The 72,089-nt window shown below is 40.1% G+C and overlaps 1 long non-coding RNA gene across 1 annotated transcript; it reads left to right on the top strand.

Annotated features, from left to right (window-relative positions):
* Positions 1-39,135: 39,135 nt before the first annotated feature.
* Positions 39,136-48,258, top strand: LOC124855766. The gene is made up of 4 exons (XR_007035137.1): positions 39,136-39,190; positions 44,126-44,287; positions 45,464-46,469; positions 46,966-48,258. It is a non-coding gene; the product is annotated as an uncharacterized LOC124855766 (long non-coding RNA).
* The last annotated feature ends 23,831 nt before the right edge of the window (positions 48,259-72,089 follow it).

Raw genomic sequence — 72,089 nt, 5'->3', positions numbered from 1 at the left:
ACCAGGATCCTGACAGTTTTAATGCAGATATTGTGGTATATGGTTGGTTTGATGGGGAAGACAAGCATTTCAGCTCGAGAGAGGTTTAGTTGGAGGTGATGGGCTTAAATGCATGTTGATATGCAAGACACAGGATGAGGCTCGTGTTGAGATGGTGTGGTCACCAAGTGGGAATGACAGACAGAGCTGGTTATCGTCAGCATAATGGTAAGTGATATCTTTTTTTTTTAGAAATAAAATACATCTAAGGCTTTGCTACAAAGTCAGGCTTTTGCAACATAAAATAAATGTGTATTTGTAAATGTAGGTCTTATATTTCCATAGACAGTCCCATAAGCCTCCCTGTGTCAGCAGCTAGAATCCTTTCTAACCTTGTCTTGCTGAGTTCCTGTTATCTCCTACACAGTAATAACCACTCTTTGGCCACAAACAGCGGTCTAGAGCAAAGTTATCATTGCTGACAACAGACTCATTTTACACTCTGTGTGTGTTTTCTTGCAAACAGATAGATCTAGGTTATCTCTAAAACATTCAGGTAAGTGAACTCTTTATTTTGTGTGGTATACTGGCTCAAACATGCAATTACTCTGTCATCTATTAGTCTAGAATGCAATAAACCACTTTCATACATGTCTGTGAAATGTGGCCCCTGCTTTAAAAAGGGAACAAACCTTTCTCAGCTGACCTGTAGCGGAGAGATGTACAGGTCATTCTCAAAATATTAGCATATTGTGATGAAGTTCATTATTTTCCATAATGTCATGATAAAAATTTAACATTCATATATTTTAGATTAATTGCACACTAACTGAAATATTTCAGGTCTTTCATTGTCTTAATACGGATGATTTTGGCATACAGCTCATGAAAACCCAAAATTCCTATCTCACAAAATTAGCATATTTAATCCGACCTACAAAAGAAAAGTGTTTTTAATACAAAAAACGTCAACCTTCAAATAATCATGTACAGTTATGCACTCAATACTTGGTCGGAAATCCTTTTGCAGAAATGACTGCTTCAATGCGGCGTGGAATGGAGGCAATCAGCCTGTGGCACTGCTGAGGTCTTATGGAGGCCCAGGATGCTTCGATAGCGGCCTTTAGCTCATCCAGAGTGTTGGGTCTTGAGTCTCTCAACGTTCTCTTCACAATATCCCACAAATTCTCTATGGGGTTCAGGTCAGGAGAGTTGGCAGACCAATTGAGCACAGTGATACCATGGTCAGTAAACCATTTACCAGTGGTTTTGGCACTGTGAGCAGGTGCCAGGTCGTGCTGAAAAATGAAATCTTCATCTCCATAAAGCTTTTCAGCAGATGGAAGCATGAAGTGCTCCAAAATCTCCTGATAGCTAGCTGCATTGACCCTGCCCTTGATAAAACACAGTGGACCAACACCAGCAGCTGACACGGCACCCCAGACCATCACTGACTGTGGGTACTTGACACTGGACTTATGGCATTTTGGCATTTCCTTCTCCCCAGTCTTCCTCCAGACTCTGGCACCTTGATTTCCGAATGACATGCAGAATTTGCTTTCATCCGGAAAAAGTACCACTGAGCAACAGTCCAGTGCTGCTTCTCTGTAGCCCAGGTCAGGCGCTTCTGCTGCTGTTTCTGGTTCAAAAGTGCCTTGACCTGGGGAATGTGGCACCTGTAGCCCATTTCCTGCACACGCCTGTGCACGGTGGCTCTGGATGTTTCTACTCCAGACTCAGTCCACTGCTTCCGCAGGTCCCCCAAGGTCTGGAATCGGCCCTTCTCCACAATCTTCCTCAGGGTCCGGTCACCTCTTCTCGTTGTGCAGCGTTTTCTGCCACACCTTTTCCTTCCCACAGACTTCCCACTGAGGTGCCTTGATACAGCACTCTGGGAACAGCCTATTCGTTCAGAAATTTCTTTCTGTGTCTTACCCTCTTGCTTGAGGGCGTCAATAGTGGCCTTCTGGACAGCAGTCAGGTTGGCAGTCTTACCCATGATTGGGGTTTTGAGTGATGAACCAGGCTGGGAGTTTTAAAGGCCTCAGGAATCTTTTGCAGGTGTTTAGAGTTAACTCGTTGATTCAGATGATTAGGTTCATAGCTCGTTTAGAGACCCTTTTAATGATATGCTAATTTTGTGAGATAGGAATTTTGGGTTTTCATGAGCTGTATGCCAAAATCATCCGTATTAAGACAATAAAAGACCTGACATATTTCAGTTAGTGTGCAATGAATCTAAAATATATGAATGTTAAATTTTAATCATGACATTATGGAAAATAATGAACTTTATCACAATATGCTAATATTTTGAGAAGGACCTGTATAGCAGAATAGAGTCTTTGAGGTTGATCTGGACTTAATTGCATAATGTAGAGGAAAGACTGTCACTGTAGTTGGGCAGAGTAGAAATAACAACAGACTGGTGGATTGACATAAGATTTGAGGTTTTCAGGCCTTGTCCACATACAAATAGTTTTTTTCTAAAACTATATTTTTTTGTTCATTGAAAAGATTCATTTTATAGTGAAATGTCTTCATCCTTACACAAAATAACACTTGATATTACTGTTACTGGAGTACTTCAAAAACAAAGTAAATGGACTGAATTTATATAGTGCCTTTCCAGGCATACAGACCGCTCAAAGCGCTTTACACTAGAGCCACATTCACCCAATCGCACTCACTAATGCTCACACATTCATACACCGATATGCAGATTGGTAAGCAACTTGAGGTTAAGTGCCTTGCCCAGGAGCACATCGACATACAGCAAGACGACTACTCTTCCTACTGAGCCACAGTCGCCTCAAAGAATGTGCAGAGGATGCCCTTCAGCTTCTAACTCACAAACCGAATGTACTTTTGAGTGTATGTCAGCATCTGTGGTTGTAGTGGACCAAAATCGGGCGTGGGGTCAGGCCGTGAGTCAGGAGGCTCGTCATCAGGTCGTGAATCTGGAGACTCTGAAACACAGTCACTTGAGCCTGTAACACAGTCAGTTAGGCCAGGAGCCATGATCAGAGGCAGTCCACCCTCTGACTACCCTGGAACAGGCAGTAGAGGCTTTTTGTCTTCGAACCCCTCTGGAACAGCCAGTTGAGGCATCCGAAAACTCTGGGACAGGGATCAGAGGCGGTCCATCCTCGGACCTCTCCGGAAACTCAGGGGCTAGGATCAGAGGCCCTTAAGGCTTGGCTGCATGCTGAAGCTCTTAAGGCTTGGCTGCATGCTGAGGCTCTTGAGGCTTGGCTGCATGCTGAGGCTCTTGAGACCCGGCTGCATGCTGAGGCTCTTGAGACCCAGCTGCATGCTGAGGCTCTGTGATTGAGGTGTCAAATTGAGCTCCTAGAATCACACAAACCAAAACGTCGAGTTGAGCTCCCGACACTGTGGAAGTGGGAACGTCGAGAAGGTGTGAAGTCTGGATGTACCGGCGTTGATCGGTGTACTTCGGCTTCCTCCATTTCTTGGAGCAACAATGGGGAAGGCACTATTTCCACCTCTTCCTTAACGCCTCCTCTTCTTGGCGCATCCACTGCTTAAGCTCCAAAGCTTTGTCCGCTTAGTTCTTGTTTTGGCTCGTTTCCTTCTGTCAGCGTCTGAGGTTGTGGTGGACCAAAATGCAGACGAGAGCTGGGCAGCAGCATGCTAAAAGAAGGCTTCATCTTTCATTAAAGGTTTTTTTTCCAAGCTTTACAAGAATAGCTTCCAAATTTACATGAGTTTTTCCACTAGATACCACCAACAGAATTTTGAACAGGGTTAGTGAAACAGGGTAGAATGGAGGAACCAGCCACCAGAAATGAGCAACAATGAGCTTTTAAACTGAGGGAAGTGAATGTGGAACAAAGGCAAGGCAATCAGCAGAGAATAGAGACAGGTGTGGACCGGGTATGCGGGGAGGCTGAGGAACAGGTGAACTGATTACAAAACTAAACCATGGGAGAAGGGACTAAATAACAAACTCAGAGAAAGAGATCTAAGAAAACTATAACAACCTAGAAAATAAGAACTAACAAAGAAACCTGAAGACATAGAGGAAGACCTAACTGAAAAGAAAACAAACCCAAACAAATACTGACAGAACTAACTGGGAGGGAAGCAGAGAAAGCAATAACCTAGAATAAATGCAAACCAAAACGTAAACATTAAGTGGAACTAAGTATAACGGAAAACAATGACTAAAAGCTAACCTGTCAGAAGGAACTGAAACAATAGAGACTAACACGGGGAACTAAACTAGGGATAAGGCTGGAAGAACTAAAAATATACAGGGAAACAAACGCTGAGTAAATAATAACTGAAGGGGAACTAATGGGGAGGAACAAGGAAAAGAAACTAACTAGAAGAATGCAGCAAGAACAAATAACCTAATAGTAAACAAGCACAAAAAACACTAAGCGAGAAACGGAACTAGAAAAGCAAAAAAGCAAAGAGAACTGTTATAATAATAATTATAATAATTATAATCAGAGGAGAAAACCATTCTAAGTAATAAATAAATGAGAAAGCAACCACCAGGGGAACTATGGCCGAGGGGAGAAAGAACTACTAAAACTAGGAGGCAGGAGAGAAAACAAAACTATCAGGAAACAGAAGGAATAAACAAACATAAGTACTAAACCCAAAATAATAGAAACACCTAACTGAAAGTAACTAAACACAAAACCAAAACAAAGTCCACAATGGCAGATCCTGACAGTCTGAGAATAATAACTAAGTACATGTCAGAAAACCATAGGGTTTTGCTAATTTCTTTAGCAATGATTGCTGAAAATAATATCCACAAATAGAAGCTGTGCAAACTGTAGTTGTTCTGGTTTAGTTCAGGAGCCATTCATAATAATAATAATCATCTTTATTGGTCATTGCACATGTACATTACAACGAAATTTGTCCTGTGCATTTAACCGGCATATTCCCAGCTGGGAAATCTAGTATAAAAAGAAAAAGATGTCATTACATCCGACATGCTTGGTTTTGTGACATCATTGCCTTTAAGTAATTCGATCTGAAAAGACTCAGAGGTATGGCAATTAAAAAAGTTTTAATTATGAGAAATTACATAATTATATCTTTGGGGCTCGGACCTGGGAGGAAGACATGAATGCTGAGAATGCCATGAGCTAAGATGAACATTTGTAAGGCTTAGTTTTATAGATGTCTTCCCTCTGATCCGACACTGGTGGTGGATTGGCGGCCAGGGAGCGAGGAAGCCATGTGGAGGAAGATGGTGGAGGTGGGGTGGAAGAGTGATGAGCTTAGCTGACAAGCGAGGAGGAACACAGCCGAAGGTCCTTTAAAACAAGGTGTTGGAAGGTGATTGGATGATGAATCAGGCAGACAGGATGCTGATTGGAGGGCCGGGAGACGCACAGAGGAGTCATTGGACGGCGGAGACGGTGAGGGTGAGTCTTTCATTCTGAATTTTCGTTTGAACTCCATTTGAGGATTGGTATCTAAAAATCCGACAAATTGAAACACTTTACAGTTATTCAGGCTGAAAAGATTTTATACAAGTTCCCAAAAGCATCTGTTTATTAAAAAAAATAACAATAACAATAATTTGGAACTCTCAAAGCTTTAGGGTAAAGCCCTGTTAAGCCTTTTCTAAAGTCGGGTTTTCTAAAGTCAGAACTTTTAATTTTTAAACACTTTTAAAACATATCAGTGTCACTCACTGGTTCAACAATAGTAAAAGTCACTTGTGTTGAGATTAAATGTTACCAAAAACCACAAGTTAATAATTGTGTTTGCCTACTGTTACAAAAGTTTTATTTTAATAAAATGTTGAGCCATATTTTTTTTTAGCATAACCTTAAATTTATTGTACACTCACCTGTGATGAAGTTATTATGAAAAACATAAAAAAAAAAGTCATTTTAAAAAAAAGTAAAAATTGGGTTAAATTTGGAAAACAAATGTCAAAAATCATACAAAAACTACAAAATGTGCTTAAGCTTTTGGGAAACCTAATACTAAAATATATCCCTTTAGAGTTAATTAAAGCTGCTGAGGAAACTTTTCAAGGGAAGGTCTTCCATTCTTCTAATCCACTTAGGTTAAAGCTCCATGCACTCTTACAAACAACTCTCCAGACAGTTGCTTCCCTCAGAGAGAAATGCTTGGCATGTCTAATCAGCCATTCATGGTGACCGTGTTCCCTGATCGGGATTATTGTTCTGATATCACCTTCTTAGTAACTTCCCAAATAATCTCTTTGGTACAACCTTGAACTGCATTCAAGAGTTAACTCGTTCTCAGAAAGGAAGTGGCTTACGTTGCATAAGAGGTTTGGGAATTGTTGGGTATGTTGTTAGTTTTCTCCTGCAGAGAAGCTCACACAGTCACCTTTAAAGTCTCCAAGTCTGTAGGGGGTAAAGTCTCTCATCCAGAAAGTAAACTTGAGTGGCAGTCACGTTTTAAGTGTGTGACTCCTGAGTGTGAATAAAAGAACAAAGTTCCAGAAAGATGCACTGCTAAAGATTTCTATTTACATTTTATCAGTCTTTGGTGTTCTGAATTACCTGAGTTTAGTTATCTTATGTATTAATAGAGATGCAGAGGAAAATAATTCCATAAATGTCCAATACAGTCATGGAAAAAACAAAGTACACCCTTGCAGCTTTCAAATAATTTAGCATTAAAAGTGGCAGCAGGTGCTGCTGATCAGATGCACTTAATTAACTGATCATGGTCAGTGCAAACACCTGCTTTAAAGCAAGATATTTGACACATGGGTGACAATCTTCCAAACAGTGGCTGTCCCTGCAAGGCCAGAGCATGCAACGCTCAGAAAAATAATAAAACCCAAGAGCTCCATCTCAGACTAAATGATAAAGTTCAGAAAAAGACAATTAGAAAAACAACACCAGTGTTAGTATAATAACCAAGCTTGTTCTAAAAAGTTAACAATAGAAAGCTTTTTTTCTCTATAAACAGGATAATGGCAGCATGAGTTAGATTTGGAAAGCTAAATCTGAAAGAAGTACAAGACTTCCGGAACAATAACCTTTAAACAGGTGAGACAGAAGTAGAGACATTGCCCATAATGCACAGCACCATATATGAAGACAACTAAACACAGCATATCAGTACCACAACTTCACACTAACTGTCAAGAATGGTGCTGGAGGGTCAATGATATGGCCTCATTTTGCTGCCACACAAGCTGCGCACCTTGAAGTCTGAGTGGAACAATCAGATCTCTGATGTATGATGGAGCAAGATCATCAAGGGCTTTATATGTGAGGATACCAAAATTTAGAGCCAAATATGAGTCCATCTGTCCAACAGCTGAAGTCATTGACAACACAATGATCCCAAATACAGCAGCTAATTTACAACAGAATACGCAAATAATAACATATTTCAATATATTTAGGTGAATTTTAGTTCTCTGTAGTTTGTTGTTGATGATTGGACTTCTGTCTCTATTTGTCCTGTTAGATCTCAGTGCTGCATTTGATACAGTTGATATCTCAATATTCTCTTAAAAAGGCTTGAATATGCTGTAGGGATCAGGGGAACAACGCTAGGCTGGTTTAATTCTTATCTGTCTGACAGATTCCAGTTTGTTCATGTAAATGATAAATCATCTTCAAATTTCAGGGCTAACTGTGGAGTACCACAGGGTTCAGTACTTGGACCAATTCTCTTCAATATATATATGCTTCCAATAGGTAAAATTATCAGGAAGCATAGGATAAGTTTTCACTGTTACGCTGATGATACTCAGCTTTACTTATTCATTAATCCTGATGAACCCAACCAGTTAGATAGACTACAAGCAGGTCTTGAAGACATAAAATCTTGTATGACTTTAAATTGTTTGCTTCTAAATTCAGACAAGACAGAACTTGTTGTCTTTGGACCGGAGTCTCTAAAAAAGAAACTGCTTAGTCAAAACTTAAACTGGATGGCATTAAATTGACCTCCGATAATAAAGTAAAAAACCTTGGTGTTATTTTTGACCAGGACATGTCATTTAAATCTCATATTAAACAGGTTTCTTGGATTTCCTTCTTTCACCTCCGGAACACTGCCAAAATAATAAATATCCTATCCAGGAGTGATGCTGAAAAACTAGTCCATGCATTTGTTACTTCAAGCCTGGACTATTGTAATTCTTTACTATCAGGATGTCCACAAAATGCACTTAAAAAGGCTTGAATATGCTGTAGGGATCAGGGGAACAACGCTAGGCTGGTTTAATTCTTATCTGTCTGACAGATTCCAGTTTGTTCATGTAAATGATAAATCATCTTCAAATTTCAGGGCTAACTGTGGAGTACCACAGGGTTCAGTACTTGGACCAATTCTCTTCAATATATATATGCTTCCAATAGGTAAAATTATCAGGAAGCATAGGATAAGTTTTCACTGTTACGCTGATGATACTCAGCTTTACTTATTCATTAATCCTGATGAACCCAACCAGTTAGATAGACTACAAGCAGGTCTTGAAGACATAAAATCTTGTATGACTTTAAATTGTTTGCTTCTAAATTCAGACAAGACAGAACTTGTTGTCTTTGGACCGGAGTCTCTAAAAAAGAAACTGCTTAGTCAAAACTTAAACTGGATGGCATTAAATTGACCTCCGATAATAAAGTAAAAAACCTTGGTGTTATTTTTGACCAGGACATGTCATTTAAATCTCATATTAAACAGGTTTCTTGGATTTCCTTCTTTCACCTCCGGAACACTGCCAAAATAATAAATATCCTATCCAGGAGTGATGCTGAAAAACTAGTCCATGCATTTGTTACTTCAAGCCTGGACTATTGTAATTCTTTACTATCAGGATGTCCACAAAATGCACTTAAAAGCCTTCAGTTGATTCAAAATGCTGCAGCAAGAGTTCTGATTTTAGCTTCCCTTCATTGGCTCCCTATTAAATCCAAAATAGAATTTAAAATTATCCTCCTCACATATAAAGCCCTTAATGATTTAGCGCCATCATACATCAGAGATCTGATTGTTCCATATATTCCCAACAAAGCACTTTGTTCTCAGACTGCAGGTTTACTGGTGGTTCGTAGAGTCTCTAGAAGTAGAATGGGAGGCAGATCCTTTAGTTATCAGGCTCCTCTCCTGTGGAACCAGCTCCCAGTTTTAGTCCGTGAGGCAGACACCCTGTCTACTTTTAAGGCTAGGCTTAAAACTTTCCTTTTTGATAAAGCTTATAGTTAGAGTGGCTTAGGTTATCCTGAGCTATCTGTGTAGTTATGCTGCTATAGGCTTAGGCTGTTGAAGGACATAATGACCACTTTCACCCTCTTCGCTACATTCTCATACTACTCTCCAATATTGCATTATTTGCTATTATTTCAGCTTTTAACTTTGTTCTCTCTTTTCTCTTCCTAGAAGCTACACCTGGCCTGGCTCTGTGTCTACCTGTGACACCTTTCTGGAGAGGGGCATCCTTCCAAGCTTCTGCTGGCAACAACTTAATGCTCACCTTCTACAGATGATCCACATTGCCCCGTCTTTCAGTGTTTAACCCTTTCTCTCTCCTAGACATAGATACTGACTGAGCTTCTACTGTGACTAACTCTATCTCTATGTGCTCTCTTTCAGACTCTAACCTTGAAAACTGGCTCAAAGTTTATCTGTTCTTTCTTTCTAGATGAAACGACTAAAGGAGCTACATCCATTAACATTTACTATTCCTTCTCATAGAAAGTATTCCTGGATCAGTGCTTCTGTATTCTTTGTGTGTCTCTGCTCTGTTCTCTCAAACCCCCAGTCAGTTGTGGCGGATGGCCGCTCACACTGAGCCTGGTTCTGCTGGAGGTTTCTGTCACGGTGTGACATTTTGGACTTTGGTTTTGGTGTCTTGTGAGGGTTTATTTTGTCAGATGTTTCTATTTTGGTTTTTGCATCATGTTTATTTGTTTCTTTTCCTCCCTCTAGCATCTCCTATTGTGTGTATTGTGTTCCTCTAACTCTAACTGCCTTTTGTTGTTGCTTTCTTGGTATTTTTTGTATTATTCACCCGTGGATTCTTATTTAGTATCTCTGTGTTTAGTTATGGTTAGGTATTTGTTCTTATTCCTGCTTTAGTTATTGTTTACATTTGTTTATTTTGTAATTTAGATTCTTATGGGCTCTTTGTTTATTTCTTAGGTTATTGTTTTTGTTTCTCTGTTTACTTTAGTTCATAGTTATTGTAATGGAAATTCTTTTATTAAGTGCTCCAAAGTGTATGACCTTTAGGTTACCTCACATCTGTGTTAGAGGAGGAAGCTGTAAAGCCATTATCAGAAGTTTAATGGTTAAAACCCATCATTTAGGGTGATGTCTCAGGAAGAGCACATGGGTCTGTTCCTAGATAACTTTGTCACCTCTGAACCCGAGGAGGGTCTAGGGCCATAAAACACAGACTCTTTGAAGTTGAGATAACACTGTCATGTTTGGTGTAAATACTGTGTGTAAATGTTGATCGGGGCTCTGTTTCACTGACTAACCTCAGTGTCAGGGTCTCCAAACACTTAATGCCTTTGAATAAAACTTATAAAGACAAAGTCCGGATTTTCTCTTGTTGTGAGTCAACTTCTCTCCACTTTGATAAGAAAATTCCACTACAATTTTAGCATCACGAACAGGATCTAACTTTCCAGAGGAAACCGCAGGATGGGACACGGACGCCTGGCCAGCCTGGAGACGTTGTCTTCAGTCCACCTCCATTTTACGGAGGGGAGTCCTCATGCCTGCCTGCGGCTTCTGGCTGAGTTGATCCGAACTATCCGAACTATCAGGCGACTGTGGCTCAGTAGGAAGAGTAGTCGTCTTGCAATCAGAAGGTTGTGGTTTCAATTCCAGCTTCCTCCTGCCATAGGTTGATGTGCCCCTGGGCAAGGCACTTAACCGCAAGTTGCCGATCTGCGTATTGGTGTATGAATGTGTGAGCGTTAGTGAGTGCAATTGGGTGAATGTGGCTCTAGTGTAGTGTCTGTATGGCTGGAAAAGCGCTATATAAGTTCAGTCCATTTACCATTTACAAATATATCTGGGTGAGAAGTTGCTCTGTATGATATAATGTATATTATTTTTTATTACACATTAACCATCATCTCCTAACTAATTAATTAGGTTCTGGAGTTGCGAGAGGGAGGACATCAGCTGAGGGCCCGGTCACCCTGTGAAGGAATGACAGAGAGGTTCTCATTGGTAACAATGGGATAAAGCAGAACACAGGGTTTTGCAGGTGGATTTTTGCAATTTTCTACACCTCATAAAGGAGAAAAGCCAGACGGCAGATGTGCCGCTGAACGGGTAAAAATGAAAAAAAAAAAATGGTTCCGGACCCTCAGAGGCGTCAGGGGTGCTTCCTTCTCCAGACTCTGTGATTTATAAAATAATGAAAGGAAAAAGTGGGGATGATTGTGTTAAATGTGCTTTAATTTGGAAGATAAGTTTGGGTTTTCACAGCGTGGAAGTTTGAATGTAAATAAGTTAAATAGTTAAAAACAAAATAGTTTAAATAGTTTAAAGTAAAACAGTTGATGGATGGAGATGGAAAAATAAAAAATATAAGAAAAAGATTAAAAAGCACAGAATGCATCAATTAAGGGGTTAAAGAGTTAAAACTTTCCTGAAGGAAGTTTCGTTTGTCTTAAATATTGTGATCAGTCGGAAAAGAATGTAAAAGTGAAAAGGGACATTAGAGATGGGAAAAGAAAGTTGTTTTAGAAAGGAGTATAGTTCATGTTGTGGAAGGAAGTGACAGGCAGGTGGACAACTGACTGACTGACTGATAATATTTCTTTGTGCAAAATCTGAACCTATACTAAACTTTTTCTTCTGCCTCTCTCACACACAAATACACACATATATGGGATTTGAGTGCAACATCTGCGTTTTTGAGTCTGGACTTTAGAAACCTGCCCTTCTCCATAGCTACTCCACCAGAGACGCTTCTTCATCATGGCCTGAAAGAGAGAGAGCCTGCCTGTCTGCTTGCTGCAAATCACAGTGTGAGTTTCCACCAGAACGTAACTTAGAAGAAGTCTGGCCCCAAACCCACTAAGATGGACAATGATCCATGCTGTTTGCCAGACCCAGAAGAGCGATACACTGGATTTATATTGAAAGTACATCTTATGAAGAAGAGAAACAGGCCGGAGCAAAGTTCTTTCTCCCTCCTGGAGAAGATAAAGTGGACAAGGATTGAATGTCTCACCAACAGACCTGAAAAGCTTGGGTTGTTTTTTTGGACTGATAGAGGACTGTGTGCCATGACAGTCTGACTCTGGAGCGATTTAGAAACTGATGGGGGTAACGTCCAAACACACACACATTTGCATAAATCTTTTCCTATTTTCTGCAATGAAGAACGCTTATTAATCGCTGCTCATGTGACGCTGGCCTGACGTTGACAGATATAGCGGTTTAAAATATTATTTTAGGGTTAGAAAAGTATCTTTAAAAGGGTGATAACTTAACTCCTTTGATACTTTCCAGTTAATTCTTTTAGAGAAACAAGTTCTCTTTTGTCGTGGAATATTCAGGGTCAATTATTCTAGTTATTAAAAGTTATTAAAAGCAGAGGAAGTTACAACATCTCCAAAACTCAGCAGTAACCAAGTGTTTCTATGTTATTCTCAGGACAGATCTCATGAAGGAGTATTTTTAAAACCCAGCGAATGCGTAAAAGCTGATGGGTTTCTCCTTCAGATATTATTTTCTGTTGTCAGAGTTTGTATCCCATAAATCTAATGGGTAGAGACCTCATTAAAACATGCTTAGTTTTACTGTGGATGGTCTTCATACAGTTTCTGACACAGTACTTCCAGTTTGGTGCAGTTTTTGTCCACAAGTGTTAACTGAGGCTTATGGAAAGTACAAATTCATTGTTTTTCACAGCAGCTGCTGGGAAGAGGTTATAATAGTTTTTTTCTTCCCTCTTCTGATTCATGCAGCGTGTTGATTTACACTGTACCTTATATCAGGTCCTGACAAAAACTATGAAAGGCTTGGTTCTGCAGGTCCTTTTTTCTCCCTTTGGGGAAGGAAAGGAAACCTACTCAGTTCTGTGCTGCATATAAATATTAAAACACTTGTTGTTTTCTAAGATATCACCAGCTAAAACTTAAAAAACTTTTGAGAGTAATTGGTTTTGTTAAACACATTTTTCTTGGTAAAACAAACCTTTAAAATGAGAATGGAAAAAATTGGGTTATTTTTGAAGGTAAGAAAGATTCTGATTGGACAGTGGTACCACACAAAAAAAATTTAACTAATTTCATGTTTCCTAAAAGACTCTGCATAGAAAGGCCTTCAGAACCGTGGAGTTATTTCCCACCACAGTACCAAATTGTTAAGCATGCTTTTTCTTTATTTTAAAACAGATCTGGTTTTTGTTTTGTTTTTGGTTTTTTAGTATAATGATGTCTGAAGCTTCTTATGAACTGGGTTAGAAGCAAATATGATCTGAGGTAAATTAGGAGATGTGAACTAATGATTTTTAAATCTGATTATTGTCCAAGCAGAAATAATATATTTAGCCAATCCTTCAATCTCTGCAGAAAGTTAACATCATTGTTCAATGCAGTAGTATTCAACCTGTGGTTCCTGGACTCCTGGAGCCCATGAGCCATAGATTTTTGGTCCATAAAATTATAATACTTAATTAAAGGTAGACCTATTAAAACAGATCTAAGCCAATGATGAGTTCCAGTCATTTGGTGGCTTTGAAATGCAATGATACTCAAAATGTCTACTCTGGGGAACACAGATTGGGGTTGAAGAGTTTTGTTTTGGAACCAAGGTTAGGATTTTTATAACGGAATAAAGAAAATCCTTCATTTTAGGAAAAGAAAATAAATAAAGGCTCTCTTAACAGTAAGAGGATGGTCGGCTCAAACTCCAGTCTCCTTGTTTGATTTTTTAGGGTTCATAGATTAAAAGAATACATGGAAGTACAAAGGTACACAAGGTAATTTCAGATTACTAAGAGATAAAATATTGGAACATTTATCAGCATTTGGATTATTAAAGAGGGGTTCTAGTAATAAGCTTCTCCCCAACTCTCAAAATTTAAATTAATTAAAATTAATTAAAGAAAATTATGTTTGTTCTCCTTCTGAAACACTATGTTGGAACAAAGTCCAGTTTGGCGTCAAGTTTCTTAGCTTCATTTCTGGTTAAGTTTAACACTGCATAAAAATGTTAACGCCGACTTAAAATACTTCTTTGTATTTAACCTGAGCAGAGAAATTCTTGAATGCAGCTGCGATCAAATTGAGCCGAACAAAAAGAGAATTATAACAATAACTCTCAGGATTGTAGTTATTATTATAGAGTTACAGTACAAAGAATTAGTAAAAGGTTTCAGCATCAGTTAATTTGGATTCATTTAAGAGAAAACTGTTGCTGTGCTTCTAAATAGTTTGAGATCATTTTGGACTATGTGCACTCATCTTAAAAAGGATCCTGAAGATTGTCATAACAAAATTAATCAATTATAGCATTAAAAGATATGGCTGAGAAAACATATTCTGAAAAGAGATTGTTAAACATTTTTTTTAATTCTTGAAGCTTCAAATTTGGCCATTTGTTTGTCTTTGATGTTTTGTCTTTGTTTTGTTTGAATGAATGTTTGTTTATATGTTGCATGAAACAATAATCCATGTTTAGAATAATGTTTCTAAATCCCAGATTGATTAAAACTTTGAGTTTTCAGGAGAGTTAAGAAGCAGCTTGTTTCTGAGGTAGGTGCATGTTAACAGGGTGCATGTTAACTGGGTTTGAATGAAGAAACTGTGGGTCCGCCCATAGGCTGCCCATCATAGGTTAGTTTTGCCTGACTCCGCCCACCTACCAGGTTGGTTCCTGCCTTTGCTCCCATGGTAACGCTCAGCACCTCCCTTCCTGAGTTTTAACACTGTTTAAGAGACAATAGAATCAAAATGCTTGTAGTGATTGTCGCCTTAATAACATGTTTTTTTTGGATGTAGCATGACATTTAGATTTATGTGTTTTACTATTAAAAGGTTAATGAAATAGTTTAAACTAGTTTGAAGAATTAGTTTTACATACAGAATCATTGGTAATTTATTAGATTGAAAGTTTCCCTGGTGCCATTAAGCTAACTGACAGTTCAAGGTATACCAAAAGTAAGGAATATATTTTTGATAAAGAATCTGAGTCATGACTTTATACTTGGTGGGAATTATTTATTAGATTCGAATTTGTAGGGTTTATGCATCAAAATTACATTAGATGTCCATTAATCTAATACTCATCTTCATACAAGACAAGTCAGGATGATATGTGACTAATTTCTAAGTGAGACAATGATTAACTGAATAACTAAAGTTTGTGTTTAGTTGTTAATGGAACTGAATTGCAGTTAAAAACATCTGGATTTTCTTTATGTTGCTTTCGTTAAATTCATAGTGACACATAGTTATGTCAGAATTCATTTCTTTGGTTCTAGGTAATGTGATCTTGGTTACTAGAACATTTTTGTTCAAACTTTTTGCTGGATTGTCGCATGGGTTGGACCCTGCGCCAGAAGAGGAGAATGTCAGAATAAAGTAACATGGGGTTCCAAAAGTTTAGCTCTCATGGAAAAAAGGGCAGCTCATACCTCCAGTGAGGACTTAGTGACAATGCGAGAGAGACGTTGTACTTTGTTTATATAAATGGTGCATAGCTCCCTAAGACCACATTCTGAAAACCTCTCTGAAAGTATGCTGTTGATTCTTTTGTGAAATTTTACCTCTCTACAGATTAGACCATTTTTGAAATTATTTTTGGGTATTCTGTGTTGTAATTATGAATCTGAGAATATTATTTAATATTAATATTTTAATATTTTATCAAATAATATTTCAGTCTGTTAAGGGTTGTCCTGTGAATACCAGCCCAGTAAGGCGATGGTATTAGGACAAAATAGAAAGGTGTGAGACGAGCTCTGACATTATTGAACAGCATAAACTCTGCACATATATGGAATAAATTCACACAATTTCTTAAAATACAAGAATTTATTAACAAAAATAAGTCAACTCAAAGTCAAACATATTTCAATCAACAAACTCTTTACTTTGCTAAAACAATCCAAATAAACTACCAAGCAGAATTAAAGAATAATGAAGATTAATGGACTATGTACAATATAAACAAGTTGATTAAAGATGATTGATAATCATGACCAAAAAGAGTGATGCAACATTACCATGCAATGTTTATGTTTGAGAACCAAGGATTATCTTGAAGAATCTGGAAATGAAGTTAAGTTAGTCTTGGAACTAACTTAGGAAATAATCAGCAAACGTTTAGACAACCATTCACAATCCAAGATCAGATAAAATATTATTTTAATAAAGTAATGTTTTAAATAATGATCTGCTGAATAAAACCAACCTTCTGGATGACTAATTCTCAACGATGTCTCATTAGCTGCCTTTACTTATTCAAATAATATTTGAGGAAATATTAAGGGAATATTTTGGAAAGAGCAAAATCTTTCTGGAGAAATGGGGCATAGTGGTGTTTACTTAGTTATCAAATTTAGTAAATGATGTTTAGGAACTATTATTCACTAGCTTGAAAACTAACAACCTTTCTGTTAAATACTCTTTAGTAGCAAGCACGTGTTCTTACCGGTTAGCAGTTGAGCTGACAAAGAAGCGGATAGCTTAGCACCAGATTCAACACATACCTTTAAAATACCAGGGTTAATAAAAGGGCTAAAATGCATTAGCAAGGACGGCGCGTTATGAGCAATGTTCTGTTTAAAATCATCCTTTAAATAAAGTTTATCTTAACCTTAAAACATACAAAGAACACAAACCGGCCCGTGTGCTACAGATAACCTGCTAGCACTAAGATTGCCGGGTTTCACACAAACTTCATAAAATAAAAAACGTTTAGATCATTTTATCCTAAATCTGTCTCTGCCCAAAACACCTAACCTCATGAACCGTGGTGAGGAAACGTTGTCCAAGGGGCGAAGCTTGAAGAAACGTCCATAGTCAACAAGCGGCTGTGTTCACTCTGTGAACAAAAGGGTTAGCTCCGGAGCTGCAGCTGGGCGGCTCGTTCTGTCCGCTGCGGTCTCTGCTGTCTTCCTTCCAGGCTGGGAGAACGCGTCTTTGCAGGGGTTTCTCTCGAACTTGCGTCTGCGGCGGGTCGGGGAGACACTCAAGCAATGCTTGTACCTTAATTACCCCCATTCATGAATGAAAATACCGGATACACAGACAGTATTTCATCCGTACTTATCTTTGCATATGATCGATGATCGTATGGCTTCCTTGGATCGGATGAAGAGTTTATGTCTTTTTGCTAGCAAGGTGGGAAGGTGGGGGGTTATATTCGGGCAGTGGCATCATGGGAAGTCCTCTGCTACCCCCCTTCTGAAATTGTGCTGAAAGTCTGTTAAATGCAATTTATTTTGAAAGTTCCAGAAATGTCCGTACCGGAGTTTAATGTTGAAATCCATGGCTGTGGGTCCCAATATCTGAAACTATGGAAATATTGACCTGTAATCAGACCTTCCACAAACATCATGTCACCCTTTTGATATTCAGAATATTTAGCTGATGGTCACTGCTAGTATACCAGGTAAAGTCAGAAGATCAATTCTTTTGATTTTGTTCGATGTTTTGATGAAGTTCATGTACTGAAGCACCTAGGCTTGAGAATGGGACTTTGAATTGAAAATTAGCCAAGCGTTGTGAAGGCCATGCCTATTGTTCCCACTTATATGAGATTGAGACAAAGGACACAGGCAAATCTCAGTCCTTTTGAAGTGCTGTGTGGCAGCTCTCCTAATTTGGGCATGGAGATATTGCAAAGATAATTTTCTTCCACATCTTTGTGTGAAGATAGGATGTTGTTTTACTGTCAAAACCTGTCCACTGTGTTTTCTCAAGTTTCACAGACGGTGAAGGCTGCATTACCAGGAACAGCCACTTCCACCCTCCAGTCCTTTATTCCTGGCGACTGGATTCTGGTCAGAGAATTTAGGAGAAAACACTGGAAGTCCAGGCGCTGGAAAGGCCCATATCAGATCCTACTAGACACCCAGGAAAGCTGCAGGAAAGCTCCAGCTCCTCCAGCTTCATCTGGCTTCCAGGACACAGGTCATCTTCCAACTGAATCATCCACGGCCTGAAAGGTGTGAGGACAGCAGACCACCACAAGACAAAGAACTGTAAGCTGATCACTGGCGAGTGATTGAAGAGGTGGTTGAAGAACACTGTTCTTACAAGGGCACAATAATCCCTTGGGCAGTGCAACGTTATTTCAGAATCTACTTAAGGCCATCGCATTGCCTGAAAGTTAGAAATCATAAGGCCATTTGCCTCACTGCACACACACCACAGTGAGAGACACACAGGAAACATACAGGGAAGACCTCTACACATTTGCACATAACCTTTCTCTGGATGATGGACTGGCGACGTCTGCAACAGAGAGACAGTCAAACATGCGCCATGATGCTTATTCTCCTTAATTTCTTAATATTTGGTGGCTACTAGGCACTCCTTTCCCTGGACAGCGAGGGTCAGCCAAATTCTTTTCTCCCACTTTGACAGCAAAACTGACTCTGAGGAGGAAATCTCAGATGCTTTTATCTAACTTTCATGTTTATTGCTTGATATCTATCATTATGGTATTATTACAAATTTGAAATCTGTTCATTTCCACCGTTGTTTAGTTGGACTATGGAAGCCTAACATCCAGCAGGTTAGAGTTCTTGTTTCTAAACATATTTCTAGAGGAGTTTCCTACGACCGCCCACCTGTACCAGACTGGTAACAGGGCAGCTTGAAGCGCAGAAGCCACTCAGGAGAGACAGCAGGATTTTTGAGTTTTGTTTATGATTTGTTTTCTTTGAAAAAAAAAAAACTGTTTGCTTTCAGTACCAGAAGAAAGGACATTCCACTTCAAGGTCACGATGCAGCTATATGGAAGATGGTCTGTTCTGATGCTAATGATTGGTATTGCAAGTATTTTATTACTCTTGTGTTCATTTGGGGAAAGGTACAGCAAAGATAATTTGTGGCTAATCTGAGTAATTACGCCAACAATACTCATCAGCTGATTCGAAGAGAGATTCATCACTTCTCTGACTACCATGATCATACTGATAATGTCTGGTGGCAACTGATGCATCAAACCGTGAGGAAGATAAGAAAAGACAGTTGCTATGTTTGTTGTTTGATTCCACGTGTTATTAATGATCAACCATTTTTAGTACCTGTTCCTATTGATACTACTTTATTTCCAGATAGGCAACATGACCAGCTGGTGGAGGTTATTTTTCCTTGGGTGAGGAATTATATTGTAAGGCAAAGCAGAAATGTTAGTAGATTTTCTAGTGAGACTAATTTAATATGTGCTACTACAGGAATTCTTTATAGATTTTGGGGTGATAGGAATCAATAAGATATCCAGATATAGGTACAGATATTTGTATTGCACAGGAGGAAACACACCTTATTTCCTTGGAAAGACAGAAGGTTGCAAAACTATTATATCTGTTTCATGTGCTTTAATCAACAGTCATGTCCTATCAGAACTGCTGCTTCTACCATTTCAGGATCTTTGGTCCCAGATCCTTTTGTGTTAACTCTTAATCTGACAGCCGTACCAAATGGAAGTAAGTTGTATGACCAGGCAGGTAAATTAACCAGGGTTCTTGTTACTTTTTCTAGTAGAGATGGGTACTCATGTCCTAAGAACATGGTTTGGATGTGTGGAAATAGATCATATCTGTATCTGCCTGCTAATGGGTCTGGAGTATGTTATCTAGCTCACTTACTACCTACAGTCACAACTTATACTTCAATCAGCCCATTATTAGAGAGGAAGGGTTCACTGTTCTGACCAAGGAGCAGCATGCTCTTAGAACATGAGTTTGCAAAGTAGAATGGCTTTGGATTATCTGTTAGCTGAGAGGGGTGATGGTTTTGAAGAATTTTCCTTTAGTTGTGATTATATTGTAATCAGAAGAAATAAGTTGTAATGGAAATTATTTTATTAAGTGCTCCAAAGTGTATGACCTTTAGGTTACCTCACTCCTCAGAACATCTGTGTTAGAGGAGGAAGCTGTAAAGCCATTATCAGAGGTTTAATGGTTAAAACCCATCATTTAGGGTGATGTCTCAGGAAGATCAGATGGGTCTGTTCGTAGATAACTGTGTCACCTCTGAACCCGAGGAGGGTCTAGGGCCATAAAACACAGACTCTTTGAAGTTGAGATAACACTGTCATGTTTGGTATAAATACTGTGTGTAAATGTTGATCGGGGCTCTGCTTCACTGACTAACCTCAGTGTCAGGGTCTTCAAACGCTGAATGCCTTTGAATAAAACTTATAAAGACAAAGTCCGGATTTTCTCTTGCTATGAGTCAACTTCTCTCCACTTTGATAAGAAAATTCCAATACATTTTTCTAGTTCTTTATTTCCTCCTCTGCTTTATGCTCTTGCTTAGTTTGTGTTTTCTGTTTGCTTATTCCTTTCACTCTTCCTCAGCCTTTGTATTTGTTTCACCTGTTCCTTCTGCTTCCCTGCCTTCTTGTCACACCTGTTCTCAGTTCCCTTGATTACCTGCCTTTGTCTTTCCCCAGTAAATTAGTTGGTTTGGTGTCTCTGTTCATGGCTGGTTCCTCCTGTTCTGTACCCACGTATTTGTGCTGAGTTTTTTCATGTTCCTGCAGAACCCTTCTTGTACGTTTTTGCATCTGGACTTTTGTTTGTATCTGCAGTGCCTTGATTGGTTTCTTTGGAAAATCTCTGGAAATAAAGATGAAGACCTTTTACAACATGTTGCTGCCCAGCTCTAGTCTGCACTTTGGTCCAACTCAAAACCACATCGTGACAGTTTCTTCCTGTTAAAAGGGAGTTTTTCCTCTCCACTGTTGCTACATGCATGCTCAGTATGAGGGATTGCTGCAAAGTCAATGCCAGTGACTGTCCACTGTCTCTACATGCTCATCCAGGAGGAGTGAATGCTGCAAGTCACTGACTGGATGCAATCTGCTGGGTTTCCTTAGATAGAAAAACGTTTTATCCAATTTGAATAAATAACTGAATCTGACTGCAATGTTCAATGGTTAGGATTAATTAGAATGTATGAACCTGACTTTTGTGAAGTGCCTTGAGACAACATGTGTTGACGTTATATAAATAAACTTAATTTTCACAGCAGGTTTAAAGTTTGCCTGGATTTATGCACATGTTAATTTTTATACTTGCCGAGTTGTGCGTACTACATTGCGCCAAAAGGTTTTTGTGCATAAGTACGCTTCGCACATGAGGCCCCTGGAATTTAAGATGCCTTGTTCTCAGAAAAGATCCCTTGAGTAAATAAAAATAAAGTCAATGAGTGACTGAATGAGAGTGAATAAGGAGCTATGTAAGCCATGTTTGTGTGCCTCCTACATATTTCTGAAGCAGGAATATTACCTCATGCATTAAAATGTTAATGTCTTCTTTATTCCACTAGAGACTCCTTAATGACCCGCCTCTGTGTCTCCCATCTCACTGTCTCTCTCCTCTTTATTCCCCGATCGTTTCCTCCCTCAGTGCCCACGCATTGCCTCTCATTTACTTCTGATTAAAAAAAGTGTTTACTGATCCTGCTATTCTTACCAGCTACTTCTTCCTCCTGCACAGCTCAATCTAACATCATTGCTGTGATTCCAGGTAAATACTCGGTCAAGGTTTTTGCTTTTCCTCTTAAAGCAATGTTCAGAAGTTTACATTTATTCATCAAAGGGCATGAATCTCCAAATAAATTTTGGCTTTTGGTAACTGATTTGAACTATTTTATCAGTGAAGATTTGTTAGTGCATCTCAATAAGTTAGCCATTAGAAGTTATTTTTTTTAGTAATTCAGTTCAAAAAGAAACTCATGATGTAGATTCATTACACAGAGTGATATATGTCAAGCCTTTATTTCTGTTATTTTTTAATGATATTGGCTAATAGCAAATGAAACTGTTCATTTTAGCAGGTAATTTAAATGGTAAATAAGACCAATAAAAAGGGTATTTAATGCTGAAATGGAATGTTTTGCCCTACATAATAACTGTCAACTTGATATATGTCCAGCAGAAGGTCATTAGCGGCCCTTACAAGGAGGGTAAATATGCTGGCTGTTCACTGAGTGCTGTATCAGGGCACTTTAATGGAAAGCTGAGTGAAAGGAAAAAGTGTGGTTAAAAAAAGATGTGCACGCAACAGCGATAATCAGAGCCTTGAGGGGATAGTGAATCAAAGCCAATTCAAAGGTTAGGGAGATGTTCACATGTAGGTATCTGCACCTGGAGTCAGAGATTGAAGAGCTACCACATAGATGTATCAAAGACATGGATTTTAACTGTCACCTTTGTTGTGTTGACCCACTCTTGAACAATATCAGGAGCAACTTACCTTGGCTTAGGCCGAGATTTTGTCATGAGCTCACCCAACAGAGCAGCACAACCTGGGGGCTTGTCTTAGGCACTTACCAAAAAAAAAAAAAAAGATCCCTCAGAAGGCCCAAAGTCTGGATGAATAGTGGAGAGGCACAGAATCCATTTTAATACTAATAATAATAAAATTCATTTATAATACACTTTTCATTCCGAATAATCTGAGTGCTACAATTAAAACACAAGAACAAAACAACACTAGAGTGCAATAAGTATTTACCAGTTAAAAGCTTTCCTAAACAGAAATGTCTTAAGTCCAACTTTAAAAGCATCCAGACTCTGCACTTCTCTCAGTGCTGGAGGGGGGCTGTTCCAGAGCCGGGTTGCAGCAGAGTGAAAGGCTCTGTCCCCTATGGTTCTGAGCTGGTAGACAGGACCTGGAGGAGCCGGCCGCTGCATGACCTAAGGGTGCGGTGTGACGAGGGTGGTCCATGATGATGGCATGGTCCACTGTGTCAAAAGCAGCTGACAGATCGAGGAGAATAAGGAGAGATGGTTACCCAACATTAGCTGCCATTAACAAGTCTTTTGTCACCCTAAGCAAAGCTGTTTCTCTGCTATGTCCTGAACGGAAACCTGACTGGAACCTTTCAAAGAAGTTGTTGTTCTTCAGATGGAGTTGGAGCTGGGAGGAAACAACTTTCTTGAGGTTGGAAATAGGCCTATAGTTTGCAAGGTCTTCTGGATCCAGACTAGGCTTCTTGAGTACAGGGCAGATGACCGCTGCTTTCAGCACAGTAGGAACTCTAAGATGCATGATGAAGCTTTCATTGCCTGCAGGATTTCTTCAAAGTGGTTGCGTCAGACCTCAGTGAACATTGGGAAGGATGGCAGAGTCCCAGATGAAGGTTCCAAGGCAGGGGAGACACAGAAGAGCAACCTATTAAGGAGGAACGGATCTTGCTAACTTTTACTCTGAAAAAGTTAAGACTGTTGCATTGCTCCTCAGTTATTGTATTGATACAAGGCACCTGTGGTTTCAACAGAATGTTTATTGTTGAGAAAAGCTGCTTGGGCTTTCCAACATTCTTAATATTTGGAATAGAATTTAGAGTGCACATCCTTCAGCAGTTTGGCGTAAGCCTTCTGATGATCTCAGAAAGCAAGCTTGTGCACTGTGAGTCCAGACTGTCTATAATGACGTTCCAGGACTCAGCTGGCCATTTTCATCTGGCACAGCTCCTTAGTGAACCAGGGTGCAGAGCATTCAAACTGACCTCATGTGACCAAATAGGGGCATGGAGGTCAAAAATAGCGCTCAGGGAGGAGTTATAATGCATCACTTGTTCATCTACTGTTGCAGGAATGTGACGAAGGGTACATTGGAGGTCAGTGGTCAAGGAGGTAAGGTCAATGTGTCTTCAATTGCGGAAAGATATGGAAGCTTTGTCAGTGATGACCAGGTCTAATAAGTGGCCCCTAGTGTGTGTTGGTACCTTTACAAATTGTTGGAGAGCAACACAGTCCAGCAGATTCAGAAAGTCTTGGGCAAGATGGCAATAGGGGTTGTCAACATGAATATTTGCATCACCAACAATCAAAATGTTAATTGACAAGGAGCAATTATGAAATGAGTAATTCATGTATTTCTGGGAGACTGAGCTAGCTCAAGTACTGTAATACCTGCTGGAGTCTGTAGACTGCTGGATATAGGCACCAGCTCCTCCGTGACCCACTATGGAATAAGGGGTATAGTAAAAGAATGAATGAAAGATGACATATGTTGGGACCACAGCCATGGGTTTCAACACTAAAACTCCGGTATATACTTTCCTGGAACTTTTCAAAATAAAGTGCATTAACCTTCTTCCAGCACAGCCAGGAAAGGGGGTAACTGCGGACTTCCTGTGGCGCCATTACCCAAATAAAAGCCCCACCTTTCCACAAGTCTCCCTCTACCACGCAGCCTTCCATAGGGACCGGATAGGAGAGGAAAGCGTGCTGATGTCTTTTGCTGGCAAAAAGACATCAATTCAAATGGATCCAAAGCCATACGATCATCGATCATATGCAAAGTTAAGTAGAATGAAATACTGTCTGTGTATCCGGTATTTTAATTCATGAACGGGGAAATTAAGGTGTAAGAGTTGCTTACATTTCTCTTCGAGGCCCCACAGAAGCAAAACTATATAGAGGAGAGATCCTGGTGGAGAAGCTGTTTCTACAAGCCGAGCCGCAAGGACGGACTACGGCTTGCACCACTGTGTTACGGTACCAAACAGCCGCCCAGCCCTCCGGAGCTAACGCTATTGCTCACAGAGCGAACGCAGAGGTTAGCTGAAAACCAACCGCTTGTTGACTGTGGACGTTTATTCGAACTTCATCGCCCTTGGACAACGTTTACTCACCATGGTCAGAGGTTAGGTTTGGGCAGATTAACAGATAGGTTTAGGATGAAATGATCTAAACGTTTTCATGTTATGAAGTTTGTTTTGTGGAACCTGGCTATCTTTAGCGCTAGTAGGCTAGCTACGGCACGCGCCGGTTCCGTATTCTTTGTATGTTTTAAAGCTAAGATAAACTTTATTTAAAGGGTGGTTTTAACCAGAACATTGCTCATAACACGCCGTCCGCGCTTATGCATTTTAACCCTTTTATTAACCTGGTATTTTAAAGGTATATGTTGATTCTGGTGCTAAGCTATCTTCTATCTTAGCACTTTAACTACCTTCTTTGTTACCTTAATGGCTAACCAGTAGAGAACATGTACTACTAAAGACTATTCAAAAGAAAGGTTGTTGGTTTTCAAGCTAGTGAATAATCGTCCCTGAACATCATTTGCTAGATTTGATACCTAAGTAAACACCATTAAGCCCCATTTCTCCAGAAAGATTTGGCTCTTTTCCAAAATACTCAAAAATATTTCTTCTAATATTATTTTAATAAATAAAGGAAGTTAATTAGACACCGTTGAGAATTAGTCATCCAGGAGGTTGGTTTTATTCAGCAGATCATTATTTAAAACATTATTTTATTAAAATAATATTTTACCTGATCTTGCATTGTAAATGGTTGTCTAAACGTTTGCTGATTATTTCCTAAGTTAGTTCCACGACTAACTTAACTTCATTTCCAGATTCTTCAAGATAATTATTGGTTCTCAAACTTAAACATTGCATGGTAATGTTGCATCACTCTTTTTGGTCATGATTTCCAATCATCTTTAATCAACTTGTTTATATTGTACATAGTCCATCAGTCTTCATTATTCATTAATTCTGCTTGGTAGTTTAGTTGAATTGTTTTAGCAAAGTAAAGAGTTTGTTGATTGAAATATGTTTGACTTTGAGTTGACTTATTTTTGTTAATAAATTCTTGTATTTTAAGAAATTGTGTGAAATCATTCCATATACAGGGGTTGGACAATGAAACTGAAAGACCTGTCATTTTAGTGTGGGAGGTTTCATGGCTAAATTGGACCAGCCTGGTAGCCAGTCTTCATTGATTGCACATTGCACCAGTAAGAGCAGAGTGTGAAGGTTCAATTAGCAGGGTAAGAGCACAGTGTTCCTCAAAATATTGAAATGCACACAACATTATGGGTGACATACCAAAGTTCAAAAAAGGACAAATTGTTGGTGCACGTCTTGCTGGCGCATCTGTGACCAAGACAGCAAGTCTTTGTGATGTATCAAGAGCCACGGTATCCAGGGTAATGTCAGCATACCACCAAGAAGGACGAACCACATCCAACAGGATTAACTGTGGACGCAAGAGGAAGCTGTCTGAAAGGGATGTTCGGGTGCTAACCCGGATTGTATCCAAAAAACATAAAACCACGGCTGCCCAAATCACAGCAGAATTAAATGTGCACCTCAACTCTCCTGTTTCCACCAGAACTGTCCGTCGGGAGCTCCACAGGGTCAATATACACGGCCGGGCTGCTATAGCCAAACCTTTGGTCACTCATGCCAATGCCAAAGGTCGGTTTCAATGGTGCAAGGAGTGCAAATCTTGGGCTGTGGACAATGTGAAACATGTATTGTTCTCTGATGAGTCCACCTTTACTGTTTTCCCCACATCCAGGAGAGTTACGGTGTGGAGAAGCCCCAAAGAAGCGTACCACCCAGACAGTTGCATGCCCAGAGTGAAGCATGGGGGTGGATCAGTGATGATTTGGGCTGCCATATCATGGCATTCCCTTGGCCCAATACTTGTGCTAGATGGGCGCGTCACTGCCAAGGACTACCGAACCATTCTTGAGGACCATGTGCATCCAATGGTTCAAACGTTGTATCCTGAAGGCGGTGCCGTGTATCAGGATGACAATGCACCAATACACACAGCAAGACTGGTGAAAGATTGGTTTGATGAACATGAAAGTGAAGTTGAACATCTCCCATGGCCTGCACAGTCACCAGATCTAAATATTATTGAGCCACTTTGGGGTGTTTTGGAGGAGCGAGTCAGGAAATGTTTTCCTCCACCAGTATCACGTAGTGACCTGGCCACTATCCTGCAAGAAGAATGGCTTAAAATCCCTCTGACCGCTGTGCAGGACTTGTATATGTCATTCCCAAGACGAATTGATGCTGTATTGGCCACAAAAGGAGGCCCTACACCATACTAATAAATTGTTGTGGTCTAAAACCAGGTGTTTCAGTTTCATTGTCTAACCCCTGTATGTGCAGAGTTTATGCTGTTCAATAATGTCAGAGCTCGTCTCACACCTTTCTACTCTGTCCTAATACCATCGCCTTACTGGGCTGGTATTCACAGGACAATCCTTAACAGACCGAAATATTATTTGATAAAATATTAAAATATTAATATTAAAATATTAATATTAAATAATATTCTCAGATTCATATTTACAACACATATTAATGCAAACTCAGCAGAAACACAAGAATCAAAGACAGTATTGTTTTATTTCATTTAAAAAATGTAAGGAGGAACTTCTTATGAAAAATTTAGGGTATAAAACATGATGCAAGTTAAATTGTAAGTTAAAAATCTGCTACATTGCTGTCAACTTGTCTTGATGCTCATTGGTATGAACTTTATAATGCTTGATTTTACAGCCTATTATAGGAACAAACTCCATGATGAAGGTTGAATAAATGTATTTCTTGCATTTATTAGGCCTTACATTTTCAAAATACAATTTCTGGGCTAGGGCCACTTGCTATGTAAATCCTCCAATATAACATCCACAAGCTGTTAGAAGCTCCATGTATTTCGTTTTGTGGGTAGTTGTATTAGTTTTAGTTTTCAGTTTTTCTCTGCTCATGTTTTAAGACTGTATAATCTTTTTAAATAAATATTTCTTTCAGACAGCTTACTTTTTCTTGTTGCCAGTCTGTTAAGCTGCTGACATTGTTCTTGTATTTGCTTACTGGTCATGTTATTAAAAACATTTTTTCCCCCTTTCCTTGTCTTGTTTTGTTGTTGTTTTGGATGTGTTCCAAAACAGCTTTGACCTTTGTGAAGGGATAATCCACTAAATCGCTCGGTCGTCCATAAAGAGCTTTTTATTCACCGCTCACCGTCTCTTGGCATTTTCGACCCGGGCTCTTTGTCTTCAACTCACCCATGATCCTCCCACTCACTCTGTCTCCCTGCTCAGCTGTCTACTCTCCACTCCTACCTCAGTTTCTTAATCTCTACTGCATTCCCACCTCTGTCTTTTGATTTCTCTACACAATGCTTTTATTGTCTTTTTTGCTTTAAATTGTTTGCCCATTCCCCTGCATCATCCCTAATTACTGTATATTGTTTTATGTTAATTTCCTGGCTCTCTGTCTCATATACACACAGAAATCTCCAGCCTTGTTAAAATTTGTGTGCACCGTTGTTATTCTGAGATACTTGATAATGAGGCTTCCAGATGAATGCTAGGCATATATTGAGATATGTAGTTGGTGTTGCACAACTGCTCAGACAAAGGCAGACACAACAACACACACCCACACAGTCTGAGACACCAGAGCATGATAATTTCACATCACAAGTAGTTACATGAAAATGGACAGAAAAGGGAACACAGTCTCATTCAAATACATTACAGGCGGCACAGACAAAAGATGGAGTAAAATTTATTTCAGGTGTTCATGTCATTATACACCAGTTTCCATGCCACTCTTTGTGCATTAGAACTTAGTAAAAAGTTTTACTAATAACACAGTGCCTTTAATACACAGTGGGATATCCTGACTTCCAGCCCTGTGTGTTCTGCTTGTTTTCTTATGCTTTGCTAAAACAGGTCCCCATTTAGGCTTCTAATAAATATCTGATGAATGTCTAAAGAAAAAAGGTTAATTTTTATACCAAATATCAATTTTACTCTAGACATCTGTGAACTGTTTAGATATATTTTTAACAATTAAAATGGTCGCTGCATGGTTGTCTGCCTGTGTTTGGGTGCTTTCTTCAACCAAGCTGACAGAATGATCTAACATGTAATAATATAGGTATGAAGCAAACCATTCTTGTTTCATTGCCTGGTTTAGAGTTGGCATTGAGGTTTATGAACTTTATTAGCATAAATGTTTTTGTTCAGATATTTGATTGCATCCCCTGAATCTGTAGAAGTTGTTCAATTTGCTATCATGTCCTTTTTAGGGTTTGTCTTGTTTTATTAGACAAAAGGAGCAAACAACACATTTGTGGGAAAAATGACTGCTAGTCTTCCTTGCCAGAAATAACAAAGCAACAACAACGTTAACTGGAGACACATTTGCACCAACCTGTGCACACACATGCACACACGGGTCATTTTATATTTCAAAGTAAATGCACATATGTACCAATTGTAAGCTACATAGTGGTGTAAAATGCAGCCCTAGACACATGTTTATGGTGAAAAATGGATACAATGCACTGCAATATAAATGATACCATTATAAACAATACTGTGCAAAGAATAGAGCCAATAAAATGAAAAGGCTTTCAGGCATATTTGGATGGGAAGTGTTCTTTCTTTACCAGGCATTGCAAGTTTATTTATATAGCACCATACACAAGGCAATCCAATGTGCTTTACAGCACATCAAAGGAAACACAAGCATAAAAGAAAAACATTTTTAAACTAGACACAACACAAAGTGTAGGCAGCAACATTTAAGAGACAAAGCATGTAAAGCAGAATTCTAAGCATTATATTTCACAGCTCTGTGAATGTAAACTACCATACTAAAGGAACTGTCTATGCTATGCTTATATTAAAACAGAGTCAAATGAATGCTATCAGTAATGAAGCGTTTAATCTTTAGAGTATTGTTCTGCATCTGAGTTGGATTCCTGAGGAGGAAATTGCTGACTGGATAAGAACGCTTCAGAATCATTAAATCCAAAAAATCACATTCAAACTTTCCTGTATGTAAAAATTCATGTTGTTTACTATTATTCTCATCATATGGTTTCTGTATTTATGACCCACCTCTGACATCAGCATGTGCACTTTGTGGAAATACCATATCTACATAATATTTTTTACACAGCTGTTCATTATAATTGTAGAGATGTAAATTTACTTCTAGCCATAGGAATAAGTACCAAACCAACAATTCTAAAGAAAACAAAATACCAAAACCAATCCAAAAACCTGTAAATTACAGATATTTGCTTGGAAAGTCACAAGCATTATTACTTTGCATATAATAGTTTGAGTAATTTGTGATTTGGTGGCTAACAGTATGAAAACTAGAATGTTCTTCATTAATCCTACATCTTGTATTTGCCAATTCTTTTATCATGTGATGACTTAGCCACAAATGGCTGAAAAACGTTTTGCCTGGAGACATCTGAACAGCAGTAGTCAGGCTTATCATCAGTATACATGGATGAAGTGAAAACGGTTTTAATGGCATTTTTACTGTTCTAATATGGGCCAGTTGCAATATACAAAAAAGTTGAAAAATATGTGACATATGTTTTTGTATTCTTCAGTTCATTTGAACAAAGTAAGAGCATGGTCAGGTTCTATCTGCTAATTTGCTCTCCTCTGCAAAAGACCATGTAGGCTGATAAGTTCTCTTGGCATTCTGTTGATGAGCTTCAAGAGGTAGTCACCTAAAATGGTTTTCCAACAGTCTTGAAGGAGTTCCCAGAGATGCTTAGCACTTGTTGGCCCTTTTGCCTTCACTCTGCAGTCCAGCTCACCCCAAACCATCTCAATTGGGTTCAGGTCCGGTGACTGTGGAGGTCAGGTCATCTGGCGCAGCACCCCATCACTCTCCTTCTTGGTCAAATAGACCTTACACAGCCTGGAGGTGTGTTTGGGGTCATTGTCCTGTTGAAAAATAAATGAGGGTCCAACTAAACGCAAACCGGATGGAATAGCATGCCGCTGCAAGATGCTGTGGTAGCCATGCTGGTTCAGTATGCCTTCAATTTTGAATAAATCCCCAACACTGTCACCAGCAAAGTACCCCCACACCATCACACCTCCTCCATGCTTCACGATGGGAACCAGGCATGTAGAGTCCATCCGTTCACCTCTTCTGCGCCGCACAAAGACACGGTGATTGGAACCAAAGATCTCAAACTTGGACTCATCAGACCAAAGCACAGATTTCCACTGGTCTAATGTCCATTCCTTGTGTTCTTTAGCCCAAGCAAGTCTCTTCTGCTTGTTGACTGTCCTCAGCAGTGGTTTCCTAGCAGCTATTTTACCATGAAGGCCTGATTCAAGAACCCCTCATGACTACTACAAAATCGAGACACGTGACATCACCCGGTACGGCGGAGCCGGGGTCCCACCCTGGATCCAGGCCTCGGGTTGGGACTTGTCGGAGAGCGCCTGGTGGCTGGGTTGCTCCTCGCGGGACCTGGCTGGGCCAAGCCCGAACGAGAGACGTGAGACCATCCCCCAGTGGGCCCACCACCTGCAGGGGGAACCGTGAGGGACCGGTGCAAAGAGGATTGGGCGGCGGACGAAGGTGGAGACCTCAGCGGCCCGATCCCCGGATGCTTAGGCTGGCTCTAGGGACGTGGAATGTCACCTCGCTGGGGGGGTAGGAGCCTGAGCTTGTGCGGGAAGTGGAGAGATATCGACTAGAAATAGTCAGGCTCGCATCCACGCAAAGCGTGGGCTCTGGAACCCATCTCCTCAAGAGGGGCTGGACTCTTTTCTACTCTGGAGTGGCCCACGGGGAGAGGCGGCAGGCTGGGGTGGGTTTGCTTGTTAGCCCCCAGCTCAGCCGTCTAGTATTGGGGTGTACCCCAGTGGATGAGAGGGCCACATCCCTGTGCCTTTGGGTTGGGGAGAGGTCTCTGACTATCATTTCAGCCTACGGGCCGAGTGGTAGTACGGAGTACCCAGCCTTCTTGGCGTCCCTGTTGGGGGTGCTGGTTAGTGCCCCTCCCGGGGGACTCCATTATTCTGCTGGGAGACTTCAACGCCCACATGGGAAATGGCAGTGACACCTGGAGAGGCGTGATCGGGAGGAATGGCCTCCCCGATCTGAATCCGAGTGGTATTTTGTTATTGGACTTCTGTGCTAGTCTCGGATTGTCCATAATGAACACCATGTTCAAACATAAGGATGTCCATCAGTGCACTTGGCACCAGGACACCATAGGCAGGAGGTCGATGATCGACTTTGTTGTCGTATCATCAGACCTTTGGCCGCATGTTTTGGACACTCGGGTGAAGAGAGGGGCTGAGCTGTCCACTGATCACCACCTGGTGATGAGTTGGATCCGCTGGGGGAGGAGAAAGCCGGGCAGACTTGGCAGGCCCGAGCGCACAGTGAGGGTCTGCTGGGAACGTCTGGCGGACCCCTTGTCCAGGGATGTATTCAACTGTCACCTCCGGGAGAGCTTTGACCAGATTCCGAGGGATGTTGGAGACATAGAGTCCGAGTGGACCATGTTCTCCGCATCTATTGTCGATGCTGCCGCCCGTAGCTGCGGCCATAAGGTCTGCGGTGCCTGTCGCGGCGGCAATCCCTGAACCCGGTGGTGGACACCGGCAGTAAGGGACGCTGTCAAGCTGAAGAAGGAGTCCTATCGGCTGTGGTTGGCTTGTGGGACTCCTGAGGCGGCTGACGGGTACTGTGGAGCCAAGCGTGCTGTGGCCTGGGCGGTGGCAGAGGCAAGAATTCGGACCTGGGAGGAGTTCGGTGAGGCCATGGAGAAGGACTACCGATTGGCCCTGAAGTGATTTTGGCAAACCGTCCGGCACCTCAGGAGGAGGAAGCAGTGCCTCGCCAACACTGTTTACAGTTGGGGTGGGGAGCTGCTGACCGCGACTGGGGACATTATTGGGCGGTGGAAGGAGTACTTCGAGGATCTCCTCAATCCTGCCATCATGCATTCCCTGGTGGAAACAGAGGCTGGGGACTCGGGGTTGGACTCTTTCATCACCCAGGCCGAAGTCATCGAGGTGGTTAAAAAGCTCCGCAGTGGCAGGGCTTCGGGGTTGGATGAGATCCGCCCTGAGTACCTCAAGCATTTGGATATTGTGGGGGTGTCATGGTTGACACGCCTCTTCAACATTGCGTGGCGGACCGGGACAGCGCCTCTGGATTGGCAGACTGGGGTGGTGGTCCCCCTACATAAGAAGGGTGACGGAGGGTGTGTTCCAACTACAGGGGAATCATACTTCTCAACCTCCCTGGTAAGGCCTACGCCAGGGTATTGGAGAGGAGAGTCCGGCCGATAGTCGAACCCCGGCTTCAGGAGGAGCAGTGTGATTTTCGTCCCGGCCGTGGAACACTGGACCAGCTGTATATGTGTTTTGTGGACCTGGAGAAAGCATTTGACTGTGTCCCTCGTGATGCCCTGTGGGGGGTGCTCCAGGAGTATGGAATCGGTGGCCCTTTACTAGGGGCCATTCGGGCTCTGTACAAGCGGAGCAGGAGTTTGGTTCGCACTGCCGGCACTAAGTAGGACCTGTTCCCGGTGCATGTTGGACTCCGGCAGGTCTGCCCTTTGTCACCGGTCCTGTTCATAACTTTTATGGACAGGATTTCTAGGCGTAGCTAAGGGCCCAAGGGGGTCTGGTTTGGGGACCAGTGGATTTCGTCTCTTCTTTTTGCAGATGACGTGGTCCTGCTGGCCCCCTCTACCCAAGACCTACTGCACGCACTAGGGCAGTTCGCAGTCAAGTGTGAAGCGACAGGGATGAAAATTAGCTCCTCCAAGGCCATGGTTCTCGACTGGAAAAGAGTGGCTTGTCCTCTTCAGGTTGGAGGGGAGTTCCTGCCTCAAGTGGAGGAGTTTAAGTATCTCGGGGTCTTGTTCACGAGTGAGTGAAGAATGGAACGGAAGATCGATAGACGGATCGGTGCGGCTGCCACAGTAATGGGGGCGCTGTGCCGGTCCGTTGTGGTTAAGAGAGAGCTGAGCCGAAAAGCAAAGCTCTCAATTTACCGGTCGGTCTACGTTCCTACCCTCACCTATGGCCATGAACTTTGGGTCATGACCGAAAGAACGAGATCCCAGATACAAGCGGCTGAAATTAACTTCCTCCGTAGGGTGGCCGGGCACTCCCTTAGAGATAGGGTGAGGAGCTTGGCCATCCAGGAGGGGCTCGGTGTAGAGCCGCTGCTCCTCCACATTGAGAGGAGCCAGTTGAGGTGGCTCGGGCATTTATATCGGATGCCTCCTGGACGCCTTCCTCGGGAGGTGTTCCAAGCACGTCCCACCGGGAGGAGGCCCAGGGGACGGCCCAGGACACGCCGGAGGGACTATGTTTCTCGGCTGGCCTGGGAACGCCTTGGGCTCCCCCCGGAGGAGCTGGAGGAGGTGTCTGGGGAGAGGGATGTCTGGGCGTCTCCGCTGAGTCTGCTGCCCCCGCGACCCGGTCCCGACGAGTGACGGGCCTGATTCACACAGTCTCCTCTTAACAGTTGTTCTAGAGATGTGTCTGCTGCCAGAACAAGAGCTGCTGTTAACTTGCGATTTCTGAGGCTGGTGACTCGGATGAACTTATCGTCCGCAGCAGAGGTGACTCTTGGTCTTCCTTTCCTGGGGTGGTCCTCATGTGAGCCAGTTTGTTTGTAGTGCTTGATGGTTTTTGCGACTGCACTTGGGGATACTTTCAAAGTTTTCCCAATTGTTTGGACGGACTGACCTTCATTTCTTAAAGTAATGATAGCCACTTGTTTTTCTTTACTTAGCTGCTCGTTTCTTGCCATAATACAAATTCTAACAGTCTATTCAGTATGACTATCAGCTGTGTACTGTATCCACCTCCTGCACAACACAACTGATGGTCCCAACCCCATTTATAAGGCTTGAAATCCCACTTATTAAACCTGACAGGGCACACCTGTGAAGTGAAAACCATTTCAGGTGACTACTCTTGAAGCTCATCAACAGAATACCAAGAGTGTGCGGAGTAGTAATCAAAGCAAAAGGTGGCTACTTTGAATAAACTAGAATATAACACATATTTTCAGTTGTTTCACACCTTTTTGTTCAGTATATAATTCCACATGTGTTAATTCATAGTTTTGATGCCTTCAGTGTGAAGCTGCAATATTCATAGTCATGAAAGTAAAGACAACTCTTTGAATGAGAAGGTGTATCCAAACTTTTGGTCTGTACTGTATATATATATATATATATATGTCTCTTGCTATGTGTTCTTATCCAAGTCTTTATTTAGGAGACGAGAACAGATTCCCAATTCTCTTGACAGGCCATTAGTTCTCCCACACACCCTAATTTTCTCTCTCTCTCTTTCTCGCTCTCTCACACACACACATACACAGGCTAAACCTCACGGCCAACCATAAAAGTTATTTAAAAGAGCTTTGTTCTTTGTGGACCTGGCTCACATTGTCATACACCCCTGCAGCAAAAGGCTGTGATACTAAAACATCGTTCAAATGCTTTACTCTGAGGGTTTTCCACTGCATTAAAAACTGTACAGGAGAAATGGAAATGATGATAAGAAACAAAACAAATTGATGGATATCATGATTGTGTGAGTTAAATAAAAAAGATTCTTATAGAATTGCCATATTTGTAGGTCCATTCACCTTCATATTAACTCTTACCTGTCTCCCTGTTCCTTCCTGAAAATACAACATTAAAGGTTTCTGTATAATATTTAATAGCGGGCAAGAGGAGTCACAGACCTGCCCCCAGGACTGGAGGTGGACATGAAGGAGATCGGAGTCACAGACATCCAAAGGCCCCCCAATGGAGGACCACCGCTGGGACTACCGCAACCCCCCACCAGTAAAGAGCAAAGGAGAGTCTTAGGGAAACCACTCAGCAGCTACAGTGCAGAAGCCCCAGGGAGATGCAGTGACGAACCCGCAGGTCCCTCTGGCAGCCAGCTACACCAGAGCAGATGCAGCTGTGTACCCAGAAATCTAAGAGCACATCACTCGTCAGCATAGGCGGGACAGAGACTTTGGGATTAGTTAGATCCGTTGGGTTTCTTCTACTCTGCTACAACGTAATAATAAATGATTTGCAATGATGAAGTGTATAATTTCCACAAAGCTAATAATTAATATATTGTTGTGGTGGAGTTGGTCCCAAGTGTAGAGATGATTATCCAAGTCTGATGTTGCAAATGATCATTTATTCTAAGAACGACTTACAGAAACTGAGGAACAAGCGTGGAAGTAAATTTGAGGCAATGGACTCAGGCTAGGACAATGCTAGGATTCTATACTAGGATTCTCCTAGGACTGCGGAATGCACATGGACTTTTTGGAGCTAGCAAGTCAGCAGGATATACAAAAAACAGACTTTACTTCGGATCAAATGTACAAAGTCTTTCACTTGACCAGCAACCTCAATATGTTCATGCATGTTACTGTCCGGAAAAAGCAATACCTGAGGGATTTACGCCGTGGGAAGACTCCCATGAACAATGAGACCATGTGGGTGTTGTTTCGGTACCCTGCCTCTCTGCCTGTGCCTCTCTGGCCTGGGGCTGCTTCTCCTGTGCTTCACTAATAGCCAGCCTGGCCCATTGCTTTTCTTAGGCCCTGAGTGTCTACTCCTCTCACCATTGTAACATCGTTGGACTTCCAGGTGACAAATTAGGTGACACCTACTCTACAAACAAACCTACTCTACACTAATATGCACACATACAAATAAATCAACGCTGAAGAAACCTGTGAACAATTCAATTCAATTCAGTTTTATTTATATAGCGCCAATTCACAACACATGTTGTCTCAAGGCACTTCACAACAGTCAAGTACATACATTCCAATTAATCCTAACAATTGAACAGTGCATTATTTATCCAATTTTTATTCAAATTGGATAAAAAGTTTTTCTATCTAAGGAAACCCAGCAGATTGCATCTAGTCAGTGACTTGCAGCATTCCCTCCTCCCGGATGAGCATGTAGAGACAGTGGGCAGTCATTGGCGTTGACTTTGCAGCAATCCCTCATACTGAGCATGCATGTAGCGACAGTGGAGAGGAAAAACTCCCTTTTAACAGGAAGAAACCTCCAGCAGAACCAGGTTCAGTGTGAGCGGCCATCTGCCACGACCGACTGGGGGTTTGAGAGAACAGAGCAGAGACACAAAAAGAACACAGAAGCACTGATCCAGAAGTCCTTTCTATGGGAAGAAAAAGTAAATGTTAGTGGATGTAGCTCCTTTAGTCGTTTCACCTAGAAAGAAAGAACAGATAAACTCTGAGCCAGTTTTCAAGGTTAGAGTCTGAAAGAGAGCACATAGAGTTAGTTACAGTAAAAGCTCAGTCAGTAGCCATGTCTAGGAGAGAGAAAGGGTTAAACACTAAAAGACAGGGCTATGCGGATCATCTGTAGAGGGTGAGCATTAAGTTGTTGCCAGCAGAAGCTCAGACGATTCTCCTCACCAGAAAGGTGTCACAGGTAGACACAGAGCCAGGCCAGGTGTAGCTTCTAAAAGAGAATAGAGAGAACAAGGTTAAAAGCTGAAATAACAGCAAATAATGCAAAATTGGAGAGTAGTGTGAGAATGTAGCGAAGAGGGTGAAAGTGGTCGTTATGTCCTCCAGCAGCCTAAGCCTATAGCAGCATAACTACACAGATAGTTTCAGTTCAGATTATTTAGTTAAACGGCGCTTATTTACAACAATGTCGTCTCAAGGCACCTCACAAAGGGTCCCACTGATGGTCACAGTTTCTTATTTTATTAATATGACCTTAACAATTTAATGCAAGATGTAACACTGATTTAATAAAATCACATGAAGGATACCAGCTTCCTCAACTTGAAATGTCACACAGACAAAAAGGTATTACAGTACTTGAGCTAGCTCAGTACTCTTGGCTCCAGTGAAATTATAAAAATGTCTTTGAACACATCCTCCTGCTATTCTGCCCTTGACATCACAGTAGATATAGAATAAATAAACCAGTTAACAGTGGTTCTTGAAACCTTATCAGTGCTTAAGCTTTTCTATTCAGAGGTCAGTTGAAGGAGAATTGTCAATAAGATAAATCCTGTCTCAAAATAAGGTGAGGTCTTTAGTACATTTAGTAACTGCTCACAGTTAACTCCATAAACGTTACAATAAATATCCTTATATGTAATCCATGCAATAATTACTAAAACACACAGTTGAAGCAGTGGGTAGTGAAACAAGCTTGTTCTCATATTCTGGAGCTGAGCTACTGCAGAGGCCTGTGTGGAGCCACATATTATCTGCCACATATTATCTGTCTTATCTTTTGCAAAAATATAAACAAGTATATCCAAATAAATGATGTATGATGTTTGTATATTCTTTCACATGTCAGTCAGTCATTTTCTACCGCTTATTCCATAGTGGGTCGCGGGGGAGCTGGTGCCTATCTCCAGCAGTCTATGGGCGAGAGGCGGGGTACACCCTGGACAAGTCGCCAGTCCATCGCAGGGCAACACACAAAGAAACATTAAGGTTTGACATTCTCAATCAGCTAAATATGAAAGAGATATAACTTTAATCATTTGTAAAGCATGAATAAAAAGAATGAAGTGATGGTTTTGTAACTGTGTTTTAAAGTAAATGCTGAAAGCTGAAGAATGGAATGTGTAATAGTGTGTAAAGTTTAAAACTGAGCACATTAGGGAAAGAACTGTAGGATGACTAGGAGTGACGAGAGCCAGCTGCATGCTGACAGCGACGGGAGGATGCGACTACAGACCAGCATGGCTATTATCGGCATCTCCAAGGCTGAGAAACAGAATCAGTAGGTCACAGTGACCATGACTAAAGTATTGAGCAATAATCAAGAAGCTGAGCTGAATAGGTTGTGCAATAACTGAGAAGCCTAATAAGCGCCTGACCGGTGAAGGCATCAAGCACCATAAAAGCAATGCTAAAAAAGGGAACAGCGGTTGTTTTCTCGCAGAAGACCAGCGAACAAGATCGGATGGAGAAAAGAAGCTCAGATGGAAAAGGAACAGAGACACAGCCCAACTGATCGACTGCATTAAAATAGAGGATCAACCCGTGAGCCCAGAAAGGACTGTACCTCAAAATTAAGAATCTGATTTAATCTAAAGCCTTTTTATCCAGACAACAGAAGTGAACTTGATCGGTGAACAGCTGATTGCTCTAAGTTTCAGGATTCTGGAAGTCCTGAATCAACCTCATTTATGTCTCCGGGTTTCCTTCAACTCTTCAGCCTCTGGAAACTACTGTCTTCTGAGACATATGACGACAAAGATCCTGTTTAACCATCGAAGCCTGGAGCATCAGTGCCTGCCACTTAAAGGAAGAAAACTGAAGATTAAGTCGTCTTTCCTTCAAGAAACCACTCATTGTTACCAGAAGAAACTTCTCCATCAGGTGCATGGATGAGCCTCCATCTTCAAAGCTTCTCCAAACCCACTAGTTTCAGCATCAGGGAAAGACAGGTTGAGTTGATTGATTCATTTCTATTATTGAAATTATTTTGTGTTGCTGAATTTAAGCTGTTACTGACCCCTGCAAAAGCATTACTAATTAAAGAAAGCAGATAAAATTCTAGTTAATTTGTGGACATTCAATTATTTGAGTCACCGTATTGTTGGTTTTTCATTGGTGGTAAAAAGTCTTGTTGCCTGGTTCTAAGATATTTTAGGGAGGTTTTTATAGGTTGCCTTAGTCAAGTTTGTTAAAACAGCGCCCTTGGGGCTTGTGCCGAGTCACTAAAATTAACCTAGCCCATATACCAAGAGCCAGTTGTAAAATTAGGGAATGAGCAGCTGTGAACAAAAGTGACTGTTGAAGGTGTGGATGACTGTGAGAGGCTACTTGGTCGCCCGGACCTCCAGTTGAAGAAGGGTGAGACTTTTGGATGAAGGCTGTCAGAGGCTAGGCGAGTCATTTCCCGACACCAGCTTAAACAGAACTTTCAGTAAACCTGCTTAGTAAGATCTTTCAGGTTTAGGGAAGTCCGGACCCGTTGGATGGAGAGCTGGATTGAGCAATCCCTTTAGACATGGGGAAGTAGGAGGAAGGTGTTAGATCATCGGACAACCAAACTTGTCACAATGCTCTTATGGTTGATTGTTCATAAAGCATTATCCAAACATTGATAAGTAATGAACTGGAAAAAGCAGGCTTTCTGTTATTCTGCCATCAGTTTGACATTTAAAACACTACTGCAAACAAATTTACTGGCAAAGTTCAGCCTGACCCCCCACACTGTACAGTACACACTTATTTGTTCTGAAAAACATCAAATACTTTCTTTGTGGTTTCAGCTTTTGATTCCAAATTATGCTGTCATAAAATGTAAATGCTACAGCCACTTGTGTTTTACTTGATTTATGTTTTCCTTATATTACTAATTATCAGAAACTTCAGAAATCAGAAATTATCTGTCATCTAATACCAATACTCAAGATACAATGGCTTTTTGTAACCACTGTTAACTCTTTGGCAGTTTAACACCCTTCTCACATATAAAAGCCAGGCAGCAATCACAATTTGAATGTGTTGGCAGTTAATTTAATTTGAAGGGTGAGAGTACATTGAAGCAGTTAATCTTATAAATTAGCAACTGATAAAGGTTTAATGTTTTACAATATTTAAGCAAAACTGAAAAAAAGCAGCAAGTGTGGGGAGAGAAACTACCTGAAGGACAAACTCACAGAATTAATGTCCTTTTACTTGTAGTTGAATAGCCTGCAGGCTTTAGAGCCCCCACAAATACAAATATGAAGCCTGCACATCACTCTGCACTATTCACAGCTGCAAGCCAGAGGCAGGCGGATGTCCAGATAGGGGATAACATTACAGAACAACAGCACATACAGAGCTGTGTGCAAAAGTGTATGTACAACCTAAAAGTAGCATTAAATCACTAAAACTGTGATTTCAGAGCACATTTCACCAGTTTCAACTTTGCTATTTGTTTTTTATTTTTTAATCTAATCACAGTTTTGCAATAAACCTCAAACATTTTACTTTCCATATTTCTATTTTTTTTTTAGCAAAATGAGATCATCTTTTTGGACATTGAGTCAACATGTGTGTCTTCATATGTCTAAGTGAGCCCATCTCAAGTGTTGACTGAATGTTAGATGCTTCTATTGCTGCTTTCTCATAAGAGCTCTAGAATAATCCGAGGAAAGGCTCTTCAGGTATAGTAGCATCCAGATTACCATTAATGCTTTGCTAAACAACCAAATGATGGAGAGCCGGAATAGCTTGTAGGCCAATATGGGGTTCAAATATGTATGATTTTGTGGGATCTACAATGATTGCATGCAGACATTCAGACATATTTGGACAGACTGTGGTTGCATGAGAGCTAAAGCTTTTTTATTTGTTACAATGATTAATCTTTCAACAAGTTTGCAAAAATTAGTTTTGGTACCATCATAGGAAATATCCTTATTCTAATCTAACTGAGACCTATCTGTATTTGTCTGCCTGCATGGATTCTCTTTAAGACATGCGTATCAGATCAAATAGGGAAACCATGGTAACTGAAGATGTGTGAGAGTGCATGATTATTTTGCTTGACTTGGTGGTCCTCAAGCAGACATGATACCTGTTCTCACCTTGTGATAACTATGATAGGACTGAAACAGAAGCAGCAGTCAGTCGGTAGCACAGGTACCTCAGAAATATCTCTTTGTATATCCATGCATGCCAGTCAGTCATTTTCTACCGCCTATTCCATAGTGGGTCACAGGGAAGCTGGTGGCTATCTCCAGCAGTCTATGGGCAAGAGGCAGGGCACACCCTTGACAGGTCTCCAAGTCCAACACACAAACAAACATGCACACACTCATTTGCACACCTAAGGGCAATTTAGAGTGACCAATTAACCTAACAGGCATGTCTTTGGACTGTGGGAGAAAGCTGGAATACCCGGTGAGAACCCACACATGCACAGGGAGAACATGCAAACTCCATGGAGAAAGACCCCCGGCTGGGAATTGAACCTAGGACCTTCTTGCTGCAAGGCAACAGTGCTACCAACTGCGCCACCATGCAGCACAGAAAAGCAACCAGAGAGTTCCCAGTAGAGACACTGTCTCTAACAACGTTGAGTGAAGGGGTTTTCCCCCTGCCTGAAAGAGGGCAACATAGGAGCCACCAGCATCACACGCCTTCTTGTGTGCATGTCCAGAAAGCGGAAGCAACAGCCGAACCCGCCCACCGAAGCAACTGCAACAGTCCTTTGTTCTTCCAAACGGTATATGTAAGAGGTGGTGTTTGGGCAGAGAATAGGAGGAAATAATTTAAACACCGTTTTATGATGTTTTGCATATGTTTGTGTTGAGAAAACTCAGCTCCTTGGTCTTGTTGTGTTTAGCGCAGATTATGACTGTTCAGGATGAGGTAGACAAGAGATTTGTTCTCCATATTAATTTATATCAATATACATTTACATAAAGTAAAAATCCTAAACATTTAGAAAATTACTAAATGAGATCGATATTTTCTAAAGACACAATAAAACCTTACATTCAATTTATTTAACTAAAACTGAAAAAGAAAATGGGAATTAGTAGCTTAATGATTATTTACAGAAAGACAAAAGTATTCATGCCCTTTGAACTTTTTCACATTTTGTCACATTTTAAATACAAACGAGTATTTTCAGAGTATTTAGTGATTGACCAACACAAAGTTGTGCATCGTTGTAAAGTGAAAGAATACAGATGGTTTCTATTTTTTCTACCTTTTATTGTGTTAAGAGCTGCAGGTTTTTTGAGGTTTGTACCTACCAGCTTTGCACATCTACAGATTTAAACTTTTGCCCAATCAGCTTGAGCCAATTAGCTCAAGTTTAATTTAAAACCTCACCCTCTTGGAGAGAGAGGTTCTGTGGATATCAATTTTAGGTTTTGCCATAGATTCTCTGTTGGATTTAGGTCTGGACTTTATAACACGACTTATTTTTCCAGCAGGACAATGACCTGCTGGAAGGTGCACTTTCATTCAAGCTCTCTTTTTCTTCATCATTTGTGATTTCAGCTTGTTAAAGAAACATAATCCAATAATAATGACAAGCTGATGACACATTGAACGTAGGCATGCAGACTTGGCCAAAATGAAGTGTTTAGCTATTGCAGTCTGTTGGGTTTTCTGCTCTGTAACTAAAAACTTGTGAAAACATTCTCTGAAACTTTTCAACATCTTTAGAGGTTTATTGTACATGGCTCTTGCCAGGAAAGCCTGTTAGGCACTTTGCATACAATAGACAAAAATGTACTCATCAAATATGAAAAAAGTGCAGTTATTTTACATAAATAAAGTTTAGCATCTCCACACAAACGTGAGCAGCAGTTTTTGCTTAGGGTTTGTTTAGAGTAAATAATATGTGTGAAGGCTGATTCTAGAAATCTGTAGTGGCATTTTCCCTGAAATTTGCTGTGGTGTTTGTTTAAGTTGTTCTGTGAAACACTGACTCAGTTCTTACACGGCTTTGATCCTGGTTTTTTTATCTAGCTAGTAGGATTTTGCTGCTGATTAACGCAATGCTGTGAAGAGCTCTTGCCCCTTCCAGATTTCTTCAGTTTTTGCTTTTCTGTCACACTTAAATGTTTCAAACTTTATTTTTAATATAGGACAAATGTAACCAAAATAATTACAAAATGATTTTCTCATTTACTAAGGGAAAAATATTCAAACTCAACTGGCTTAATGGGAAAAAAATGCTCCCTAAATGTAATAATTAGTTGTTTCGCTTTTGGCAACAACAGCTGCCACCAAGTGTTTGCACTGAATTAGTCTTTAACATCACTGTGGAGGGATTTTGACCCACTTTTTTCGAATAATTTTTGTAATTCAGTCACACTGGAGAGTTTTTCTACGGAAGAGTAGTAGGGCCACTAAAAAAATAAAATAAAATTCTGACTTTAATTTCAGAATTCTGACTTTAATCTCAGACTTCAGACTTTTTTCTCAGAATTCTGACTTTAATCTCAGAATTCTGACTTTAATCTCAGAATTCTGATTTTTTTCTCAGAATTATGACTTTAATCTCAGAATTATGACTTTAATCTCAGAATTCTGACTTTAATCTCAGAATTATGACTTTAATCTCAGAATTATGACTTTAATCTCAGAATTCTGACTTTTTTCTCAGAATTATGACTTTAATCTCAGAATTATGACTTTAATCTCAGAATTCTGACTTTAATCTCAGAATTATGACTTTAATCTCAGAATTATGACTTTTTTCTCAGAATTATGACTTTAATCTCAGAATTATGACTTTAATCTCAGAATTCTGACTTTAATCTCAGAATTATGACTTTAATCTCAGAATTATGACTTTAATCTCAGAATTATGACTTTAATCTCAGAATTATGACTTTAATCTCAGAATTATGACTTTAATGCAGGTGAGCACCTGGAAGCATCTGGGTGCAACCAGCTTCATCGCCTGAGATGTGAGTCGTGCAGGGGAACGTCCAGCAATCTTGGGGAACATGTCAGATTTAAGTGACTTTTTAGGTGGCCGAGGGCTTCCCGAAGATGCCATTTCATTATTGGAAGAGCAGAAGGTGAGTAAAACAACAGAGTTGGTTTAGTGTCCAAAACGGAACCAGCTGTTAGCATGTTTGTTAGCTTACATCGTTAGGAGGAATAAACGTGTTCCACAATGTTACATCACACGCATTGAATATAGGGTTATTAGCTGCTGATTGCTGGAATTATCCCAAAAGTGTTGGTTGTGTTTTATTTTATTGTTCTTTGTGTTGAATGTTTTCCAAGGAAATTAACCAGTAGTTGAATTATAGACACTAACCACCTGCCAACATGAGAAATGTATTTGATGCGTTCAATTGAGTAACTTTTCGTACAGCAGAGGAGAGAAACTTGAATGAAATTGAAGGTGAAATACATGTTTATATATATTAATCAGGAAAATGGATGGCTTGCATAAACAGCTGCCGATCCCCGATTGTTGCTCTGATTGTGGTTGACTAAAGATCCTCTCAAACCATTCGCTAGCACCAACTAATGTTGTGCAAATAACTGTATATAGGCTGTTAGTGGTACAATGTCGGAAAAATATACAAACTGTTAAAATGTCAGAATCACAAAATAATTTTCCTGCTCTGTGTTTTATGTGCCAGCTCAAGACTTAAATTACATTTTATACTCTGAGCTACCCTCATTGTTGTCAGTGCAGTTATCGCTAAGGTGCGGAAATGGTGGGCTACAGTTCACTAAATCAAACTTAATACACTCATTAATGTTTCTTATAAAACAGTAAAACTAAAATTGCTGGTTGGGGAGCACAGCCGCCTTGAACTTTGATCACAGGGTGATGTGATGTTCGCACAACCAATGGAAACGCAAAATGATGTGATTGATGGATGGATGGATGGATGGATGATCCAATTGCTGTTCCAAATAATTATATACAATGTTTCATTGTGTGTTCTATGTGTAATACCCTTTATTAGACTGTATATTAATGAATCGGTGTTATTGTACCGACATGATAATCAATCCAATCCTTTCATTTTTAAATAAAGTAGAGGATGGTCCATTTACTGAAAGGCTATGCTTTAGCTCCTTCTTTCACCATTGTATGTCTCCCTAAAACAGTATATAGCTTTTATGCTATTTAAAGTCAGTATTTTCCTATTGGCATAAGGGTGATCTTAACACTGATTTGCAGGGAAGACTTTGAAAAAAAGTAATTGTGTTTTCTGTCTGTTTTTGTGCAGATTGGGATGTCATAGCGCTGATGGATGACACAACTCTGGCAAATTACATCCCTTCCTATGGACACCGAATTGCCCTCTTCAATTTCTGCAAAAGCAAACAACCACTCTCAAAAAGAAAACAGGGTCTTCTGCCAAGAGTTCCCCTCTCAGAGTGAGAGACACAGTTCCTGAAATGTCAGATTTGGATGACCTAGTCAGACTCTACTTCAGACTTTCTTTCAGTACCAAAGAAATACTTGCAATTTTAGCACACAGTCATCAGACTATAATAAGTGTTCGAACTCTAAAGAGAATTTGTAAAAGACTTGGGCTGTTCAGAAGGAAGAATCAGTCAGACCTGGAAGAAGTGATGGTCTTTGTCTAACAAGAAATCATGACCAGTGGTCAGATGCAAGGTTATCGATGGCTACATCTTCGTGCAGTTCAATGTGGAATTGTGGTGTCACAAGATACTGTAAGACGCATAATTAAATTGGTTGACCCACAAGGTGTGGAACTGAGACGAGCTCGACGATTGAGAAGACGTCAGTACAACTGCAAAGGACCAAATGCACTTTGGCACATGGATGGCTACGATAAACTAAAACTCTATGGCATTGCTATTAGTGGCTGCATAGACGGTTTTAGCCGCTATGTTTTATGGATGGAGGCTTATGTCACAAACAACGACCCTAAATTGATTGCAAGTTATTTTCTGAAAACAGTTTCATGCATCAATGGATGTCCAGAGAGGATACGTGCTGACAGAGGCACAGAAAATAGATGTGTCGAACAAATGCAGATGTTTCTGCGGAGAAACCACACAGACAGTTTGGCAGGGGATAAAAGTTTTGTTTATGGAAGAAGTACAGCCAACCAACGTATAGAAGGGTGGTGGGCTACCCTCCGCAAACAGAGTGCACAGTTTTGGATGAGCTTATTTCAAACCTTTCAGGATGATGGTCACTTCACTGGAGACTTTTTGGACAAAAATCTTATCCAATTCTGCTTTCTTAATCTTATTCAGGTAAAAGGGTGTACACATGCTCTGTAATGTCTGTTTCAAAAGTTGAACATGTAAATGTTCTGGTAGTGTTTTTAGAAATATCAAAAGGTATTTTGTGAATAAAATGAGTTTATTTTCATTTTAATAATTTGATGGAATTTATTTTATCATTAGACATAACTACACCTTTCTCAGCACATGTGCATGGAGCAAATTTGTTTTTATTGCCAAATGTTTTAAATTAGTAGGGAGTCTGTTCCCCAGTGCTCCCTTGGGTCTGGTTTCAGAAAGCAGTTTTATCAGTAAGTTAATGCTACATATGAAATTAGGGATCATACAGTTTAAAGTCTTGCACCTCTCTGTGTGCATGTGCTGTTTGCTGAAAGTGCTATTTTGTTGTGCTTGGTTTTAGAGGTCACTTTCTTTTTGTATTAATTACTTAATAAGCCCCAACCTTGGGAAAAGTTATTGTTCCATTATCTGTTTTATACATTTACACTGTGCTGTTTTTATGCAGGATGAACTTGATGACGTTGTGCACACATGGAACTCACACAAAATCAGGCCAAGTGGTGGTGCATCATCGGGTCAACCAGTAGTGATGTACTCTTTTCCAGAGCTGCACAGGGCTGAGGATAGACTGAAACCTGTTTTCATGGATGAGATCATTGTGTGCATGGAAGAGTGTACACCAAAAGCCAATATCCCTGCAAGGAAACAGTGTTTGAACTTTGTTGTCTGCTTATGGTAGAAAATGAATGGAATGCCCCAAGAGATCCACTTGTTGCTGCTGATCTGTATATAAGGTTAAGATAAAAAATACTCCAAAGTGTTTAAGAAATTTCTGTAGTCAAAAAGAGAAAAAACAGTGTTTCTGTTTATCTTGAATATGTGAGTAGTTGTCATGTCTTACAGGTACCCTATATGCAGGTATTCTTGCTTTGTATCAAATGAAATACATTTTGGGGGCAAGCAAACATGTCATTTTTTACATCATTCTGTCAGAATATTAATGGTTATTACTGGTATAATGTAAATGCAGTGTTTTGATATGAGTTCAGCTTAGGCTTTCAGCTACCATTGTACTGATCAAAGTAAAAAAATGTTTGGTTGACATCTTGTCCCAATATATAGTTTTTTCTTACTTTTATACTCAGTCATTAGAAGTAGCAATGCTCATTTCTTACTTGTCAAATATAGATAGTGTGATGTGATCATCAGTTATGTAACAAATTATTCTAACTAGCTATGCTTTCAGCTGCATAAACAAATGTATTTTTTCTTCTAACACAATTCTGTATTGTTAAATGAAATCCAATGACAATGTATGTGTGAAATGTGAATGAAATGGCAGTACGAGTACAGCAAAAAGGATATTATAACATTTGTAAACCTGCCTTCCATTAAATATAAACATCACTGTTTTGTTGACAGGCATTTGTGAAGTATAAACTCACTAGCTATCCATTGCATTCTGTTGCCAACTTTTTTTCTTATTATTCATGACTGGCAATCCAGATCGATATTTGTAAGCCTTGTGTGTATCAAATTACCCATACAGCCCTCGAGAGCTACTGTCCTTCATCTTTTAGGTGGATCCCTTCTCCATCATACCTGAATAAAATGAATAGCTTGTTATCAAGCCTCTTCAGGGCTTCCCAGGGCATCCCTGCACCTATGTGACAAAACAGTGCCCAAAAGAAGTTCCAAGTTATTGTCCCATCAAGTCTGAAACCATTTGCAATTATCAAATGTGTATCTAACTTTTTCTAATGACATGTTAAAGACAAATAAATGGCATTCAGCTCTGTTACTGAGTTCCTTTGAATTCTGATTCCATTCTCTTCATTTTCTCACAATAAATGATTTACCTTAGGGTTATTCATTATCCTGTAAAGTTAAATATTTCTCTCAATTAAATTAGCTGATCACAGTCTTTAGTTTGGTCGATGAAAGCCAAGCCACATGTTAAATGTTTCTTTCATTTACAGCCAACACATTAAAAGCCGGAGGTAAGGGGATAGATTTGACGCCTGTTCAAATGGATAAGGAGCTAGATCAACATATTAAAAACCATGATAGAATTTTATTTTAAAGTAACATTTATTAGCAAGATTTTACAAGAAACATTTTCTTGCTAATCCCAACAACATGGCCATTAGAATGAGCCAACCTTTAAAAACAGAAACTAGATCTAATACAACCCTGTGTTATACATCAGTGACAGTGTAAAAAATTAACACTATTGCTCTTGTGGTATCAAAAATAAAAAGAGTCATCTAGGGTGTAGAGATAAAACAAGTGCTAATTGTTGAGGAAATGCAGAAACAAAAATTGGATATCTTCTGTTCACCGATCACTGCACTGCATTGTATACTTTCTATTTATAACATTAGAAACCAGTACGTTTCTTCAAAACAGACTGAATCCATTATGCAGTAGATTATTGGTGGATGAGAAACACACATGCTTAGAATCAATATGACATTTAGAAAATACTGGAAAATATATAAATATATTTTCTGTAACTTTCAATTGTATTTTAACAGCAAATACTGAAAATTGAAACCTCAGCTTAACTTAGCTAACACTTGCATAAGCTGTAAAGAGACATACTGTCAGACATGACTAATTCAAATATGTAAAATTGTACATATAACATTGACAATGTAACAATGTTTGTTTTATTCCAGACCCAATAATAAAATATCTGGATTAATTAAGTCTGACTCCTTACTTACAAGAGTATTTGATTTAGCTAAACTGCTACAAAACATGAGGCACTAAAGAAGCTTAAAAAATAAGCTTCATTACATTTTCTTTAGATCTCTTGAAATAATTTTTCTTGTTGCTGCTACAGCTTTCTTTCATGCAGCAGGAGAACTCAGATCTGGTGAAGACAGCTCTGGATATAGTAATAAACAGTGTAAAACTCATTCTTTTTTTTTACCACTTCATTGTGTCGTGTGAAACTAGGAATGATAAAAGAAACTGGAATAATTTCAGTCAAAACTGGTCTTCTGACATAAATGGACAATTACTCAGATTTTTTTTTAAACAGGCATAATTTTCATAAGTTCAAAATACATATTCTTTATGTCTCTTTGCAGCTCTGCTCTAGTCTGCATGAACCATTCAAATGTAATGGATTGCAGTAGCTGTCTAAACAATGTCCATTACCCAGACATTACTTTCAAGAACAGCATTAAATTCAGAACGGAAGTCTGGGAAATTTTCATAGCTTTCAGCTATTTGCAGAATACGTCCACATGTGTGACCCACTGGTCTTCTTGTGAATGCCGTCATATCTTGAAATTCCACAAAAATACTGTTTGTTACTATAAGATCAGATCCAGTGCAGAATCGCACAAATTTCTGAAGTTTAATGTCATCCAGCTCTCTGATGAATCTTTTGAGATGATTTCCCACATCGTTTTGCTTTGGAGACAAATCCTCAGCAAATTTCAGCAGTTGGCAGACTTTTTTTGATGTTGGTTGCAGGTCTGAGAACAACTTGATCAGTGCCTCTGGACTGAGGGAAATATGTGGATAGATGATCTCTCTCCAGCAGTCAATGACGAACATTGGTTTTTGGACAAGCTCTTTGTGTGCTATTTCATCAAGGATTGTAGGAAGAGACTCGGCAGTTATTCTTTTTCTACAGCCATAACTATCAAGAACCTCCACAAGATCATCTTGTTCAACAGCAGAAAAATTCTTGACTGCTTCCCTCAAAACCTCACATTCTTGGCTGCTGACAAACTGTAGAAAATGTGCTTTAAGATCGCTGTAAACGCTACTGAAAAGCACTTGTTCAAGAAAAGGGATTGCAAGTTTATTTGGAAAATACTGACAGTCTTGGTAACCTTTCAAAAGTATTCGTCCAACTGCCTTCCATTTTTCAGCAGGAAAATCATGGCGAATGAAGGGCACTTTAACTGTTGTACCGAGGGTGCATCGCTCATTGAATTTATTCCAGAAGCAGGTGAGAACATCTCTTAGTATCCCTGAGCCACTGCGCTTCACATTCAGTGTTTTTCTCATAATATCTGAATCAGAGAAAGCAGTAATAATGTCATGTAAAGTGTTAGTATGATGTACAGTGATTGTTATTACATCATCTGGATTAGCTGGACTGAGGGGTACAAGAAAACCCTCATAGATTAATGTGTCTTCTGTATCTTCCTCAGCATTAAGAATGGGACCAAAAGTAATTTCTGAATCATCTGAACGTTCTAAACCAGGGTGGGCATCAACAGAAGAACTCCTGACTTCCCACGTTTGCAATGGATTAATTTCACTGCTACTGCTTTCCAAGACAAATATGACTTCGGATGTCTCGCTGTCATCTTCTTCAGGAACTTTTGGCTTTGTTGCAATGTAGAAGCGTAACATTGTCAGCCTCGCTGCTTCATACATATTGCCAATTGTCAGGCAGGTGTCATCAGTAAGGTGGTTCTGTTTAAAGTCCCAAACCTCAAACTCAAAATCTGTCTCAGGACCCTTAGGAGACATGCCATCAGGAAAAAAAAGTTTCTTTCCTTCATGAAGAATATCTTTTAATTCAGCATCAGTGGCCATTTGAATTTTTCTAGTCCCACTTCCCTGTTTCAATCTCGCCTGTTTGGTTATTTTTCCATCACTATGTATCCATCCTATCTCAATATTTCGTGTTGCTTTTTGCTCCTTTGTCTGTCTTGTTCTTTCTTGCGAGGTGTTTTCCTTTGGACTTTCCTTTTTGGTTTTCATTTTCTCACGAAGCTTCTGCAGAAGACCCTGTTTTCTTTTTGAGAGTGGTTGTTTGCTTTTGCAGAAATTGAAGAGGGCAATTCGGTGTCCATAGGAAGGGATGTAATTTGCCAGAGTTGCGTCATCCATCAGCGCTATGACATCCCAATCTGCACAAAAACAGAGAGAAAACACAATTACTTTTTTTCAAAGTCTTCCCTGCAAATCAGTGTTAAGATCACCCTTATGCCAATAGGAAAATACTGACTTTAAATAGCATAAAAGCTATATACTGTTTTAGGGAGACATACAATGGTGAAAGAAGGAGCTAAAGCATAGCCTTTCAGTAAATGGACCATCCTCTACTTTATTTAAAAATTAAAGGATTGGATTGATTATCATGTCGGTACAATAACACCGATTCATTAATATACAGTCTAATAAAGGGTATTACACATAGAACACACAATGAAACATTGTATATCATTATTTGGAACAGCAATTGGATCATCCATCCATCCATCCATCCATCCATCCATCCATCCATCCATCCATCCATCCATCAATCACATCATTTTGCGTTTCCATTGGTTGTGCGAACATCACATCACCCTGTGGTCAAAGTTCAAGGCGGCTGTGCTCCCCAACCAGCAATTTTAGTTTTACTGTTTTATAAGAAACATTAATGAGTGTATTAAGTTTGATTTAGTGAACTGTAGCCCACCATTTCCGCACCTTAGCGATAACTGCACTGACAACAATGAGGGTAGCTCAGAGTATAAAATGTAATTTAAGTCTTGAGCTGGCACATAAAACACAGAGCAGGAAAATTATTTTGGGATTCTGACATTTTAACAGTTTGTATATTTTTCCGACATTGTACCACTAACAGCCTATATATAGTTATTTGCACAACATTAGTTGGTGCTAGCGAATGGTTTGAGAGGATCTTTAGTCAACCACAATCAGAACAACAATCGGGGATCGGCAGCTGTTTATGCAAGCCATCCATTTTCCTGATTAATATATATAAACATGTATTTCACCTTCAATTTCATTCAAGTTTCTCTCCTCTGCTGTACGAAAAGTTACTCAATTGAACGCATCAAATACATTTCTCATGTTGGCAGGTGGTTAGTGTCTATAATTCAACTACTGGTTAATTTCCTTGGAAAACATTCAACACAAAGAACAATAAAATAAAACACAACCAACACTTTTGGGATAATTCCAGCAATCAGCAGCTAATAACCCTATATTCAATGCGTGTGATGTAACATTGTGGAACACGTTTATTCCTCCTAACGATGTAAGCTAACAAACATGCTAACAGCTGGTTCCGTTTTGGACACTAAACAAATTCTGTTGTTTTACTCACCTTCTGCTCTTCCAATAATGAAATGGCATCTTCGGGAAGCCCTTGGCCACGTAAAAAGTTACATAAATCTGACATGTTCCCCAAGATTGCTGGACGTTCCCCTGCACGACTCACATCTCAGGCGATGAAGCAGGTTGCACCCAGATGCTTCCAGGTGCTCACCTGCATTAAAGTCAGAATTCTGAGATTAAAGTCAGAATTCTGAGATTAAAGTCATAATTCTGAGATTAAAGTCAGAATTCTGAAATTAAAGTCAGAATTCTGAGATTAAAGTCAGAATTTTATTTTATTTTTTTAGTGGCCCTAATACTCTTCTGTAGTTTTCCATCATAAACAGCCTGACTAGGTCATTTCCCAACCTTCATTTTGATATTTTCAGCCATACAGATGTAGGTTTGCTGGTGTGCTTTGGACCATTGTCCTGTTGCATAACCCTGAGCTTGAAGTCATAAACATGCAGCCAGACATTGTTCTCTTCTAGAGAGGTGAAATCATAGTTCCACCTAATACAGCAAGTCGTCCACATCTTGAAGCAGCAAAGCAACCCCAAACAATTATATTACCACCGCCATTTTTGACTGTAGACATGATGTTCTTTTTCTGAAATTCTGTGTTAGTGTTACATCAGATGTAACACGACAAACACCTTCCACCTTTGTCTTGTCAGTCCACAAAATATTAAGTCTTTTGGATCATCAGATGTTCTTTGGCCAGTCTGAGATGGACCATAGTGATGTTTTGGTGAGCAGAGCTTTAGATGTTGTTCTGGGTTCTTTTGTGACCTCCTGGGTGGGTCGATGGGCTCCTGAAATAATTTTGGTAGGCTGGCTACTCCTGGAAATATTCACCACTCTTTTAAGTTTTTTTCATTTGTAGATAATTGTTCTCATTGTGGTTTTGTAGAGTCCCCAAAAGCCTTAGAAATGACTTTGTTTCTCATCGGTCATATAATTTGTTTAGATCAGGGCATGAGGTGATGCTTTTTGAGATTTTTTAGCCTACTCCATGTTGTTAGACAGGTTCTATTTACATGATTGTTTTTCTAATTATACACCTCTGGCAGTGATCAGCAGAGGTGTGGACTTGAGACGTGACTTAGAATCGAGTCAGACTCGACTCACAAGTTTACTTACTTTGGACTCAACTTGGTGAAATTCAAGACTATGTAGTTGACTCAGACTGTCACATCAATGAATTGTTACTTCACTTCAACTTGAACCCTTTGACTTGAAAAGACTTAATATCTTATACCAAACAGAAAGTTTATTGCAAAAGATAGACATTGTGCATGGATCAATGGAGCTGTTCCAGGCCAACTGTGATCCAGTCCACTGCGTGGCACCTGCCATTGGCTAATATTTCCTCCTCTTGTTGCTATCTTAACCGTACAGCTGTTTACCTTCTTTTCTTCTGCATCCTACAATGACAGCAAAGATGGTGGTAGAGAGGGCTATCAAGGATGTAAGTGGCAAGTTGGAAAAGGAAAAACAGCTGTGAATGGCATCGCCCAATCAACAGGTAGGCTACTATGCAGCATAACTATGTACCATAATCTTAAGACACTTTAGGAAAATTTAAAATCCAGGCAGAAGCAAGTGCCTCAGACCTGTTCCTGTTTGCAAGCCTGGAGACAGTGACAGGAGGGCTGCCAGTGAATGTCTCAGCATTTGTACAGGGTACCAAAGCTGCCATAATTGTGGCTGTCGTGTTGGGTGGTGGACTCAGAGCAACCGTGATGTCTAGTCATAATGGAACTGTTTATATTTTTCCAAAAAATAAATAAAGAAATAAATGCATAAAAATACATAAAAAAATATCAAGCAGGTGGGTCACCCCCTGAAAGAGTCTTATTATTTAGATTTAATTTATTTGTTATAAATGCATTGCTTGCAGTGCTTCAGTATAGTTAGGTTTAATGACATTATAATGCTAAAACATATTTTGATGCACCTTTGTAAGATTGCCTGTTTAAGTGAAATACGTTTTTATTCAGATGATTCAGTTGAGCATTTCTTGAATTAGTTAGATTTATTAATTTCTGGCCAGTTTTTAGTAACTTCTTACAATCCCCACATCTAACACAACAAACAAATATACATAAATATGATTTTAATTTGCTTGCACAGATGACATGGTGATTAAGGAGAAATGAATTGGAGTTAGGAAAACATGTGGCTGAAAACTAAAGTAGAGAAGCAAGAACATCTAACTTCCTTTTGATATTTAAACTTAGAAAAATAATGATGAGTTAAACTAATGGAACTTCTGTATGCTTCATGTTTGCTAATTTAATAATGGAGCCTGAGAGGTCATAGGTGTCGGGGTGCGACATTTTGGACTTTGGTTTGTGGTTTTGTGTTTGTTTACTTTTTGTCTAGATGTTTCTATTTTGGGTTTTGTAGTCATGTTTGTTTATTTATCTTGCTCCCTGTTCATTTTGTTCTCTCTCCTGCCTCCTAGTTGTTGTTGTTTTCTCTCCCCTCGCTTTTAGTTTTTTAAGTGGTTGCTTTTTTATTACTTGGTATGGTTTTTCTTATGATTATGATGATGATGATGATGATTATTATTATTATTATTATAGTTCTCTGGCTTCCTTGGGTTCTCTAGTTTAGTTTCCTGTTTAGTATCTCTGTGTTTATTTATGGTTAGGTATTTGTTCTCTTTTTGCACTCTTCTAGTTTATTAGTCTTGTTTCCTCTGTTTGTCATTAGTTTCCCCTTCAGTTATTATTTTCTCTGTGTTAGTTCCCTTTTTAATTGTAGTCCTTTCTAGCTTAGTTCCTCGAGTTAATTTCTATTCTTCCAGTCCCTCATGATAGGTTAGCTTTGGTTATTGTTTACATCTAGGTTCGTATTTATTCTAGTCCTCACGTTCTCTGCTTTCTTTCCAGTTATTTCAGTCAGTGTTGGTTTATGTTTGTTTTCTTTTATACTTAGGCTGTCTTTATGGTTTCTTTTGTTAATTCTTATTTTGTCAGTTTCTTAGATCTAGGTTGTGATGTTTCTTGTGTTCCCTCTAGTTTCTCAGTTTACTTTAGTTAATGATTATTCTAGGTTCTTCTGCCTTTTTTGGTTATTTATTTGTGTTTATAGTTTTTGCTTAGGTATTGTTTATTAGTCTATTAGGTTATCCTGAGCTATCTTCCTTATTTTTACCTCCGTCTTCTTCCCTCCCTGTTGGATGGAGTAAGGGGGAGTCAGGTTTAGCCTAAACCGGCTCAGTTATGGTTGAGGTGCAAACACACCCTCCATTTCTGCTACCTGTATGACCCCTTCTCTTTTTTAATGGTTATAATCAATCTGACAGAGGGAGGTATCCCAGTCATTGTGGTTTTTAGTATAACAATGACCATCAGTGGGCTCTAGATGGACAAACTGTCTACGTTTAAGGCTAGGCTTAAAACTTTCCTTTTTGATAAAGCTTATAGTTAGAGTGCCTTAGGTTATCCTGAACTATCTCTGTAGTTATGCTGCTATAGGCTTAGACTGCTGGAGAACATAATGACAACTTTCACCCTCTTTGCTACATTCTCACACTACTCTCCAATTATGCATTATCTGCTGTTATTTCAGCTTTTAACTTTATGTTCTCTCTCTTTTCTCTTCCTAGAAGCTACACCTGGCCTGACTCTGTGTCTACCTGTGACACCTTTCTGGAGAGGGGCATCGTCCAAGCTTCTGCTGGCAACAACTTAATGCTCACCTTCTACCGATGATCCACATAGCCCTGTCTTTTAGTGTTTAACCCTTTCTCTCTCCTAGACATGGAAATTGACTGAGCTTTTACTGTGACTAATTCTATGTGCTCTCTTTCAGACTCTAACCTTGAAAACTGGCACAGAGTTTGTCTGGTCTTTCTTTCTAGATGAAACGACTAAAGGAGCTACATCCATTAACATTTACTTTTCCTTCCTATAGAAAGTACTCCTGGATCAGTGCTTCTTTGTTCTCTTTGTGTCTCTGCTCTGTTCTCTCAAACACCCAGTCGGTCGTGTCAGATGGCCACTCACACTGGTTCTGCTGGAGGTTTCTTCCTGTTAAAAGGGAGTTTTTCCTCTCCATTGTTGCTACATGCATGCTCAGTATGAGGGATTGCTGCAAAGTCAACGCCAGTGACTGTCCACTGTCTCTACATGCTCATCCAGGAGGAGGGAATGCTGCAAGTCACTGACTGGATGCAATCTGCTGGGTTTCCTTAGATAGAAAAACTTTTTATCCAATTTGAATAAAAAGCTAACTCCGACTGCACTGTTCAATTGTTAGGATTAATTGGAATGTATGTACCTGACTGTTGTGAAGTGCCTTGAGATAACATGTTGTGAATTGACATTACATAAATAAACTGAATTGAATTGAATAGTCACTTCTGCATTCTTTTAGTCTTTGTATTAGTTTCACCTGTTCCTTCAGTATCCCTGCTTCCATGTCACACCTGTTCCTAGTTATTTCGATTATCTGCCTTTGTTACCCTCTGTATATTAGTTGATTTTGTTTTTATTGTTCTTCGCTGGTTCCTTCCGTTCACAACCTATGATTAAGTTCAGTTTTGCTTTAGTCCGCCGCAAACCCAGAACGTGACATTAGGAACCAGCCAAAAGGACCAAGCAGGCGAAGCAAAAGAGCTTAAGGAGTGGATGCGTCAGCAGGAGGAAACCCTACGGGCTTTGTTTGGAGAGGAGGTGGAAATTTCTCCCTCGCCCTTATTATTGGAAGAGATGGAGAAGTGCTTCGTTGAGACCGACCGGGCATCTACGGATTTCAAGCCGGGTCAGAACTGCTTCACTCCAGCTCACTCCTCCTCAGAGCGACATTGTCCTCACCGCAAGCGCTCCATGGCAGCTACAGCGGCTCCGGCCGAGTCCTCCACGTTCGCAGTGGCTCTAGTTGAGCCACTCACGTCTGTAGCAACTCCAGTTTTGGCCGTATTTCCCACTAGGTTTGGCTCCCGCCCAGGACGACGTCGTCACCAGAGGGCAGTCATCATTGGAGAGGTTTGGACGGGCGCATTCTACTCCTCTACGGAGGGTCCGTCCACCATGGCCTCCTCGCGGCTGTCTCCCCGGAGTTGGTGGGCGGTCACCCAGAGCCCTCTGCAGGTCTCCGGTCGTCGGTGCGGCCTCCAGCTCCTGCATGGGTTTAGGCCGGGCTGGATGAAGTTAAGAGGGAACTTATGGAGTATTGTTGCCTGGAGTGTGTTCCCTCTGATGATCTATCCACAGGATTTGAACTTGGTGCACTCAGTTCTGCAAGCTGAGTTTCTTGCAGAGGGATGGCTCGACGCTCCAGCTCCAGTCTCCACTGGAGGTCCCTTCAACCCTCTTCTCATGGCCGTTAAAGCAGCGCAAGACTCAAAGGATCTTGTTTCAGAGCCTCAGCATGCAGCCAAGCCTTTAGAGCCTCAGCAGGCGGCCAAGCCTTTAGAGCCTCAGCAGGCAGCCAAGCCTTCAGAGCCTCAGCAGGCAGCCAAGCCCAAGATCCAAGAGTCCAGGGAGGGGTTCAAGGACGAACCGCCTCTCATCCAAGTTCAAGAGTTCAGGGAGGGGTTCAAGGGTGAACCGCCTCTCATCCAAGTTCCAGTGTTTAGAGAGGGTTTCCAGGATGAATTTAATTCAGTTTTATTTATATAGCGCCAATTCACAACATATGTTGTCTCAAGGCACTTCACAACATTCAGGCACATACATTCCAATTAATCCTAACAATTGAACAGTGCAGTCGGAGTTAGCTTTTTATTCAAATTGGATAAAAAGTTTTTCTATCTAAGGAAACCCAGCAGATTGCATCCAGTCAGTGACTTGCAGCATTCACTCCTCCTGGATGAACATGTAGAGACAGTGGACAGTCACTGGCGTTGACTTTGCAGCAATCACTCATACTGAGCATGCATGTAGCAACAGTGGAGAGGAAAAACTCCCTTTTAACAGGAAGAAACCTCCAGCAGAACCAGAACCAGGTTCAGTGTGAGCGGCCATCTGCCACAACCGACTGGGGTTTGAGAGAACAGAGCAGAGACACAAAGAGAACAAAGAAGCACTGATCCAGGAGTACTTTCTATGGGAAGGAAAAGTAAATGTTAATGGATGTAACTCCTTTAGTTGTTTCACCTAGAAAGAAAGAACAGATAAACTCTGAGCCAGTTTTCAAGGTTAGAGTCTGAAAGAGAGCACATAGAGTTAGTCACAGTAGAAGCTCAGTCAGTAGCCATGTCTAGGAGAGAGAAAGGGTTAAACACTAAAAGACAGGGCTATGTGGATCATCGGTAGAGGGTGAGCAATAAGTTGTTGCCAGCAGAAGCTTGGACGATGCCCCTCTCCAGAAAGGTGTCACAGGTAGACACAGAGCCAGGCCAGGTTTAGCTTCTAGGAAGAGAAAAGAGAGAGAACATAAAGTTAAAAACTGAAATAACAGCAAATAATGCAAAATTGGAGAGTAGTGTGAGAATGTAGCGGAGAGGGTGAAAGTGGTTGTTATGTCCTCCAGCAGCCTAAGCCTATAGCAGCATAACTACACAGATAGTTTCAGTTCAGATTATTTAGTTAAACGGCGCTTATTTACAACAATGTCATCTCAAGGAACCCCACAAAGGGTCCCACTGATGGTCATTGTTCTACTAAAAACCACAAGGATTGGGGTACCTCTCTCTGTCAGACTGATTATAACCATTGGAAAACAGAAGGGGTCATACAGGTAGCAGAAACCATAACTGAGCCGGTTTAGGCTAAACCTGACTCCCCCTTACTCCAACAAACAGGGAGGGAGGAAGGCTCCTTCCCTAATAAAATAAGCCACTCTAACTATAAGCTTTATCAAAAAGGAAAGTTTTAAGCCTAGCCTTAAAAGTAGACAGGGTGTCTGCCTCATGGACTAAAACTGGGAACTGGTTCCACAAGAGAAGATCCTGATAACTAAAGGATCTGCCTCCCATTCTACTTCTAGAGACTCTAGGAACCACCAGTAAACCTGCAGTCTGAGAACGAAGTGCTCTGTTAAGAACATATGGACCAATCAGATCTCTGATGTATGATGGAGCTAGATCATTAAGGGCTTTATATGTGAGGAGGAGAATTTTAAATGAACCACCTTCCATCCATGTGTCAGTTTCGAAAGGGGTTCGAGGTTGAACCGCCTCTGCCTGTCCCAGAAGGGTTCGAGGTTGAACTGCCTCTACTGCCTGTCCCAGAAGGGTTCGAGGTTGGACTGCCTCTACTGCCTGTCCCATAAGGGTTCGAGGTTGAACTGCCTCTATTGCCTGTCCCAGAGGGGTTTTTCATAATATACAACAGCACAGGTTAGGTAATCTTACCGTAAACAAGTGGTGTAGGTTTGATTAACTTCAAGAACCCTAGAGTGATACACAAAAAACATGTGAAAATTGGGAAGGAAAAACTTTTGACAGTAACATATTTTAACATTCTCCTTGCTAAAACTGATTTCAGTATGTATATTTATGTAAAAAAACAACACAAAACAAAAACTGAAGTTCAATTCTGTCACAAGACATAGTAAAAGTAGAGGTCACTAAAACAACAAGAATAGCAGAAAAAATACTTAAATATTAACTCAGAAGTTTAATTTCATATGATGAAATAAAAACTTGAAATGATGCAATGTTGGAGGAGAGGAAAGGAAAGGAAAGGGTTGTAAATTTTAGTTGATCGACTAAACTAGATGAAACGTGTGATTGGTCACAAATCTTAACAGCTGTTATTGTGGCCAATTCACATACATACATACATACCTACATACATAACGCATAGCACATAAATGAAAGATTGGAAAACTTTTCATTGCTTGAAAAGTCTGCTTTAATATTGTCATACTCGCGCTGCCTTTTTCTCCTGCTTCTAACACATCAAGCTATGAGGACAAAATGTCCACTTGCTGCCTAACATATGCCACTTACTAACAGGTGCAACAATTAGAGAGAGTTTGTGTTGTTTACTTCACCTGCCAGTGGTCAATATTATTTAAGTCATTTCCATTCCGATTTAAAAATACTTTATTAATCTCAGGGGAAATCAAATGTAAGTTAAATTTAATATTCCTGATCAGTGTTTGGGAATTTCAGTTTTAGGGTGAAATCATTTATCAGTGTTTTTATAATGATGCACAAGATTAATCACCATCTCAAAAGTATGTCTTAACTTTCTCAACCGATCTGACTAGTGTTGTGGATTTTTCTTATCAAAGTGGGAAAGAAGACAACTCATTAACAAGAGAAATACCGGACTTTGTTTTTATAAGTTTATTCAAAGGCATACAGCATTTGAAGACCGTGTCACTGAGCTTAGTCAGTAAAGCAGAGCACCAAACAGAATTTACAAACAGTATTTATACCAGTATGTGGTATAAAAGAGTTTTACTCAAATTAAAAGAGTTTGGAAATATAGCCCCTATACCCCACCCCGGGTCAGAGGTAACAAGGTTATTTATGAGAGCACCCGTCTACTATCCCTTGAGATATAATACTTCAGGGAGTGTTAACCATAAACTCCCGATAATGAATTTAGAGCCCATCGCCTCTTAAGTAACCAAGCACAGAGGTCAGAGGTGAGAGAGGTAAAGGGAAGGTCGGAGCATTTTAAAAGAATTTTCCATTACACTAGGAGCTGAAAATCAAAAGGAACCCAATTCCTGATACTGTTAGGTTTTTGTGTAGCTGATAAAGACAGAATCCAACTGAATTTTTAGAAAGAAGCAGCTTTACCTCGGGTTTAAATTGATTGTGAGTGAAGAGCTAAAACAACAACAAAAAACATCCTGGCAAGTTAGAAGAAGCTGCTACTGAAAATATAGGAGCACTAAGATACTGTGATCAGAGTGAGACCTGACTGTGGCTGAAGAGCATGATGAGAGAGTGAAGCAGAAGGCATTTTAGAAAGGACGACTTGAGCAGGTGGCTGATTGGAGAATGGTTTGGAACTGAGAGGTGCAGACAGGCTGGATGAGCTCAGCAGGCAGTAATGGATCTGGAGTGCATAAGAGTTTGAGGGATTACTGTGCAAAACACAGAACACAAGAGAAACAAAACTGGGCTTGGCTGTGGTTTGAGTCCACATTCGCAAACTAAAACAATCTGGTGAAAATGATGTGATAAGAACAAAGATTCAGAGAAAAAAGCAGACAGAAATAAATAAAAAATGTATTGACAAAAAGGTAGAACTGGAAGGCACTGGGAGGAAGAGACATGGCCAAAAATTACTGCACTTTGTGTTCAGGGGTAGACAAAGCCAAATTCAAAACTCAAGGGGAGTAAAAACCATAAAGATAACCACACAGCAATATTATTTATAATCAGTTATTTCATTGTCAAACACCAACTAAATCTGATTGACATTAAGAGAAACATGGATATGTATTACCTGAAGCAGTTTATCTCCTTTAAATGTATATTTGACTGCAGAGGCTTGAGCTGCTGCTTTAATTTATGAAACAGTACATCTGGGAATTTACATTCTTTTACAAACAGTAAATGTCCTGGCCATGACAAATGCTTTCTAAATTCACCAGCTGACTGGACAAAACAGGAGAATATTTGATGTTCATGTAAACATCTGCTGGACATTTCCAAGTGTATGCACTACAATTGCACTATGACCTTTGGCTCCAAAGCTTTTAAGAAAACCTACCTCGTCTTCTAGCAGCCTCTGCCTGATTGTTATTTGCCTGCAGACTTCCAAGCAAGCTGAGATGTTCCAAGGCTTTATATTTCTCTTACAGGAGTCCCTAACAGAAAATTAATGTCCTTGAGAAACAGACAACACTCCAGTCAAAGTATTGTCAGATTAGAATGTTTAATGATCACATCACAGTGCATACAGTGTTACAGGAGGATTAGAAATTATTTTACATTTAGTCCCAGTACAACGTTTATGCACCCCTACTTCTAAACAGTTATTAATGTTTTGGTTCCTTGCATTGGGATAACAATGTAGATGTACAGGGGTTGGACAATGAAAGTGAAACACCTGGTTTTAGACCACAATAATTTATTAGAATGGTGTAGGGCCTCCTTTTGCGGCCAATACAGCGTCAATTCATCTTGGGAATGACATCTACAAGTCCTGCACAGTGGTCAGAGGGATTTTAAGCCATTCTTCTTGCAGGAAAGTGGCCAGGTCACTACGTGATACTGGTGGAGGAAAACGTTTCCTGACTCGCTCCTCCAAAACACCCCAAAGTGTCTCAATAATACTTAGATCTGGTGACTGTTCAGGCCATGGGAGATGTTCAGCTTCACTTTCATGTTCATCAAACCAATCTTTCACCAGTCTTGCTGTGTGTATTGGTGCATTGTCATCCTGATACACGGCACCGCCTTCAGGATACAATGTTTGAACCATTGGATGCACATGGTCCTCAAGAATGGTTCGGTAGTCCTTGGCAGTGATGCGCCCATCTAGCACAAGAATTGGGCCAAGGGAATGCCTTGATATGGCAGCCCAAACCATCACGGATCCACCCCCATGCTTCACTCTGGGCATGCAACAGTCTGGGTGGTACGCTTCTTTGGGGCTTTTCCACACCGTAACTCTCCCGGATGTGGGGAAAACAGTAAAGGTGGACTCATCAGAGAACAATACATGTTTCACATTGTCCACAGCCCAAGATTTGCGCTCCTTGCACCATTGAAACTGACGTTTGGCATTGGCATGAGTGACCAAAGGTTTGGCTATAGCAGCCCGGCCGTGTATATTGACCCTGTGGAGCTCCCAACGGACAGTTCTGGTTGAAACACGAGAGTTGAAGTGCACATTTAATTCTGCCGTGATTTGGGCAGCCGTGGTTTTATGTTTTTTGGATACAATCCGGGTTAGCACCAGAACATCCCTTTCAGACAGCTTCCTCTTGCGTCCACAGTTAATCCTGTTGGATGTGGTTCGTCCTTCTTGGTGGTATGCTGACATTACCCTGGATACCGTGGCTCTTGATACATCACAAAGACTTGCTGTCTTGGTCACAGATGCGCCAGCAAGACGTGCACCAACAATTTGTCCTCTTTTGAACTCTGGTATGTCACCCATAAAGTTGTGTGCATTTCAATATTTTGAGCAAAACTGTGCTCTTACCCTGCTAATTGAACCTTCACACTCTGCTCTTACTGGTGCAATGTGCAATCAATGAAGACTGGCTACCAGGCTGGTCCAATTTAGCCATGAAACCTCCCACACTAAAATGACAAGTGTTTCAGTTTCATTGTCCAACCCCTGTAGATATATACAGGTCCTTCTCAAAATATTAGCATATTGTGATAAAGTTCATTATTTTCCATAATGTCATGATGAAAATTTAACATTCATATATTTTAGATTCATTGCACAAAAACTGAAATATTTCAGCTCTTTCATTGTCTTAATACGGATGATTTTGGCATACAGCTCATGAAAACCCAAAATTCCTATCTCACAAAATTAGCATATCATTAAAAGGGTCTCTAAACGAGCTATGAACCTAATCATCTGAATCAACGAGTTAACTCTAAACACCTGCAAAAGATTCCTGAGGCCTTTAAAACTCCCAGCCTGGTTCATCACTCAAAACCCCAATCATGGGTAAGACTGCCGACCTGACTGCTGTCCAGAAGGCCACTATTGACACCCTCAAGCAAGAGGGTAAGACACAGAAAGACATTTCTGAACGAATAGGCTGTTCCCAGAGTGCTGTATCAAGACACCTCAGTGGGAAGTCTGTGGGAAGGAAAAAGTGTGGCAGAAAACGCTGCACACGAGAAGAGGTGACCGGACCCTGAGGAAGATTGCGGAGAAGGGCCGATTCCAGACCTTGGGGGACCTGCGGAAGCAGTGGATTGAGTCTGGAGTAGAAACATCCAGAGCCACCGTGCACAGGCGTGTGCAGGAAATGGGCTACAGGTGCCGCATTCCCCAGGTCAAGCTACTTTTCAACCAGAAACAGCGGCAGAAGTGCCTGACCTGGGCTACAGAGAAGCAGCACTGGACTGTTGCTCAGTGGTCCAAAGTACTTTTTTCGGATGAAAGCAAATTCTGCATGTCATTCGGAAATCAAGGTGCCAGAGTCTGGAGGAAGACTGGGGAGAAGGAAATGCCAAAAGTCCAGTGTCAAGTACCCACAGTCAGTGATGGTCTGGGGTGCCGTGTCAGCTGCTGGTGTTGGTCCACTGTGTTTTATCAAGGGCAGGGTCAATGCAGCTAGCTATCAGGAGATTTTGGAGCACTTCATGCTTCCATCTGCTGAAAAGCTTTATGGAGATGAAGATTTCATTTTTCAGCACGACCTGGCACCTGCTCACAGTGCCAAAACCACTGGTAAATGGTTTACTGACCATGGTATCACTGTGCTCAATTGGCCTGCCAACTCTCCTGACCTGAACCTCATAGAGAATCTGTGGGATATTGTGAAGAGAACGTTGAGAGACTCAAGACCCAACACTCTGTATGAGCTAAAGGCCGCTATTGAAGCATCCTGGGCCTCCATAAAACCTCAGCAGTGCCACAGGCTGATTGCCTCCATGACACGCCGCATTGAAGCAGTCATTTCTGCAAAAGGATTCCCGACCAAGTATTGAGTGCATAACTGTACATGATTATTTGAAGGTTGACGTTTTTAGTATTAAAAACACTTTTCTTTTATTGGTCGGATGAAATATGCTAATTTTGTGAAATAGGAATTTTGGGTTTTCATGAGCTGTATGCCAAAATCATCCGTATTAAGACAATAAAAGACCTGAAATATTTAAGTTAGTGTGCAATGAATCTAAAATATATGAATGTTAAATTTTCATCATTACATTATGGAAAATAATGAACTTTATCACAATATGCTAATATTTTGAGAAGGACCTGCATCTTCAATTCAATTCAATTCAATTCAAAGATACTTTATTGATCCCCGAGGGGACATTAGAATATATATATTATAGAATATATATATTATATATATAATTCTTTATTAATCTGTTGACAATTATTTTCATCAACTAAACCATCTAAATCACTAATTACGCAATAATAGTTTAATTGATTTATGTTACAAAAAATAACATTGAAACTTCAGTCAGTGTGGTACTGTAGAACATATACAGTGGATATTGAGTGTTGACCACAGTATGAAAAATGCATTAAATTAACCCCTAACATTTGATGCACTTAAAAATGAAGAAGAATAAACTGTTTCTGTCTGTCTTAAACCAAATGAGTTATTTTTATTTGTGTTGCTGAAAAAAATCTGTTTAATTAAATTGTTAAACTTAATTTTTAAGTTCTTAAATATTTCTAAGTCTGTAAAGTCTGTTGGACTTTTTTGGTTGTGCACTGAGATGGAGTATCAACCAGTCCAGGCTGTACCCTACACTTACCCAGTGACCATTGGAGATAGGAACTCGCCCCTGCCCCCGTCACCTGCACGGATAAGCAGTTTTAAACTATGGATGGATATTGTTGCAGTTTAAAACAACAGTTAGCCAGAGAGACATAATATATAAAATGTGTGAAATTTACCATCCCCCTAACACCAATTGTACCACCGCCCCAGATATTGCGCACACAGCCTTACAGTCTGCAGAAGAAAAAATGAAACATTGATAAAGAAAGCTGTCCAGATAAACTGGTCTTACCTGGCTAAGAAATGGGACTTGACAGCGCTTGCTAATAGAAGCTAGTTTAACGTGACTGCTGCTGTGACTGTACTCTGCTGAATGATGGATACAGCTGTCTGACTGAATGACTCCCGTGTGCATGTATGAGCCACTTTATACGCAGTGTGTGTTTTTCCTCAGAGTGTGTGATTGTGACTGGCTTAAGATGAAGGATACATTTCCATCTGAATGGCATCAGTGTGTATCTAAGTGTGTGTGCATCGGTGTGTGTGTGTGTGTTTATTTGTGACTCCATGGTAGTGCAAGATGCTAGATGTGTGTGACAGGTGTCTGGTTGATGATGGATGCACCTCACCTATTCAGATGCAGAAGGCAGTCAAAAATTCACTCACTTACTGTGGCAGAAAATAGCACCTGTTTTTATTAGGATTCCAGGTGACAATTTGACTAAAAATAAAGTTTTAATGGTGCTTTTTTGGGAAACCAGGTCACAGTGCAATGAATAGCAACAAGATACAACCCAGAAAAATGAGAAACTGAGAAATAAAAGTCTTTTTGCACCTTGTAATTATACACCTATATAAGAAATGTTATCCTGCTAGGATTTATTAAAACAGAAAAAAATGACAATAAGCAATTTGTGAAAGCAGCCTTCTTGGATTACACATGGATACAAAACTATTCTGATCTCATTCATTCACTCATTCCCAATGAGATTCATTTTCATTGGTATCCAAAATCAGTCTCGTTTTTTTTCATTTCTGTTTTTACTTTTTTAAATGCTATATTTTCATCATAAGCATGTTTTTAATACATATAACATTTCTAATCAGTTTGGTAATGTATAAAATTGCACAAGTTTTGTTTTATAAATTTGTTTCATTAATTCATTTGTCAACGATTACTAATCTTATTTTGGTTTCTTGAAGGCATCACCTGTTTTGTTGGGGAGCGTTTTACCTGATGCACCCTCTTAATTCAAAATTATGTTCTTAGTATGGTATTAGTGGACTCTCCAAAATGAACAGATTATGAACAGGAATTCACCCTAAAATCAGTACATGTGTATTAATATTCCCAGTGTAGGCAACTGTGAGAAAGTCACCCACAAAGAGATCAAATAGAAAAGCACATTGGTAGTGTATACATAAAATTTACAACATGTATTTTAAAAATGTAATACATTTATTTATGTTTGTTTACCTAATATGTAGATTAGAAGGATTAGTTTACAGATTAAATGTTGACAGACAATAACCAGGGTCAAAGGAGAAAGTAGTAATCATCAATATTAGTTAATTAATTAATTAATTCCCCCACTGTGTGACAATAAAGGTTAATTCTATTCTATTCTATTCTATTCTATTCTATTCTATTCTATTCTGTAACCCTAACCCTAATCTATAAGTAAAAGGCCTCTTCAGATCCTAATGGGCAGCCGCTAATATAAATCTCTGTAGAAAACATAGAGCTATTTCACCCTAATTTATTAAAGGTAACTTCAGCATCTTCAGTTGAGAACAAAACACATTATCTGCAATCATGACCTGAAACTAACATAAACAGATTATTGCATAACTGACAAAATTTTACAATGATTTAAGAATGTAAACCGAACAAACAGCTATGATTAATAAATTATACTAACACCACATTGTTTATTATTCCATAGAGCTATTTTCTGATGAAAACCAATATCACTGATGGACAGAAGACCATGTTGTATGCTACTTTGTACAAGAAATTGCTCTTGAATTGCAGCACTTAGGACCTCATCTGAGAGGTCCCTAGTCAAGTCAAGTCAAGTTTATTTATATAGCGCTTTTCAGCAACAAGGCACTCAAGGCGCTTTACATAAGGAAAAACATTACAATGATACAGAAAATCAAACAAGAGGTAATTAAAAAAAATAAAGAGAATATAATGATGGATAAGAAAACAAAAGGAAAATTGGACGGAAAACTTAACTAATAATGTTTACATAACACATTCAAAGGCCACTCTAAACAAAAAAGTTTTTAATCTTGATTTAAAGCGTCTTAGGGTTTCAACGCTTTTACAGTTTTCTGGGAATTTATTCCAGATTAGTGGAGCATCAGAACTAGAAGCTGCTTCTCCATGTTTGGTTCAGACTGAGAGATCTTTCTGGTATTTCTGGCACTGTTTTTAAGTGGTTTATTTCTTATTTATCTGAAAAGTATTTTACTGTTTTTATGAATAACGTCTACTCCGATGTTGCACAGCTGTGCTGTGGGGTACCCCAAGGTTCAGTTTTGGGCCCACTGCTCTTTTTATTGTATTTACGCCCTTTAGGTTTTATTTTAAAACGCTACAGTAATGTCTCATACCATGTGTATGCTGATGATATTCAGATATACTGTTCATTTTGATCCTCTGAGTTATATAAATTGACTGAACTCAGTAACTGCCTGTCTGACATCAAAATATGGCTGAATGACAACTACCTGCAGTTAATTGCAAACAAGACTGAGACTCTTATTGTTGCTAGTGACGATAAAAGCGCTGAAATCAGGAAGCATCTTGCGTTCTTAAACCCTTCAGTAAAAAATAGTCTCCGAAATTTGGGTGTTGTCTTTGACAGTTCTTTGTCTTTGGACAATCATTGCAAACTGTTAGTTCATAACTGTTTTTACCATGTAAGGAATATTTCAAAGCTGCGATCTATTTTATCACAGAAAGAACTAGAAATGATTGTCCATGCGTTTATTTTTTCTCGTTTAGACTACTGTAACAGCCTTTTAGCGGGTCTAAGTAAATCCTTCATGGCTCGCCTTCAGTCTGTGCAAAACGCAGCAGCCAGGCTTTTAACTAAGACCCACAGAACAGCTCACATAACTCCTGTTCTGGCCTCTCTGCATTGGCTCCCTGTGCACTTTAGGACTCACTTTAAAATTTTGGTTAGCAAATTCATTGCAGGCCCTGGTAGAGTGGAGTTCAGATGCTACAGTTACAGGGTTTGTTAACCTGTTGACCGTGGCAAATAATGCACTAGCATTGTTAATGTTTTTGCTGATGATCTCAGAAAAGAAAGATTCCCTTGCATTTTTCAGTTGTATGTTATATCTGTATAGTCTCTCTTTATAGATAATATAGTGAACCTGGAGTCCAGTCTTTCTCTACCTGCCTTTAGCTTTTCGACACTCCTTTTTTTCACTTCTGACTGGTGGAGCACTTCTCCATGGAGACATTTTCTTCCCAGAAACAACTTTCACTTCAATTGAAGCAATTGAATCAATGATGTCCGAGATTTTAGAATGAAAGTTATCTACCAGCTCATCTACAGTGTTACAGAGCAAAGTGCAGGTAGAAGAGTAAATCTGGTTAAAGTTTCAGCAGTGCCGTCCTTAAAGATGCGTTTTCTTATCATGTCTCTTTGGTAAACTGAGTCATTGCAGATGATGCTTTCAAAAATAACAGAAAAGTGGTCAGATAGAGCAACATCAGTTACAGACACCTTGGAAATGTTTAGACACTTAGTGATGATCAAGTCCAAAATATTTCCCTGTTTGTGGATTTGCTGTTTAACATTTTGAGTCAAACCAGAATTTCTAAGAGTGTCACATAGATCTATTGGACTTCTGTCTTCAGGATTGTCCATGTGAATGTTGAAGTCTCCCACAATAATTAAATAGTCATAATCAACACATATCACAGATAAAAAAGCTCATTAAAATCACTGAAAAAGTTTGTTTTGGACTGTTTGGAGGCCTGTAAATATTCAAGAACCTGGTTTGGCTGGAGAACCTGGAGAGCTAAATATTCAAAAGAGTCAAATTTGCCCAGAAATACTTTTTTACACTCTAATAAATCTTTAAACAAAGTGGCCCCCCCTCCACCTTTTCTTTGCTGTCTGCTCTCACAAAGACAATTGTAGTTCGGAGGCGTCGCCTCTATCAGAATGGGAGCTTCATTAAATTCATGTAAACATGTTTCTGTTAAAAACAGAACATCAAGATCGTGGTCAGTAATGAAGTCATTGATTAAAAATGATTTTCCTGACAGAGATCTAATGTTCAATAAAGCCAGTTTATATGACTTAGTTGCTGATATTAACTCTGTGTCTGGTTGTACCTGACAGTTTATCGCTTTTTTTGATTGTTTATTACTGTCTCTTATCCTTTTAGCTTTGGTCTTTCTGTCACGTATAAGCACAGAGATTTTACAACTATCTCTTATTAGGGCCCAAGGTTTTCCTGGACATGCTCATTTCTGATAGAGTTACCACTGGGGCCCAGACTGTATCACAAAGAAGTGATTTGAAGGTCCTGATTAGGAGGAGATAGATTAGGAGGTGGTGGGTCTCTGCGGCATTTGGAAGATGTTGGTTTAGTAGCAGGGCCTCGGCCATGGGGGGTGTTGAATGGAGAAGATGTCAAAGCCATTTGGGTCCCGATCTTAAGAGCTCCTTTCATGTTATCAGAATCCAGTAAAGCAAAAAGCGGGCTCAGTGGGGAGATGGGAGAGTTCTGTGCGGTCTGGGTCGGGGGTGAGGGGGGTTTACCGGGGGGTTTGGTCTGGGTCCGGGTTTGGTGGGAGGGCGGTATAACGGTGGTTCCACTTCTCCTGTGGATTTTGACGGGGAGACCTTTTGTGATGACCTCTCTTTCTCAGCCAACTGGCTGATTGTTTCTGCTGGAGCTGTTGGAGGCAGCGTTATCATTGTTGTTGATACTCCATGTTCTCTGCTGAAGGTCGAAGCTGCTGGATTATTTACTGAATAGGAGAGATTAGATGTGAGACGTCTGGCTCCCATCTTGTTCAAACAGAAACCATCTTGCTTGAAGAGTTGTCTTTTTTCCCAAAAAATATTATAGTCGTCGACGTTCACAGATGTAGTAGCACATGTTTTTTTCAACCACTTAGTAATCATCAGAAGTTTCAAAAAAATCTAATCTCCACAGACAATTGGTGCAAAGGGTCCGCTGAGAAACACCTTGATATTGAGACCTCCAACAATATTCAGAAGACGAGTGAAATCCTCCTTCAGTCCTTCTGATTTTTTCTTAGCCACGTCATCCATGGCTCCAAAGTGTATAATAAGGTTTTCTAGAGACGGGCACTTTTCTGTGATTGCAAGAATATTCTCTGAGATATCAGAGACCACATTACTGGTACCAATCATAACTTCTGTGTTTTTCTTGTTGCAGAAGTTTTCAATCCCATCCACAGCTGTGTTGCCCACTATTAGGGTTTTTGGTCCGGTGGGGCGCTTTTTCTCTGGCAGCTTAGGAGAAGACTATTTAGAATGAAGGTTGTTCTCAAACCTTTTATTGTTCTCAGAAGATGGATCATTTTCCTGGTTTTCGTTCTGTAGTGGGGCAAATCTGTTCTGGAGGGGAATTACATTATTTGCAGCTGTCTCAGTCCTGTCAGTTGTTGTGACAGCAGCTCGCTGTCGAAGTCTCCTCATCCCAGGGGAAACAGGGGCATTTCTCTGTAATTCTGGCCATTCTAATTTATTGAGGGCTGCACGGTGGTGCAGTTGGTAGCACTGTTGCCTTGCAGCAAGAAGGTCCTGGGTTCGATTCCCAGCCTGGGGTCTTTCTGCATGGAGTTTGCATGTTCTCCCCGTGCATGCGTGGGTTCTCACCGGGTACTCTGGCTTCCTCCCACAGTCCAAAGACATGCCTGTTAGGTTAATTGGTCACTCTAAATTGACCTTAGGTGTATGAATGAGTGTATGCTTGGTTGTTTGTGTGTTGCCCTGCGATGGACTGGCGATCTGTCCAGGGTGTACCCTGCCTCTTGCCCATAGACTGCTGGAGATAGGCACCAGCTCCCCTGTGACCCACTATGGAATAAGCGGTAGAAAATGACTGACATGACTAATTTATTGAATTGCTGAGATCTTCCAGTGAGTCGTCCACCTTGATTTTTTTGGGCATGCACCTAAAACATGCCAGGGGGGTCTGCCAGTAGGTTTATTTTCAGTGTTCTGATTG

The sequence above is a fragment of the Girardinichthys multiradiatus genome, chromosome 19 (genome assembly GCF_021462225.1).
Source record: "Girardinichthys multiradiatus isolate DD_20200921_A chromosome 19, DD_fGirMul_XY1, whole genome shotgun sequence".
NCBI classification, from domain to species: domain Eukaryota; kingdom Metazoa; phylum Chordata; class Actinopteri; order Cyprinodontiformes; family Goodeidae; genus Girardinichthys; species Girardinichthys multiradiatus.
Note: the sequence above shows the minus strand (reverse complement) of the source record. Positions and strands in the feature narration are given on the sequence as shown.